The sequence below is a fragment of the Protopterus annectens genome, chromosome 14.part0, assembly GCF_019279795.1.
Source record: "Protopterus annectens isolate FY-2018-M chromosome 14.part0, PAN1.0, whole genome shotgun sequence".
Taxonomy (NCBI): domain Eukaryota; kingdom Metazoa; phylum Chordata; order Ceratodontiformes; family Protopteridae; genus Protopterus; species Protopterus annectens.
In genome coordinates this window covers 1087422850-1087494938 of record NC_056748.1, presented here as the reverse complement: position 1 = coordinate 1087494938, position 72089 = coordinate 1087422850, and positions in this window count along the sequence as shown.

The window sequence follows — 72089 nt, the reverse complement described above, 5'->3', positions numbered from 1 at the left end:
CCTCGGTTATGTCCACAACCTCAAAGGCAACACACAACAGTGTGCTGAACTAATTGTAAATGAAGCCACCTATACTGAGCCAGAGAACATAGCAAATGTACTACTTGACAAATTTAGCTGCAATTTTAACCCCCTCCAAGTCACAACTCAGGAAATATCCTCAGCTATAACTCCCTCAACTATCATTAGGGAGCAGGTTTAATGCAGCCTCTAGGCCAAAAATACAGCATTGGTGGGCCCTGATAATATCCCAGGATGCTAACTAAACACCATAAAACTTGATCCGTCAGACTCACTAGAATGTCTATTCAACCATATCCTCCAGACAGTCTTCATGCAAAATGAAAGGAGAATGAAAGCTATTATACACTGCATGAGGGAGGGACCATCAGTGGCCCCAGGAAAAATACAGTTTTGTACCTACCATAAATGTAGATGTTCAAGTGTATACACTGCTGCATTCATTACATTTGGGTTATCCTGCCATCAGGCGGTTCCCCAGTCGGCCTGAGTTCCAAAGTCTTGGTCCGGCATCGGTTGCTGTCACCTCCTCCCTGACGTCAGTGCAACAGGGGTATATAAGATGCAGCTGACACCATTTTCTTCAGTTTTTCTTGCCCCAGATGTCAGGTGCCTCTAAATAGGTAGGCAATTCCAATTGCTAATAAAACATACATAAGAAAAGCAAAAAACAACTTACAGCTACCAGCAAATACTCCCCATAGGTAGTAAGGGTAGAAGACATAGGTACATACCAGCCAGTAAGAGGGGAAGGAGGGAGGGTAACCTGGACTGCAGCAGTGTATACACTCGAACATCTACATTTATGGTAGGTACAAAACTGTACTATGTTCATCGTGTTACACTGCTGCAGTCATTACACTTGGGTAGAATCCCAAAGCTGAGGAAGGGTGGCTGGTTATATAAGGCATTAGGGGTGGCTATAAGGCCCTGCAGCACTGCAGTGGCGAAGCCAGCTCTGGATTTAGAGTATAGAGGCAGATGGTAATGCTTGGTGAAGGTATGTACAGAACTCCAAGTTGCTGCTTCCAAAATATCCTTGGTAGGTACTCCCCTGAGGTATGTGTAGCAGAAATGTATACAATGTCCTATCCATTTTGAAATAGTCTGTTTTGAAATGGCTTTTCCCTGTGCTCCTGCAGCATATGCTACCAATAATTGTTCAGATTTTCTGAAAGCTTTGGTTTTGTCCAAGTAGAAGCGTAACTGCCTGTGAATGTCCAAAGAGTGCAGTAGTCTCTCTCCTTTATTCTGTGGTTTAGGATAAAAAGTTGGCAGGTGAATAGTTTGGTTTAGAGCCACACTGGATACCACCTTTGGCATAAAAGTAGGGTTAGTTCTTAAAGACACCCTGTCCTGGTGAAAAATGAGGAAAGGTTCCACTGCTATTAGTGCCTGTAATTCTGAAACTCTTCGTGCTGATGTTATTGCCAGGAGCAGAGCAGTTTTCCAAGAGATATATTTTAATTCTGCTGTGTTGGCTGGCTCAAAAGGAGGTAAAGTTAGCTTCTCCAAAACAAAGTTGAGGTCCCAAGTTGGAATAGGTGCTCTACGGGGTGGTCTTATGTTTTTAGCCCCTCTGAGGTACTGTTTTAACAGAGGATTAGAGAAAATTGGTGGATCCGTGTTGTAATGAGCAGAGATGGCAGAGGCATGGATCTTGATGGATGAGAAGGAGAGTCCTTTGTCCAGCATCTCAGTTAAGTATTGTAGTATCTGAGGAATGTTTGGGACAAGGGGGTCAAGGCTGTGAGCTTGGTTCCAGGCACAGAATCTCTTCCATTTATCCGAATAGGCTTTCCTGGTACTAGGCCTTCTGGCCTCCAGAATGACATCCATAACAGCTTTGGAGAGAGGCATTGCTTGCTTGACTAAGCAATCTTCCATGCAGCTAGGTTTAAGGTCTTTAGCTGGCTGTGTAGTATTTGTTTGTTGTGCTGAGTCAGCAGATGTGGGATTTGAGGAAAAATCCAGGGTGATTCTTGTGCTAAGCTCCTTAAGATTGGGTACCAGTGCTGGCATGGCCAATCCGGTGCAATCAGGATCATCTTTGACTCTTCCTGCCTGGCTTTTATGAGTACCTTTGGCAGGAGAGGTAATGGTGGGAAAGCGTATACTTGTAGGTTCTCCCAGCTGAATGAGAGGGCATCCACTTTCCATGCTTGTGGATGGTAACTCCTTGTGCAGAATTTTTGTAGCTGGCAGTTTATTGGGGATGCAAACAGATCTATGTCCGGGCTCCACCATTTCTGTGTTATCATTCTGAATATTTGTGGATTCAACTCCCATTCGTGGGGATCCATGATGTTTCTGCTTAAGTCATCTGCCAGTGTGTTTTTGTCTCCTGGCAGGAATTGTGCCTGGAGATGAATGTGACGGTTTATAGCTGTGTTCCACAAGGTCATAGCTTGTCTGCATAGGGGGTAGGAGTAAGTGCCCCCTTGCTTGTTTATGTACCACATAACTGTGGTGTTGTCTGTCTTTAGTAGTAGTTGTCCTGGATGCAGCAGGTCCTTGAAAGCTATAAGCACATTTTGTACAGCTAGCATCTCTTTTTGATTGATGTGAAGATGTCTTTGTTCTGCGGTCCACCTGCCCTGAATACATTTGCCTGCCATGTGTGGTCCCCAGGCGTAATCCGATGCATCCGTTGTCAGTGTTTGCCTGGCTGTGGGTTGTGTAAAAGGCTGTCCCCTTGTTGAGGTGACAAGCTTGAGCCCACCATCGAAACGTATTGATTAGTGGTATAACTGTTTCCAAACTTTGACAGTGTTGAGACCATGCATTCTTTAGGTACCATTGTAGTTTCCTCATATGCAGTCTGGCATATGGAATTAGTAATATGCAAGATGCCTTGTAACCCAAGGCCTGCAGAATTTCTCTTGCAGGGAGCTGGGTCTTTGTTGCCATCAGTTGAAAGTATTGAGTCAGTTGTCCTTGTTTGTCTAGCGTGAGATAAGCCATCTGGGCTGTTGTGTTCAAGCTGGCACCCAGGAATATAATCTCTTGTGAGGGCACTAGTTTTGATTTATTTTCATTTACTGTGTACCCCAGGCAACTTAATAACTTTTTTACAAATGCCAGATGCTTTAGAAGAATGTCCTTGCTCTCTGCTTGAATCAGGCAGTCGTCCAGGTACAGATAAATTTGAATTCCTTTCTGTCTGCAAAATGCAATTACTGGTGCCAAGCACTTTGTGAAGACCCTGGGCGCAGTAGATAAGCCAAAGGGCAGTGCAGAGGATTGGTAGTGCATTGAACCCACTATAAATCTGAGGTATCTTCTGCAGTTTTGTCTGATAGGGACATGCAGGTATGCCTCTTTGAGGTCCAAAGTCACGAGCCAAGCTTTCTTGCCCAGCATGGGAAGAAGCTGCTGTAATGTCAACATTTTGAATTTCGGAACATCCAGATAAGTGTTTAGAGATGAAAGATCCAGAATGGGCCTCCAGGCATTGTCCTTTCTGGGTACCAGAAAGAGTCTTGATTAAAATCCTTGTCCTTGCTCCTGTGATGGTACCTTTTGAATAGCTTTCATATCCCTGAGTGCTGTAATTTGTTTTTGAGCCTCTGCCCATTGATTTGGTGGCAGATTTGGCATTCCTTTTAACCTTGGCAGAGTGTGAAAGTGGAACCTGTAACCTTGAAATACAATGTTGAGAACCCATTTGTCTTTGGTGGTCATTTGCCAATTGTGGTAGAAGAGTGCCAGTTTTCCTCCCAAGGGGGCTGCCAAGAAGGATTTGTTTGGCAGCTGTAGTGGGAAGTCATTGGAGCTGTTTTTTATATGGTTGGGGCCTGTCTTCCCCTTCTTTCTGGCCTGATGCAACCCATTGTCGAGGCCTGTAAGTACCTTGTGTTTGACCTCTACCTCTTGGACGTCTGTATCTTCCCCTTTGAGGTCTGTCTGTAATTGGAAAGGACCAATTCTTAGTTGACCAGTTTCTGCTAAATCTAGGAGGCGGAACCTGTAAGAAATCCTTCACCGTTTGCATAGATTTTGCCTTATCCTCCATTTTTTTTAGTACCTCTTCTGCCTTAACTCCAAATAACACATCCTGCTGCAAAGGTGCATCCAATAATTTTGCTTTAACATGATCTGGTAACATATGTTCTTTTAACCAAGCATGTCTTCTAATGACAGAGCCTGTAACTGCTGCTCTGCAGGAGGCCTCTAGAGAATCAAAACCACATTGCAAAGTAGGCTTTCCCACTTGTTCAGCTGCATGCAATAAATCCTGCATTTCTTTAAAATTAGGAGGATCTGATTCTGGAAGCATTTTTTGTTTTAACTGAGACAGTAAAAACTGCTGATATTTTAACATGTGAAACTGGCAATTTAAGGCTCTCGTTGCTAAAGTTGCAGACATATATACTTTCTTTTCCCCATCTGTCTAATGCTCTGGAATCTCTGTCAGAGGGAACTGGATTCTTGGCTGATGAGGCCTTAACTCCTTTGTCCTGGAGAATGCTGTATTTGTTTCTTTGACTTTAAAGGAGGCTTAGACTTAGCTGATGGTTTAATGCTTAACTGAGTAGGTCTGAAGACACCCTCTGTAGCTGTGGGTTGCTCAGCTACTCCAGATCCCTCTGAAAGGTTAGTCTTGGTAGGCTGAAGAACTTGTGCATCCGAAGGCCCAGCCATCTCCACGTGGGAGTCAGAGGCGGCTTGGGGTTCTACAGGAGTGGTCGTCAGGGGCTGCAAAGGCACCTCGCTGAAAACTGGAGAACCGGCGACTGGCCTAGAACAGGCTTCGTCGTCAGTTTTGGGCCTCGGATGCCTATCCTTGTCTTTGCGCTTTTTGTGTATTCCGGTCGTCGGAAGTTCCGACGGCATGGTATAATTGAATTTTCTACCCAAATAATGTCGGGCAAAATCAAACCGACATTTAATAGTGCGCTTGTTAAACCTAGCACAAAACCGACAACCAGTGACGTCGTGGTCAGGGCCTAGGCATAGGATACAATAGGAATGGAAATCCTTATGAGGTATTTGCTTCCCACAAGAAATACAGTTATTAACTTTTACTGACATCGGTCTGAGGCAAGAAAAAGTTTCCCCAACGGAGTACTTAGCTTTGTAGAAGACTTCGGTTCTGGATTCGGAATGAAAATCTCAGGAGACGGCTGACCGGCACTTGTGAACTGCTTTTGCTTCAGGCAACGCGCGGCAAGAAAGACTGAAGAAAATGGCGTCGGCTGCATCTTATATACCCCTGTCACCCTGACGTCAGGGAGGAGGTGACAGTAACCGACGCCGGACCAAGACTTTGGAACTCAGGCCGACTGGGGAATTGCCTGACGGCAGGATAACCCAAGTGTAATGACTGCAGCAGTGTAACACGATGAACATCTACAGGTGCATAAGTCTGACTCATCTCACATGCAAAGCCATAATGAGTCATCAAGGAAATAATAAACAATGACATAAGAAACCTGCAGATATTAAATCCAACCCGGTTTGGTTTTGACAAGGGCAGATCATGCCTACCCAACCTGGGGGCCTTCTTTGAGAAAGTCACCAATGAACATGGCCTGTCTTGACTGGTCAAAGCTTTCGATACAATACCTTACTCAAGCACTGTAGATAAACACATTAAATTAGGCATAAACCCATATGTCACCCACTGGATATCTAGCTGTTTCACAGACAGGAGTCAGGAAGTTAGGATAGGGAAGGCTACCTCCAAAAAGAGATCAGTCACTAGTGTAGTTTCTCAGGGCTCAGTGCTGGGGCTTCTCCTTTTTGGCATCTATTTCTCTGAAGTCAAGGCCAACATGAAGGACCTCTAGTTAACTAACTTTCCAAATAACTGTAAACTAGGAGCAAGCATTGAAACACCCAAATACACACACACACACACACACACACACACACACACACACACACACACACACACACACACACACACACACACACACACACACCCTTCAAGAAGGCCTAACACAGACAAATAACTGGTGCCAGAGCTCTAGTCTAAAACTCAATGCAAAGAAATGTGTCAATGTATCCTTTGAAAAGATGACCACGTATGGAAATTACCATAATGATAATACACCTCGTAAGAGTAGACCCAGTGGTCAGGGATTTGGGAACACATGTAGACAGTATCCTGGCCGTTGACCATCACATGTTTACAGGGGTGAGAAAATTATAGTGTATGGCACAACGTATAAGCAAGGGTATGGCATCTAGATCCAAGGATGTCACTGTTCCACTGTACTCGACTCTCATCAGACCAGTTATTGACTACAATGCACCTTTGTTATGTATCTGACCAGGCCTCTGTTCCACTGTACTCGACTCTCATCAGACCAGTCATTGACTACAATGCACCTTTGTTATGTATCTGACCAGGCCACTCTTCCACTGTACTCGACTCTTATCAGACCAGTCACTGACTACAATGCACCTTTGTTATGTATCTGACCAGGTCACTGTTCCACTGTACTCGACTCTCATCAGACCAGTCATTGACTACAATGCACCTTTGTTATGTATCTGACCAGGTCACTATTCCACTGTACTCTACTCTCATCAGACCAGTCACTGACTACAATGCACCTTTCTTATGTATCTGACCAGGCATTTGCAACATCATCACAAAAAGAATACAGAGCATAAACAACATATCCGCAGACCATCTCAAAGCCCTATTAATATATTCTGTTTCCTACAGACTGCCAAAAGGCGATCTGTGACTGGCCTATAAACCATCATCTGACCCCTCTCTGATGGACCTGTTGGAAATACAGAAAACAGATATTATCTGAAAAACCTGATCTAGGGGCTTAAACCTCATCTGCAACATAAATAAGACATGATAGAAGAACAGGTATGTTTCTCAGATAAAATGAGGTCTATATTACGTTATCGAATGTTGAAAACATTGAAAACATAAATATCGACGCCAAAACCTCAAACAACAAAAACAATGAAAGCTAAAAATGTTGAATAGAATAATACCGAACAGTCATGTTCGGCCAACATCTTATCCAGCATAATACACACAAACAGAAAGTAAATAAATAGCCCCACAAACCACCTTAACTTTACCCACTAATTAATACAGAAATACACCATTCCCAATTTAATCTACTAAATAAATCAATATAAAATAACACAATATAACACACTAAATTGCAACACTACATTAATCTAACACTTTATTATAATTAATGGGTACATCAATACAACAAATACCTATAAATACCTAATGACATAACCATCAAACTTGCTATTGTGGGGGGGCTGCGCCCCCCCCCCCCCAAATATATATACCAACTCCGAGATTGCACCATAATGAAGAAAGGGCAAGTCTGGCATTTTCTGTAAACTTTTTTATGGCACACTTTTAATTTAATACATACATGTACACTACTGTTGTCCTTTTTCTATTTACTGAATGTCATTCGTACACGTCATTGTGACATACTACGTCACTAAATTCACTGCGGCCAACTAATTATTTTCGACAATCCGATTTTTGCTATTTACATCTTTTGAAATTGCCAGCTTTCAACATATAGTGGTCGATATTTACATTGTTGATCTTTTTACAGTTCGACAACGTAATATAAACCCGAGAAAATGCCTTCTCTGGAACAGACTTTCCATTGATGTGAGGCAGTCTTTTTCCCTAGCCAAATTCAAGAGCAGCTTAGACCATTGGATAGGGAACTGGAAATTTACACTTGTCCTGGAGCCTATGCCTATTACAGACAGAGGCAGCCTATAAATGCTTGACCACCCATTTTTCTGGCCTATTTCCAGCCCTTAAAATGACTCTGGAGAATCAAATCATATCAGGTATATTTGGGAAAGCATGGCCAGGCTTAAAAATGCCCCTAGGGCCATTAGCCTAATAATCTCATATGAATCTATGAAAAAGAAAATTATAAAGATTCTTTGGGATAACAAAAGGAAGGAGAGTAACTAATTCGACAAAGGAATAGAGCTGTTTGGAGCTACCAGATCTGGAGGTACACTACAAGGCCACAACTTCTAGGTTACTGTATTTGATTCAGGACTCAGAATATATATCCAAATGGAAGGTCACGTTAGGCATAGTGTCCAACAAAACAGCTACAAGATCACACATGGGCCTTATGGCAAATTTTGGAAGGGTATATAAAGATCATTGTGTACAGAATTATATAAATAAAACTATTAATCAGTCTTAATTTTAAAGGGACTCAAACCTTGAGAAAATAGAATAACACAAATAGGCTGTACTAGATATGGCAATAAGAAAGATATAGAATAAAATGTAATAAGCATTTGTAAAAGAAAGAACAACGAATAAGAATTCTGGAAGCAGATAATAAAACAAAATCAGGTAATAAAATGGAATGAAGCCAGACAAACTTTGGGATTACTGGCATAATGTTATAAGTGAAGGAAGATATGCAGAGGCTGGATAGTACATTTGTTAAACGGCAAAGGTTAGATTTTATACTGAGAGCAGAATATCAATGGTATAGCAGAAAAGAGTAATAAGTTAAGCATACAGGGCAGTATTAGATTTGAAAAGAAATACAGCAAAAATTAAAAATAGCAAGGAGTGAACAATTAAACTGAAAATTATTTATTGATTAATTAATCAATTAGCTAGTGCTTATTTACCAGAAAAGTACAATTAGGCATGGAAACTTTTTCAACAGTGGCCCAGGGAGGAAAAACTGCAACACAGAAAATACTGTTAAATGATACTCGAGGACAAAATTTTAAACAATTACCTTCGAAAGACAGCATAAAAATATACAGTCTGTATAACAGTATGAGGTGCAAAGATTATGTTACAAAGGGTGGTGAACAATTCAGAGATGGCAAAAAGTACAACAAGTCTTTGTTTACAAAGTATATAAAGAGTGACTATGGAAATATTTTACAAGACATATGAAATGTAAACATTTTTCCACACTCCAACATAGAGATTATAATGAAATTACATTTCAAAGGAAAAACAACAGCATGAATACCTATAGCATTTGTAACAGTATGAGGTGGTTATATCATTCTACAAATGATTGTGCACAGCTGAGGTGACACATTGTGGATTAAAATATATAATGACTATCCTTTAAAACACATTTTACAGTGCCCTCCCATGTCTTTTACAAATGCCTGTCCATTATAAATTCTGGAAAACCTTTATTTTGTTCAATTTATGCCTGTATGGCCTGAGAAAGGAATTTCATGGACTATGGCCATAAGTGCCTGCTGTACCACTTCTCCATCAAGTCTCACGCAGGAGATCATTCTCTGCACAATAATCCTTTGTCTGAATATACAGACTTCCCCTACCTTAGGAATTAGAAGTTTTGATGTCTACCTCCCTCAAGACCGATAGGACAGGTGCTGAGAGATGTGCCTGTCTCAAATCCTTCTTTGTGATCCTTCCTAGTTCCCCATCAAAATAGTTTTTTTTTGACAACTGTGGTTTGGATTCAGGCTTATGGCTACCACCTAACTCTCCACAGGACATGGAGTTCCTTCACAGGGCATCCATTACCTTTTCAGACTCAGGTTTGTTGTCAACACCTAGCTGTTCTACTCAAGTAGTGACCTTGCCAACCTCTGCTGGAGCTGTGGAACTTGGGTAAGTCTCCCCTTTGTTGACATCCCCGTATGATTGCCTACTTGCTCAGCTGAATGTAACTACATTTAAAAAGTTATTGTATCATAAAAATTTCATATTAAAATATTAAAAAAAAAAAAAAACACAAGAGTTACTCTAGCCAATACATTCCTCCTTCCTTCACTACTATAAATATATATATATATATATATATATATATATATATATATATATATATATATATATATATAGGATTTTTGATCGAAAGCTCAAAAGTCCAAATCCATAATTACTGAACACACTTTAAGTAAAGCGCTTTCACCGAAAAAGCGGTTTTGTTAAAGTACGTTAAAAAAAACCCCATAAAATCTACTGCTATGCAGGGGGGCAAGCCTCCCTGCACTCCCCCCCACACACACACCCTACATTAATATTTTCACTCCGAGGTCGCACAACAGTGCGGAAAAGGGAATTTTCTCTTATCCACACAGTAGTACGACCAGCACAACAAGCATACTTAGCCGAAAGTGCTGCTTCAGTGAACAGCACTTTCGGTTAAGTATGTTCGCCAATTAAGGTTTCAGTGGAAAGTGCAGTTGGGAATCTGTAAGGATCCCATATATATATATATATATATATATATATATATATATATACATATATGTCTCACACATTTTCACCAACATTCAGATTTCCCTAAGATCAAAACTTGAGCTTTGCTATAACAAAGTAGCTAGATTTTCAGCTAGTCAGTCATAAAACTCCCACCACTGCTTTGCGCTCAGATATTTAAACTGTCGTGGGTCACCTCATTACCTCAAATTCACCCAACTCCTCCTCCTTGCTTATAAAATGTTATACAATTCCTCATCCTGTCCAGCAAATTCCTCATCCTGTCCAGCAACCAGCACCATTCTTAACCATTACCTCCCTAATCGCCCTCTTCAATCATCTCAAAAACACCTATTTGAAATCCATAAACTAAAAACAAATCTATCTGTCACTGCCCATATTCCTACTCAGTAGCCCAGGTCTGGAACAGTATTCCTGCAGATATTAGAACAATGCCACATAGTCACATATTCAAACCATCTCTAAAGAGATTTCTCCTTAACCTCTGTCTCCGTACATGTCTTACACCAGGCTGATACTACCTGTCACTCCTTCCTTCTCTTCCTTTCTCTCCCGTCTCTTCCTTCTCTTTCCCAGTTACTTCTCTGATAGCTCCCTACTCCATGTCCTAATATCCCCTCCTTAGCCCCTGTCTCCGTACATGTCTTACACCAGGCTGACACTACCTGTGACTCCTTCCTTCTCTCCCGTCTCTTCCTTCTCTTTCCCAGTTACTTCTCTGATAGCTCCCTACTCCATGTCCTAATCTCCCCCAACTCCTTCTCTTTCCCAGTTACTTCTCTGATAGCTCCCTACTCCATGTCCTAATCTCCCCCAACTACAACATCTCTTTCCTTTCTCTTAGTCTTTTGCCCATATTTAAAATGCTTAAAATCTTTACCATTGGTTATCTCTACTGATTGTACTTTACTAGGTATTCAGTATCCTACTATTGTTGGTTTACTATTCACTGTATGATTTTCTGATATGATTTTATTTATCTTGTATGTCGATTCTTCTGTTTGTTGCTGTACTTCATGTGATAATATTATCAAGTTTATTAACCGAACTATGTATGTTAGAGCTTTTCTCCCCAGGCCTCCCCTGAAAACGCAATTGCTGCCCAGTCGGACTTTCCCAGTAAACAAATGCCAAATAAATAAATAAATAAGTTTGTTAGAATACTATCAAACACTGCCACTTGCTGAAAGAATGGTTGCCAGTAGTGTAAATTCCCCACCTTAGTATGGTTACCTTTAAATGCATTCATAAACAGCCAGATATGTGCTTTTGAAAAAAAATAATGCAGTTCTTTAAATAAAGAATTTAGGTAATATACTTTAAAATGTAAATAGACATATTATTTCACATGGAAATGCAAAGCAAATAGTTTTGAGAAGAGATGGCGTAGAAAAAACGAACAGCTAATTTTACTACTTCCACTAAAAGAAGACAACAGTAGTTTCACTACAATGCAGTAGTTACAAAGGAGGAACAAGCAGAAGCTACAGACATGAGTTCACTGATCCTGGAAAACAGGCTCCTTGGGCAACAGGTGTAAGTGTAGGCCTGTAATGCAGATGGTCCTGGGTTCCAGTATATGAAGTTCAACATAGTTTTGCTGGAGGGACACATTTGTCTCCCAGAGGTTATCACACCTTTGGAACAGACTCCTGCTTCATGTCAAGCAGAGCACTTCATTGGCCCTCTTCAAACACAATCTGGGCGATTGGATGGGTACACCCTGGAGGTTCCACCTGTGTCCCTCTTGGACAGGGGCTATAGGTGCTGATCATGGAAATAAGGGTAAAACTTTGCTAGGCTTGAAAGGGCCCTAGGGTCATTAGCCTAGTAACCTCCTATGATCCTATGATATCACTTCTTCTAATGCTGTCCAAGTACAAACTCTCCCAGACTTCATAAAAGTCCATCTGACATTCCAAAATAAAGGTACAGACTTACTTTTACTATTGAATTTTGAACTCAGAAGGAAGTGTCGCATTGTTATATTTATTTGAAGAAGTTTCAGCGAGGTTGGCAGTGGTGTGACCAGTGCTTCTGTATGATACAGAAAGCTGGGCAGTGAAAGCAGAGCTGTTGAAGAAGCTTGAAGTAATGGAGATGAATTGCCTGCAATGGGTGGTAGGGTGAACACAGCAAGATAGGCAAATAAGGACAGCAGAGCAGAAGCCAAGGTCACCCCACTTGTAGAGTAGGACATGGAGAATAGATTATGATGAGGAGGTCAGATGATTTCTTGAAGAAGATTTGGGAAAGAGAGGAAGAAGGCAAGATGAAAGAATGATATCCAGCCAAGAAGATAGATGGATTGCATGAAAGATGACCTGTGACAGTCAGACATAACTGTCAAAGAAGGTAGGACTGTGACACTTAGAGATAAGTGACAACGGTTGACATGACACCATGACCCCATGTAGAAAATTAAAAATGAAGTTGATGATGATGATGATGTCGGCAGATCATATGAAATTAACAGTAAACAGTTAAACAGCTGGCAAAAATGATGAATGTAAGGCAAAACAGGAGTCAAACAATAAGTCAAAATTAAGATGCATTTTAAAAAGCAGTGGATATGAAAAGATCCCCATACAAAAAGTAATGGAGATAAAAACAGCAATTATGAAGTCACTCATGCAAGTAAAATTCAAGTCTCCTGAAGCAGATATTGCCATATGCATGAAAGGCAGCACTCTCTTGCATTTAATTATTTGCAGTCTGTGCTAGAGAAGGGCATTTTAATAAAATGTGTAAAAACAGAATGTGTATTCAAGAAAATGTTCATATTACTGGCTATAGGAAAATTGGCTACTTGCTTATAATATGTGAGTGAACAACTTGATATGGTGAAATCTGAAATGCCGTAGAAGCACTGAGACAGAATCTGATTCAGGTCAGATTGTCAGAAAAAATACTGAAAATTGGTAAGAAAAATGCTGAATTTAAACTAGGCATGAGTAGAGATTACACTTCATCTTAAAAAAGTTATAAAGTACTGGGATACAAATATTGAAAAGAATGCTGTGTGTATGTTAGCATATTTTGGCCACTGCATGGAGCCATGGGTTCAAAATCTGCTGACCTGAATTTGAAATGAAAACTTAAGACCTTTTTTCATACTTTTTCATACTGAGGCATCTAAAAATGACTTTTCTTAAAATAATGGGTGTTTGGCTTGTGAAAAATTAGAAACTATAAAAATGCATAGTTTAAAAGCAAATACTGCATGTGCACAGAATATGTCACAGATTCATAGAATCATCTGAGATACTGTTCAGAGTCATACAGCAATATCAATGACATTTTATATGAGTATACTGCTTCATTTACATTCATAGGTCATTTTTCAGGAGCAGAAACATAGCTAGGGTGGGATGAAGGGAGCAACCGTGTAGGTGCAATATGTCAGGGGGCACAAACCTCAATACCAGCATTAACCGATACTGCTTCAAAGCTCAGTGCATGGTCTAGTGTTAGTCCAGTATTGGCATTGCATTCATAATAAATGAATGCCAGTAGTTTTGTACATTTGCAGCAAGTGGTTTGCTACTGCTGTAGTTTAAACATTTTAAGGAAGGTTAAGGAAAGGAACTTTTTTTTGGCTCTTGGCTCTTGAAGAGCACACACGGTCCTGGCTTACTCCCCAGGTCAGGAGTACAAATCAGTGAAATGGTCAGAGAATATCATATGCAAATAAAACCTGAAAAAATTCTAGCTTCCAGAAAAGTACCAGTAAGTTTCAAGAGTAAAACAGGACAGGAATAAAAGTGAATGGAAAGTCTGTGCATTATTAAGAAGCAATTAGCCAATATAATGGTTGCGTGATATGCTGATTGTTTTATAGAAACACAATGGCTGCATTTAAACTGAACTGTAAGATATGACTCTAGTGATTAAAATGGAGCACTCACTAATTCCTCACAGCTGAGGAAGTGGTCTCAGGAATGTTAAATGCTAACTTATTTTCAGTACAAGATTCAAACTAGCACAAACTAAACTTACACAAAGCAAGCACCAAATTATATGCATTTAATATGCTACAAGGAATCTGACTACTGTTTGGTTTTTCTTCACCTCCAAAATTATTCCAAAGATCTGCTACACAAGTGACTGAAGGCTTGGAATGTATGGAAACTTAACAAATGACCTATAAGTCTGAGATCAGACAAAAGAAGAATAAATAGAGCATAAAATAAAGCCAACTTGAGCAAATATAAATTATCAATAAGTCTGAGATATATGAGCTATAGTCTGGTGGGAAAAGTACAGTTATGTAAGTGTCAGTGTCAGAAGGTAGGCAAGTATTACAGAGATTGCTAGGAATGCTGCTATGAACAGGAAAAGAGTTTTGAGATTCTGAAGACCATACACAGTTGCAAAAAAATAAATAAATAAATACTTCCTTAAGGAAATCTGACAATATACCTGGTTGCTTAAATAAAAGTGTTAAACACACTCTTGCAAATACATTGCTGAAAATATTTAGCCTACGTTTAGCTACTGATTTTGTCCCTGATGAGTGACACACTGCAATGGTGTCTCCTCTCCATGAAGGTGCTGTTACAATCAACCGGGTAATTACAGACCTGTCAGTCTTACAGACCTCATCTGCAAAGCCATGGGATGTATCATAACTGACCTAATAAAGTATGATGGAAAAAGAGCAGGAATCATAGAAAAACTCACTAAACTAGGCATCAACCCATATATCACTGGGTGGGTTGCAAACTGGCTCACAGGTAGAACCCACAGTGTGAAAGTAGCTGACTCCAAATCAGACTGCCGACCAGTCATGAGTGGAGTCCCACAGGGTTTGGTCCTAGGTCCTCTCCTGTTTGGTATTTACTTCTCTGAAGTCTAGGCCAACATGAAGCGGCTCTGGCTGACAACGTTTGCAGACAATTGCAAGTTGGGAGCTGTTATTAACTCCCTGAGTGATGTTGACATCCTACAGAAAGGCCTCATTGAGACCAACGACTAGTGTCAGAACCATGGCCTTACGTTCAGTGCCAAAAAATGTGTCATTATCCCCCTTTGGGAAAAACCTGGTTCCCATGAATTACCACATAGATGGTAGTCCACTGAACACAGAAAGCGTTATAAGAGATCTGGGAACACAGATTGACCACAACCTCTCTTTTGACCACCACATTGCCACTGTGGTCACAAAGTCCATCTATGTGGCACATTTAATTACTAAAGGTTTTGCATCCAGGAAGAAATAGGTCATTGTCTCCCTCTACTCTTCTCTCATTAGGCCAATCATTGAGTACAATGCCTTGTTTGGCATGTACCTTACTAAACACCTGCAACAACTGGAGAGGCCGCAAAAGTACCTCACAAAGAGGATCCTAGGCCTTACACATTTGTCCTATATGGACAGACTTAAAAAACTCCATCTATTCTCTGTCTCATATTGCCTACTTAGAAGTGATCTCTGCTTGACTTACAAAGCCATGTCTGACCCAGCTCTGTCAGAAATGCTGCATCTAAGGAAATCCCAATCCCTCCACACCACATGCTCCAAAGACCTCAACCTCATTACCACAACTAACAGAACATGCTGGAGGGACAGGTTTATAACCCAGAGACTGCCCATGCTATGGAATAAACTTCCCATACATGTCAAGCAGAGCACCTCACTGGCCCTCTTCAAGACAAATCTTGATGAGTGGATGGGAAATAGAAAATTCACACCAGGGATCACGCCAGTGCCTCTACTTGACAAAGGCACTGGGAACTAAGGTTGGGTGGCACGATGCCAGGGTATTCCTATGGGATAGGCTTGTAAAGGCTCCAGGGTCATTAGCTTAGTACACACCTATGAACCTATAAACCTATGATACCAAGACTCTAATTAGGTGTGATTTTCAACACTTTGGCTTTGTGAAGAGCAGATCCTGTCTAGTTAATCTGTTAAACTTCTTCAAAAGAGTTATGGAGGCTGCAGATGGTGGTCATGCAGTGCACATAGCATATCTTGACCTGGAAAAGACCTTTGATAATATTCCTCCTGCTGGCATCATACAAAAGATAAATGCTCTAAATATTGCCCATATGTGGTTAAGATTAATAGCAAACTGTCTGAAAGGCAGACAGAACTGTTGTGGGTTGCAATATGAAAAGAACCAGTGGTGTTCCTCAAGGTGAAGTGCTGGGATCTCCAAGCAGAGAGCCTAGACCTCTGGCTACCAAAGTTTGCAGATGACTGCAAACTTCAAGTTGTTGGTAAGTCACCCTATGACACCCAAACCAATCAGAATGAAATATTAATTGCTAAAAAGTATAATAACATTATTTTGGAAGACAAACCCTCTCTTCACCATACTGTACAGACAACACACCACTGCAAAACAAAAAAAATGTTGTCAGGGTCTTGGGTTGATAGCTCTTTCTCTGTTGAGCATCATGTGACAATAGTTAACAGGAGTTCAAGGTCTAAAAAGGTAATTATTCCCTTACATTCAGCACTGATAAGGTCAATTATAAAGTACAATGTCCTTCTTTTATTTATTGACATTTGAATACTGGGAAAAATCTGACTAGGTAGGAGTCCATTTTCAGTGGATGCCCAGGAAGAAAAGCTCCAAAGTATAATAAAACATTTAAAAATAATAATTTTACAATCTTCAAAACTAATATAAAACATCTACAGTTTAAATAATTATACCAAATTAGACATAATATGAAAACATTAGTTAAGAATAGATACAAGTTGACAGTTATTTAATATTTAAAGAAATGTTAGCTAGTTTATAGAGAAATTAAATGTAACTTAGTATAACACAAAACGGAAGTGCAATATAAAATGAGATAAAAGAAGAGTTATGGTATATTTCGAGAAAAAGCCAGGTGAGACACTTTGATAGAAGTAAGGAAGTTGAATGAAGAAGGGAGAGAAAGGAGGTATAAGGACTGAATAGGTACTTGATCACATTTAGAGATATATCCTGGTGTTGAGCAAGAACAGAGCTAGCTTTTCAATGGAAAGTCTTTCAGAATGGTTCTGAATGGTGGGAAGGAGGGTACTGACTTGATGCATACAAGTAAGGAGTTGCAGGCCTTATCAACATGGTATGAGCACAGACAATGCCCAGCAGACTTGATAGGTTTGTGGACAGACAGAAGCTTTTGGTCATTGGATCATAATGAGCAACAAGGAACAGAGTTGTGTAGAACATTATTTAGTGCTGGACAAGCAGATGGATGCTGGATAATTTTATAGATGATAAGAATGTTAGTTGATGGGTTAGTCCTAACCAGTTTAGGCTTTTTAGTGCTATACAGTAGTGTGTTCTGAAAGGGATATTTGCTACAAATTTAGCAGCTTTGTTATAGCAATAAGTTTTGATTTTTTTGATACCTGAAGGTTAGTAAGGATGGGAGCACCATAAAAAAGTGTGGGAAGGAGATAAGTAGTGGCAAGTGTAGTGCTGGTTGCATTGTTGAGGAGTTTTTGGCTCTGTAAAGCATCTCTAGTTTTTGATGAGTTTGTGTTATGCAATTTTTTTATATGGAGGTCAAATTTAAGATTATCAACCACTATCAACACCAAGAATTTGCTCTAACAAGTAACTTTAGTGGTTGTATTATCAAGAGAGGGCTTTCAATTTTATTTTTGCATGAGAGCGGGATCTGGGGGAAAAAAGCCATATCTTATTTATTTATTTATTTTTACTGCTGAGCATGAGTAGTGAGTTTCAAAGCCATGTTTAAGTGGCTGTTAAAGCTTCCTGGGTTACTTTCTGGAGGTGTGCCATGTTGTCAGATATGCAAATGAGTGTTGAGTCATCTGCACACTGTATTTGGGAGGCCTGTTGTGTGAATGTGTGGAGGGTGTTGGTGAGAATATTAAAGAGAAGGGGACAAAGAATAGAGCCTTGCGGTACATCAGTGGTGACTAGGAGGTATGGAGAGAGGGTGGAGTGTCATTTTACTGACTGATACCTATTGGATAGATAGCTTTGAACCATAGAATGGTGAGCTGAGAGACCTAAACAGGACATCTGAAGAAGAAGTTTGCTGTGACAAACTGTGTCAAAGACTTTAGAGAAGTCTAGAAACAAGGAGTAGACAAATTTATCATTATCTCTAGCTTTATTGACAGTATCTGCATATGTTAGAAGTGCAGTATTAGTACTATGGGAAGGATGGAAGTCATGTTGTGTGGAGAATAGGAGACCTTCCTGCAGGAGATAATTTAGCAATTGTTTTTGAATGCATTTTTCAAGTATTTTGGAGAGTGGGATACATACCTCTCAACCTTGAAACATCAAAAATCTGGACAAGGCCCATGAAAAATAGGTACAAATCGGTACACCGTTTAACATAAAATTTGCATACATAATTATGTAACCCCGCCCACTCCAGTGGAATTGTGGGATACCAACTTTCGTGCAAACTGAAGAACAGACAACCAAAATATGGCACCAGAGTCCCCCTGCAGCCATTCCAATGCCCCATTACCTGGCTATTTTGCCCCATTTACCATAAACATTAATGTGGGCATACTGCTTTACTTCTACAATGATTATTTGGATTTTATTTTTACACTTTACAGCACAATGCACAAACACCAATAGACATCTGTTAAACAAAGCAATACTGTCTCACAATGAAAATAGACTTGGCATTAAAACTTCTCTGCCCTTGAAACTCACATTCATTAGAATAGTATTGAAACCTACACCACAACCAAAGAAAATACATCTGGCCATTGGTGGATAAAGATTACCTTTGGGTTGTTTTCAAATCACTGGCCCTTTGTACACAAAACAAGAAACATACATGTGTTCTTTGATACACCTTCCTGACTTTATTAAATTATATTCCTTGTATAATACAGCACATTTTAAATTTATTGTTTGAACATTTTCAGTAGGCAATGAAACAAAATGCATGAAACAGTAATGACAAAACTGCCCAGTTCAGAACATTTCCATCATAAAAGTCTATTTCCACACACACACACACACGCACACACACACACACACACACACACACACACACACACACACACACACACACACACACACACACACACACACACAATATACATATAAAAATAGAATGACAGTAGTGTAAGGCATAGGCATCTTGCACAGCTTCTTACACTTATTTTCAATTTAAGTTTTTTTTTTTTTGGGGGGGGGGGGCAAAAGGCCAAAAAACAGGGACACATTTTAAACATTGCTTGTATAATTTTGTAAAGTTGCTAGAATAAAATGTTATTTTACCACCATGCATTTCACTGGCAAATCTTGAACACAGGACTCTGTGCACTACATTCAGAGCAACATACCACTATGCCAAATCAACAGCTTATTTCCCAAAAGACAAGAAGACTGAAACTTGCCCCAAATTAGGTACAGTTTTCAAATACTGATCTTATAGACTTAGAAAATTGCTAGAATAAAAGGTTTTTGTTACCATTTATTTTTTGAAGAATATGAAGTCTGAAATTCAAATGCCTGTCATTAATCAATAAATTCAACCTTCAGTGATTTGTCACAAACATCCTGAAACCACAGAGTTTATGAGGAACAGAACAAAAATTTCACAAGTGGTGGTGGCTAGGGACATTAGGCTCTTTTTACCCCCTACCCATGGTACAGGGATTGAGCCTGAGTACCTCTAGCCTCCAGGTGTATTATAAAGGACATCCAGTGCATGCAATGGTTTGTTTTTAAGAAGTATTAGGGCTCAGATTAAGTAAAGGTATACAAACTATTATGATGTCTTAATTTGGGAAGAAATATTAGTGGCCATTTGAAAGTATTCTTACATAGTGTGACTATAAGTAAAGCTGTGAATTAATGTTCGAGGGTGGTCACTGCAAAAATAATTTATTCTTCTATACATTAACTCCAAGATCTGATTACAGTATTTCAGTGGGGTGCAGAGACCACAGGTTGTCACATGTAAGTGATCTCCCACTCCCCCAATCAGGTACCCTTTTTCTATCTTTTTCTTTGCAATGGGCATTGAGCAGGGTGAGGGAGGGCAGTGCAGCTGTACCCAAAATAGCAGTGCAGAGGAACAGAGAATAGCTTAGCATGTTTGCAGAGGCCTGCACAGTCAGGAAGAGGGATTAACCTAAAGATCTATTAACTGGCAACTCTACATTTGGTACAAATTTGCATTTGTCCTAAGCATGCTTCCAAGGTAGGGGAAGCAACTACTGCAGCATCTAATACCTACCGAGGAGACCATTATTTTTCTGTATATATGGGAAATGGAGGGCTAGCTTAATTTTCCAATCAGAAAGCTGATTATTACCTGCACAAGTTAAGCTGCTGGTGATAAGCTGGTTTTGGTGAAGTGGGAAAAAGTTTTTGATTTAAACTGCATCAGTGGTCATCACTTCTACTTTAAAGATATAGGTTCATAGGTTGGTACTAGGCTATCAGCCCTAGGGCCTATACAAGCCTAGCTATAACAATTCCCTGGCTATTTCTTCCCACACTATTTACTTCCCTGGACCCCTGTCTAGCAGGGCGACTGACGTGATCCGCGGGGTGAATTTCCTTTCTCCCATCCAATCGTCAAGGTTCCTTTGAAAGAGGACCAAAGAGGCACTCTGCTTGATATGTATGGGCAATCTATTCCAGAGTCAGGGGAGTCTCTAGGTCAGGAACCTATCCCTCCAGCATGTTTTGTTTATTGTGATGACAAGGTTTAAATTCCTGGAGCGTGTGGCTCTGAGGGATTGGGATTTCTTTAAGTGTAGCATGTCCAACAGCTCTGGGTTTGACATGGCCTTGTATGTTAAGCAAAGATCGCCTCTGAGTAGACGATATGTGACAGAGTATAGCTGGAGTTTTTTAAGGCAGTCAGCGTAGGGCATTAGGCCTGTGATTCTTTTAGTGAGGTATTTCTGTGGCCTTTCCAGTTGTTGCAGATGTCTTGAGAGGTACATACCAAATGGGGCATTGTATTCTATAATGGGTCTAATGAGGGATGAGTACAGTGGGACAATGACCTCCTTTATTCTGGATGAAAAGCCCTTAGTGATGAGGTGTGCCACATAGAAGGATTTCCTGACTGTTGTGGCGATGTGGTTATCGAAGGTGAGACCACTGTCCACCTGTGTCCCTAAGTCTCTTATCAAACTTTCGGTGTTTAGTGTACTGCCACCTATATGGTAATTCACGGATACATGTTTTTTCCCAAAGGGGATAACTATACATTTCTTGGCATTGAGCTTGAGCCCATGATGGCTAGATTAGCACACTGCAGACATGCTGCATCAAGGTTACTCAGACTTAATTTATTCATTTATCCTCTCACTGACTCACTCACTCTGTGATTATCCACTTTGAACAAGCTGGATCATATCTGGGATACAACACACACACGCACACACACACGCACACACGCACACACACACACACACACACACACACACACACACACACACACACACACACACACACACACACACGCACACACACACACCCTTACCTGAGACCCCGAGCTGATGTAAGGATTTCCCTGTTAACGAAACGAGTTAAGTCTCAAATGCACAAACAAGTACTGTAAAGCTTTCACGGCTAGTCCCAAATGCCAAACAGTGCTGTTATTCAACCAAAATGAGTTAAGTCCCAAATGCATGCTGCTGAACAAACCAGTGCTGTAAAGCTTTCATGGAATCACGGCTGTTATTAAGTCCCAAATGCCAACAGTGCTATTGATAAATGAGTGCCGATTTCCATGCTGTAAAGTTTTCCCCAGCTGTTATTCAATGAGTGCTGCTGTTGCTGTAAAAGCCAATTTCCCACTCGCTCACATTTGCAACCGGAAGCTCAATTCCGACTGGCTGATAGCCCTGACGGAGTTGACGTGATGACGTCAACTCCGAAAGTGCTGAAATTCGAAAATGGGAAAAACATTAAGAAAAAAATCGGAATTGAAGGGGTGCCACTCGGGAATTGTGGCACCCCTTTATTTGGACCCCAAAACTCGGTAAAAACCGAGTAAATCGGTATGGTTGGGAGGTCTGGTGGGATAAGATTGCTATAGGTCTAAAGTTAGTAATATCTGTTGAATTTACTCCTTTGTGCAGACAGATAATTTGTGATTTGTTCCAGAGAGAGAGGGAACATGGAAGACAGTTAGGTTGTCCTGGTATCTTCTCTGGAATGTAAGGAATAGAGGAGTTTAAAAGGCTGGAGTATGAGAATGTAGTTAAAATAGGAATAAGTGAGGGTTTATATGGGAAAAAGTAGAAGATACAATGTAGAATAGATAGATACTATTAGGGAGGATTGTGACTATGAATGAATATAGTGCAAAGCAGTATTGGAGGGAGAAAGGTAGTTGGGAATGTTGCTAAAAGATTAAATGGAGGTTGGGAATTAGGTAAAAAGAAACAGGAGTGTTTGTATAATAGTAATAAATTTGCTTGGGAAGGGTTAGGGAAAAAGTCAGACGTAAAATGGGTATGTAGGAAGTATAATAATAGAGGTGGTGGATGGACTTAAGGGTAGGGTTTCACCCTCAAGACAAATTATAAGAGATTAATCAGTTTATAGGTAGTACAAAGCAATTAACAAATAGGCACAAAGTAGAACAGGTTTTCTTTCATTTCCTGAATGCAGAAACCTGGCAGCTAAGGAGATTAAGTGACTGGCATATGCAGTGTAATCTATTGGTTTAGAGAAGGGAAAGTGGCCAGCTTAGTAAGTGGCCCTTAGAGTGCAAGGACTACTCCTTACGGGGAAATGCTAATGCCACTTTCCAGCACAGGACAGACACGTATTTGACTAGATGAATTTAGTACACAACTAGGTTCTTCAAGTTAAATTTGTTTACACTGTACGGCTTTGTTTTACTGTATTAACCTCCACAGTAGCACAGTAGCAAGGCCTGCCCAACCCCACCCACCGCGCACCAGTAGGTGTTGTGTATGAAAATCTATGAATACTCATATGCTGATGTCTTCTTCATCCTCATGAATATTCAGAAACAAGATCAGGTACAGGGTAAGGTATCACCTCAAAGAGCAAGAAACAATCCAAAATGAAGGAGGTGAATACGCCACAACTATCGAAGCAAACCAGGTAGACAAACGTAGAAGATAAAACCCTTTATTCGAAAAAAGTAAGCGCTTTCACGTCACATAGAATGCTTCATCAGACTTTAACAGAACAAAGAAAACTCATTCCATTTAAATACATAAGATGCACCAATAACATACCTTCCCCTTGTCACATGTGTTCCACATAAAATTACATCATTTACTTTAAAAGGCACAGGAAGAGAAAAATATATATATTAAATATGAAACAAATAATATATATATGTACAAGGAATATACATAAAAATATATACATAAAAACATAAAAACACATATAAAAGCATACTAAGCATACAAATATAGCTTAATGTTTAAATGGCCTATCTAATAAAAAAGGTTTCAATGATAACTTATCATTGAGACCATGACCTTTATCAGCAGCTAGCTTAATTATCCACCTAGCCTCCGTTCTCTCTGTTTTATTTCCAACATTGCCTAACCTCTCTGTCTCTAACAACTGTCCTATAACCATGAATCTAAATACATGCGTAGTGTCATTCTGCAGAGTGTGTTTAGCCAGGGCATTTCCCTCATTCTCCCTGTGGATAGCATAAAGATGCTCCCTAACTCTTTCCCTCAATGTCCTATTAGTCTTACCTACATAAAAACATTGACACTTTTTACAAGTAGCCAAATAAATCACATTCCTCGATCTACAGTCTGCATATTTATTGAATTCATATTTGACCCCAGTGTCAGGATGTATAAATACATTGGAATTCATTATATATCCACATTGATTGCATGTACGACAGGCATAAGTGCCCTTCCTCTGTGAAGTAACCTTATTCATAGGTACCTTATCGTAACAAAGCATCCGTTTAAGGGACTTAGTATTTTTATAACTAAAGGCCGGTCTCTCACCAACTAAATCCTTAATACCATCATCCAATTGTAGGATGTTCCAATGTCTCATAATAATATCGACAATGGATGTGTTATTATTAGTAAAAGGAATAACTACCCTTCTTCTATCTCCTTTCTTTTCAATAGGTCGCTTATAGGTATTTCTATTCTGCTTAATATACGGTAGTCCTGTCTTCTCATGTTCCATATCATCCATTAGATGAAAATCATTACTGCGATAGCCTCTATCCATAAAATCACGTTCTATAGCTACAACTGCTTCTGAAAAAACTTGATCATCACTAGTTATATGTGAATAACATTTTATTTGCTTCCTGACAATATTCTTGTGTACATGTGGCGGGTGCATGCTACTTCTATGTAGGATAGCATTTCTCCTACATGGTTTCTTAAACACTTTTGTCTCAAAAGCACCATCACATTTACTTAGTGTGACATCTAGGAAGTCTATTTTATCCTGTGAAACTGTGCTAGTTAGTGTAAGAAAAGTGGTAGTTCCATTTATATAGGTAACAAAATCTTCTAAACTTTCTAGATCACCTCCCCAAAAACAAAAAAACATCATCAACAAAACGTTTATAACATTTGATATACCTAGAGAAAATCAGATGTTCCAAAACATAGGCACTCTCCCAATAGGCTAACACTAGATTAGCATAAGAGCTGGCACACGAGGTGCCCATGGCTACACCTTTAATCTGAAGATAGTAGTCACTATCAAAGGTAAACACATTATAGTTAAGAACCATTTCTAATAACATTGTAATCCTTATAACCTGACTATTATTTAACCCTTTACTAATTAAATGTAACCTTAAAAAATCTAAACCTATTTAATTGGGGATACAAGTAAAGAGAGACACTACATCCAGTGTTGCCATATAATCTAACTCTCCTATAGTTTTATCTTCATTGAAGGGTGCTAAGGTTTCTAAGAACTGTTTTGTGTCACGTAACACAGATTCCGTAGAGTCTACTATAGGTCTCAATTTCTTCTCTAAATAAATTGACATAGTCTCTGTCAACCAGCCTCTACCCGACACTATTGGTCTGAGGGGAGGATCAACCATGGTCTTATGTATCTTGGGAAGACCTCTAATGGTTGGTATCACGGGTTTCTCAATCAAAAAATACTTATATAGATCATTATCAATAATGCCACACATCAGCATGTCATATAGATCTGCATGCACTGTTTTAATTAATCTATCTAAATCTAATCTAGTCAGTTTCCTATAGGTAGTTTCATCTGAGAGCATCTCTAGCATAGTATTATTATAATAGCTGGTATCAAGTAGTACAGTAGCTCCCCCTTTATCAGCTGGTCTTACTACTATGTCTGTATTATTCTGTAAATCCTGTAACGCTAACTTTTCACTTCTAGTAACATTATAAAAATCTGGTTTAACTTTATTCCCCTCAAAAACTTTCAAAAAATCATTACTACAAGCTTTTTCAAAACTATCAAGTAACGGATGTAGAGTAGGAGTGTATACTGATGGTTTTTTAAAGAACATAGTGTCAGCATTCATCATATCATTTTTACCAAACTGTAAACCAAGTGCAACATTTCTAGTAAAACATTTAATGTCCACTACTAGGTTACTTACATCAACTCCTTGTGAGGGAATAAAAGACAGACCTCTATTGAGTATTTTCCTCTCACTGTCCGACAATATGTGTGTAGATAAATTAACAATCAAGTCCTCACTACAGGTTTCAGGGCTTTCTTCTGAAACTCGAACTGCCCTCCAGATATTTTCCTCTTCCTGGTTCCTTGTTGAGGAGTCCAATTCTGCCTTTGATCCGGATGAAAAGGGAGTGGAAAATGAAGCGATGTGGTGTCATTATCTCCAAGGAACGAACCTCCACCTGCTACTGCTGTCGTCTTTCTACGTACTACTTGTTCTGAATGAACGACTGGATGTACATCGCCAGTGGAAGAGAAGTGCACATTCGAGCGTAGTTCCATGCTCAGCACATCAGCAGGAAGAGAAGACGTCAACGCGGAAATGGTAGGGGCAGAAAGATCAGTACACGCAGCTGAAGGTGTCGAAGCACTAGCGCGTGTTGCATCATAAGGTGCCCTGGTGTATTCCCTTGGCCAGGAGAAAACATTCCCCCTCGAGAAATCCAGACAGTCTCTCTCTAGCTTATTTTTCTTCGCTAATAGGAACTTGTTATCTAGCGCTTGCATAGTGGTCATAGTGTCTGAATAAAAGTCTTCTCTTTGTATATCAGTGAGAATGGCAGTTAACCTCTTCTCTAACGCAAGGGCTTCAATCTGAAGCTCACTTTCTATAGTAGTGTACTGTTCAATAAGTAAGTTCATATACGCATAGCTAGTATCAAGATTCAACTGTTGCCACTTGGATAACAGTTCAGGATAGGCTGAACCAAAGGTAGGCATTTTTCAATAAACGAAGACCTCTGGGAATCACTTTAAACTTAATGCATGCCTCCATATGTCTTTTCTGCCATTGAGCATTTTTAATCTTGTTCAAAACATCCTCCAATTTCCTCATTAACTGCAAAGTATCCACATGCCAATCAGTACCCTTATGTGTAAGAGCTGCTTTAGCTAGCTCGGCATAGGACAATTTCAATAAAGGATTAATAGCCACTGAAAATATATTAGTTAGACCCAATGGTCTGGGCTCCAATTAGATGCATTGCTGGTTCCTTCTGTAAAACATACAGGACGGTACAGTTGAACAATATGTAAACTGTTCATTAATCTGCATTTTAAGTTTGTTAATTTTCATATTTTTGAGAACCTGAGTTGCTTTACTTGTATGTTTCCATGCTGTTTTTTGACTGGTACTTCTGTAGTACTTTAACATTTTTAATGTAAAGTTTTTAAATCCATTTTTTAAGTGTTTGCACTTTTATAGAGTAAGAATGTTAAGTAACCATGTAGCAATTTTTACATTTGGCTGTGCTTGCATTGCTTTGTATCCTGCCCCATTATTATAACTGTGGAAAGTTTTTTTACCCACTCAGTAGAGTGTCTACCCAAGCTGCTTCTGCACAACTGCCATCTGGAGTGTCATATATGGTAAACTGCCCAGTGACAACAAATACTTTCTTTTCTAATATAGTTTTCATTGCATTAATCATTTGTGGTTGTCCGCAAGTCTGTATGAGGAAAACAACGAGCTGTCTTGGAGTTTGAATTCCTAGGAAATGTATTCGCTCCTGTATCTTTGTTTGCTTCTAGTTAATTGTGTGTCTTTTCAGCAGTGTCCATCAATGATTTATGCACAGATGTTCAACAGAGGTGCGTGATCTTGGTTGTGAATTATGAGGGCAACTCTTTTCTGTATGCGTGTGTGCACACGTATATGTATTTTGTATACAGCAAACCACAGAATTGCACAAAGCACTGCACATGCATGGCTGAAAATAGTAAACAGAAACAATTAAAGATGCATTGATAAAGCTGTCTATGAGAAAGTGGTCTGTCTTGCTGTTCATCTTTTTTTCCTTAACAAGATCATACCTCTAAAGATCTAAGATCAAGATCTAAAAAGGGATACTACTGCTTTAAGAAGGTCGGAGATGAATATCGGTGATTTACACACATCTCAGGGTTTGCCTAGTGAGCAGCGGCTGCTTCACAATGTGAATAACGTTGTTGACGTGGAGGTACCCTCTACGTCTTCTCCAGAGATTCCAAATGGACAAGGACCAGCTACGGCTAAAGACGGCATCGATATGCCTGGTATGGAAGGACTTACTGATAATTTCAGAAATAACTCTGACTTTACTTTTGATTTTTCTTTCAGTAATTTTACCGATGAAATTAGGCGCACTGGTACAAGACCCAAAAACACCCAACCAGTGCGTACATATGCACAAACAACGAGGGAGACGCAGGTTAAAGGTACTGTTCATTCTGCAATTAATAATTCTCCCATAGTTGTTGACAAACGTATAACAAACAAACAGAATGTTCTGCAAGATTTTATTAAACATGACTGTTGCTTCGACAACGCTTCAGTCGACAAGCCCTTGAATAAGGGTCAAGTTATTAATGGGTCATTACGAGACATTATCTACCTTCTGGGTAAAAAACTTAACAACATTAATGCCTTAAAGTTGGATAATGCATATTTGAACTATTGTATTTCTCTTAACATTGTGCCAATGGGTTTGAGATTTTTCAAACTTCCATTGGGTATTGACATCAATGACAATGTGGAAATGGAATTTAATTGTTTATTTGACTCATTTGGGTTAGAATACATGAAACTTCTTATTAAATACAATGATGTTAAGCTTTGCAAATGTATTAGTGAAGTGGAACAATTGAACAATACCATCACACAGGATTTATTGTTCACCCAGTGGGAGAAACTTTATTTTAAACAATTTGCTTTAGCAGATGAACGGGCCAAGAAGGCTTTTGAACGTAAGCTTAAGAAATTAAGCAGGGACAAAGATCAATATAAGAGACAGACAAGTTATAGTTGGAAAACTAGTAAAGAATTCAAAGATAGACATTTTCAAGATCAGTTAACTGAATACCCTGAAAAGACTGATTATAGTGAGCAGGATTTTTGTCATACACAAGAGAAAAATTATCAGGGGAAATGGAGAAAGGGGGCAAAATGGAGGAAGAAATATTAAATACCAATTTGCCCTTATTAAAGGCAGGAGATACACAACCATTCTCCATACAGCAGGATATAGTTAGAATTGATGAAGTTATTAGTGAATACAAAAACTTCAAAATCTTTAATTACAGTAATGTTAAACTGGATAAAGCACATTTTAGCCTCCTGTCAAAAGGGTTAAAATTTATACCTACACCTAGTTTCCGGATAGTGGATACTATTTTTGAATTTAAGAGATTCATTAGGAAACTGAATTTAGCAGTCATGTTTAATAATAAGGAAAGGCCAAGTGTTGACACTGGTAAAAGCTTGAGGAAAAAAAGTACATTCATACCATTTAGTAACCCGGTAGTGACTATATTTGATAATAGAGTCACTAAGGAGTTATATAATGTTAGTAAGAACAAGAATAATAAGAAATATCAAGGATACAACAATCTAACTGATGAGGAAACACGAACTTTAAACACTCTAAAGCAGGACAAGACTATCAGAGTTATGAAACCCGATAAAGGTGGGGGCATTGTGATTTTTGATGCCACCACCTATAGTACTAATATACATAATATTTTACATAATTCGGGTAATTACTCTGTTATTTCTCTAAATGAAGTTAACATTGCTTATAGAAGAATAGATATATATTTAGAGGAATATTTACTAGATGACAGAATTAATAAAGAACTTTTTGATTTTTTAAAAGTGGATTTTCCCATTCTTCCAACAATAGTGGGTATCCCTAAAGTTCATAAGGATCATATTAATCCACCTTTTCGTCCGATTATTTCGGGCAGTAATTCTAAGACTTTCCCCATGGGGGTTTACATTGATACTACGTTAAAGTTTATTTATAATAAATTAGGACATTTAGTTAAGGATTCTTGGGAATTCTTACGGAATTTTCCAGTTAACAGCTATAGTTCAGAAATTTTATTTAGTTATATTGATGTAATTGACTTATTTAGTTGTATCCCTATGGATGAAGGCCTAGAGGCTTTCAGTAGAAGTCTTAGTAAACATATCAACTTCAGCTGGGATAGAATTTCTTTACTAGTGGAATTAATGAGCCTAGTATTAGAAAATAATTTTATTTTCTATGAAGGTGAAATCTTCAAGCAAACCAGAGGAGTAGCCATGGGGGCGGCCTGTGCCCCCCATGTTTGCGAATCTGGTTATGCTTGATTGGGAAGAGAACTTTGTTTTCACTAGTAATTATTTTGATAACATCAGTTATTATTCCCGCTTCTTGGACGACATATATATCCTGTGGAAGGGTGATAGTATTATGTTTGAGGCTTTTTTGAATCACATAAATTCTAGCAGTAATTTTTTAAAGTTCACTTCTATTTTAAGTAAAGAGGGAGTACCTTATCTAGACACATTCATTACTTATGACATGAAAGGTTTCAAGTCTACTATCTTTAGGAAGACAACATTTAGTAATTCGTATTTGGACTATAGTAGTTGTCACCCTACAAGAATGAAGAGGAACATTTTTAAAGGACAGTGTATCAGGGCCATTAGAATGACTTCTAGGTACCCTGATATGCTGAATGAGATCAAGTTTATTTCCACTTTATTTGGAGATCGAGGATATGACTCTAATCTTATGGATGACATAAGTTGTTATGTCATAAGCCAATGGGGCCAGAAATATAGTTTATTATTGGGTTCTAATGTGAATACTATATTAGAGAATCAACCCACTGCATTAAATTCTATTGGTACAGTGGATCAACCACAATTAGTTGAGAAGAAAACATATAATAGAGCTTTCATTATTGAATATGGAATGTTCAGTAAGATTATCAAAGATATCTTACTCAGAAATTGGCACATTCTTACTGATTCCCAGGATATGGCAGACTTAGTTGGTCCGCGTCCTTGTTTTGTGTATAAGATGGGTTGCAATCTTAAACTTATTTTGGAGAGAGACAATATTAATGGTTACAATAAGAGACATAGAAAGGACTCTCATACTACTAAATGTGGGACTTGTAACCAGTGTTACGTGATTAATGAAAAATATAGTCTTACTTTAAAGAATTACAATCATCTGAAAATATACCCTTCTAAGGGTAATTGTAGGACCACTATGTTGGTATATATTGCAGTCTGCTCAGTCTGTTATGGTTATTATATAGGAAAGACTGAGAGGCAGTTGAGATAGCGGATCTATTCACACTTTTATTGTATAAAAAAGAATGACACAAAAAATGCACTGTCAAGGCACACTATACAGTATGGAAGTGATCACACTTTTAGTTTTTTTATCTTAGAATCTGTTCTTTGTAATCCTAGAGGGGGTGACTACAAAAATTATTTAGCTTACAGAGAGCTATGGTGGCAAGTTTATACTGATGCCACTACACCCCCAGGAATTAATGATTATCTGACCATTAAGCCTTTATTACATCTGGACTAATAGCCTTTATTACATATGGGCTGATAACAATTTTATTTTCATTACATCTGTTCATTACAGCTTGATGTGATGTAAAGTTTTATATATTAACATTGGTATTTTTTCAGTATTTTTTCAGTACTTTTCGTACTGTTACTTTTAATGTTGACTGATATGCTGCTCTGATTTGGCGCCAAAACATCTATTTAATGTGTTTGTAATTATTTTCATGTGGTTCTGATGAAGCTCGGTTTTCGAGTGAAAGCGCTAAACTTTATGTATTCTGTGTTTATTAAACACTATTGGTTTTAATCTTAGTGTCTACTGTCAGTGCTGAATTTACTGTGGGAGGTAGCAGTTTGCGTGTTGGATAAACTGCTGTGAACTGTTATTTACATTTTGTCATCCCAACTTGCAAGCACTTGGTTCTGAAGATCATACCTCTGAAAGGAATATGGGAGCCCATGTGGGGGGGGGGGGCTGTAGGGGGCCACAGCCTCCATGCAAAAACAAAAAACAGTACATACGATAGGTAATTGTACTGCCCCCTCAATGAATATTCATGTGGATGGTGAAGCAAATCTTCATGGCATGTCAATCATGTTCCATTTGCATGTGACATCATGGCCATTTTGCATGGCAATCACTCAGGCCACACCCACTTCTGTGCAAAACTGCATAAAACAAAGCCATTGTGCAATGCCAAAATTGTCAGTGCAAACATTTTGGAGATGTGCTTTGTTGTGGTTGAACTTCTGCATTATCACGGTTGGATGCAGTGACCAGATGCTCCGAAAGGAAGAAAAGAGAAAAACACTTCTAAACTGTCATGTTATATTGAGGCAATAAAGTTAATACTTATAAGAAAAAATGGAAGAAGAACCACAGGGAGTCATAGCAAGAGAGCATGAGGAAAGTATAAGAGCATAGTGATGTTAAGAAGGTGTATGAATGTAAGCTGAAAATACAACAAAATATACTAAAACATCAGCAGTAGACTTTATATACTTGTTAAGGGCGTAGCTCAACATAAATAAAGCTTATCCAGTTTAAATGAAATTGGTGCAAATACAGCACATTACCAAGCTATTTCTATTGTTCTACATAGTCTTAGAACAAATAAAAATGTAATAACATATGACGCATGACTGTTCTGTGAAGGAGAGTAGTGACTGAGCATAACAGGAGACAACACTGAGGGGTTATTTAGCAGTACATTATACTACAGTGAACCTTCAGATCAAACTATAACAAAGAGTAATCAGGTTATAGTCAGTACAAAGCAGTTAACAAATAGACACAAAGTAGAACAGGTTTTCTTTCATTTCCTGAATGCAGAAACCTGTCAGCTAGTATGACTGAGTAACTGGCGTATACAGTCTAATCTATTGGTAAGAGAAAAGACAGTGACCAGTTTAGTAAGTGGTCCTTAGGGTGCAAGGACTGGTCCTTTGGAGAGGTGATGTTAAAGCCACTTTCCAGCACAGGACAGGCACATGTTTGACTAGTTGAAGTTAATACACAGCAAGGTTCCTCAGGTTAAATTTACTTACATTGTACAAAGACAAAATTCTCAGTGAAAATGTTTGGGAGTTGGCTCTTGTGGAAGAGTTTCGGCAGCATCTGCGTCAGATCTAGATGTAATGACCAAACACTATTGTACAATGTTAAAATTCTGAGTGAAAATGTTTGAGACTTGAGCCTTGTGACAGAGCTCCTGCAGTATTGGGATTGGATTTACAATGACAAAATTCTCAGAATGTATTCTCTTAGTGAGATACATTCTTTTAGAATGTATATCACTAAACATTTCAAGCAATTAGAAAGACCTCAAAGACTCCTAGCCAAAAAGATCATAGGCCTAAAGAACCTGAGCTACCAAGACAGGGTTAAAGCTGTATACCTTTATTCAATGTCTTAGAAACTTCTGAAGGGAGATATCACTCTTGCTTACTGTGCCCTTAAAGACCCAATTGTCCTAGATCTCCAGTTTCTCTGCAAGTCTAATATCTCTACCAACAGTAGAACCAAGGATCTTAATCTTCACCAACAAATAATAAAAAAAACATGGTGGAGAGATTTATAACCCAGCACATCCCAAACCTCTAGAATAAACTTCCACTGAATGCTAAGCAGTATGATTCACTATCTTCTATAAAATGTAAACTAGATGACTGTATGGATAATTACACATTTTGGAGTAGTAAGGTCCTTCTGAAGAGAGGAAGAGCAGCCTGAGTGAGGGTAATGGCAAGGCATGAATGGTGATAAGATCCAATAGCCTTGGAAAATCTATGAGTTTATGAACATTAAAACATTATGCTGTGAATAAGCCAATTGTTTCACAAGTAGATGCCAGTAAGAATGGTATAGAAGCTGTAATCCTACAACAGAACAGTCCAGAAGCATGTTGCTCAACAACATTTACAGATGCACAAAAGAAATACTCAGAATGAAAAATTAACTATTGAGAAATAACATGTGGGTGTGAAACATTCAGTAAATACCTTTATTGTAAAGAAGGTCAGCTGGAATCAGACTACAAACTTTTGTAAATATTACTTGGAAAGTCCTTGTAAAAAGCACTTCTGAGATTGCAGAGATGTTACTTACTTTATAGAAGCATTATATTAATGTAAGTACAAACCAGGCAAGAATCTGCTTACAGCTAATATATGTTAACTAGCCCATGGTTATCACTGAAGCATGAAGAGTTGTGCTAGAACAGAAATAATAGTTCCCAAATCAAACAGTAATACAAATGCTGAAGAGAATATATGAATCACATCTGGGAATAGTAACGTGCAAACAGAGTAATAATCATAATCATAATGTTCTAGGAATACAAACTCAAATGAACACTTGCGCAGAGATGTTGTATGCAGTGCACACCGTAACACAAAAAAATAATAGCGTACTAAGTTCCATGTTATCCATGAAGCAGAGTGGGCACAGTTTGTCCCATTTTTAAATAAGCCATGCATCTTATTGGTTCATATTTACTTACTTAGCTATTGATCTGTTAGCACTTAGCCATCATGAAAACCTTGCCTGAAGTACAGATGGTACTGGCTTCTAGGACAGAGTGTACAAACTTTGTTTTACTGCTGTGACATTGCAGTTTACAGCACTGAAGTGCAACATAGACAACTGTTTCCTCAACAGTCTTGTGGCAACAGGTATAAGTGTAGGAATGCCATACACATGGTCCTGGGATTGAATACACTATATGCCATATAGTGCTATTTTTATTGACATTAGCAATGCTGCTTGTGTTTGAGCACCTCATACCAATGCACAAACAGGCATAACTCACATGCATGTATACTTAATTAACCATCACACAAATATACTGCTTACTGTGCTATGGAACTGTATATATGATGCTTTCTTATTACTGTTTATTATCCATTACATTTGTATGGCATAAAACTACATGTGAAAACATTAGAAATTCAGGGCATATTCTAAGTATATGTCATATATTCTAAATACATGGATGTGTTGTCTACCACCACCACCCCACACACACACACACACACAACCAGTACAACCCTGGGGGCTCAATATTTTAAACACACATATATCAACCACACTACAAATGTAATATATAACATTATGTGCTCCCTCATGGACAGGGCTAGTCAGTGGCGCTGACAACCTTGCTCTGCTAAACTCAAACGTACAGCTATGCTCAATAAGGGTACTTTTGTTTTTACACAGCTTGGCTTCTACACACCTAGGACACACTCTACAGTTAGGCTACTGGCCTCATGTGAACCTATGACTCTATGTAACCTATGCAGGCTTCCCAACCTGCTGTCCCTCACATGGCCTGCTGATGTCATCTACCATAAGTTCTCATGCAGCCATCTAAAAGTCAGACTTGTGTTGTGGCACTTGCATAAAGTACTGAGTTTTGCAGTCTGTATACTTGATAGGTAGGGGTTCTTTTCTCACTGCAGTCAACTATGCATGTGTCCAGCCAGAAGAGTTACTGTGTATCCTACAGTTACTGCCCCTATCCCAGAAACTGACTGTATTTTGATATTTGCACCTGCCTACACATCCATTTCAGAGAGGCATCCCAGCATCTGCTCTCCAACATGCACTGCTGATGTCATCCACTATAAGTGGGCCTGCAGGCATGTAAAAGTAGGACTTGTGCCATGGAGCTTGTGTAGACTGCTGTCTTCTATAGTCTGTGTACCTTAGATAGGTAGGTGTTCTGTTCTCATGGCAGTCAACTGCGTGTGTGTGTGTGTGTGTGTGTGTGTGTGTGTGTGTGTGTGTGTGTGTGTGTGTGTGTGTGTGTGTGTGTGTGTGTGTGTGTGTGTGTGTGTGTGTGTGTCCAGCCAGAAGAGCAACTGTGTATCCTTCAGTTACTGCCTTAATCCCATATATTGACAGTATTTGATACTTGCACCTGCCTACACATCCATGTAAGGCAGATCTCCAACCTTCTTCTCTACAGTATGCACTGCTGATGTCATCCACTATAAGTTGACCTGCAGCCATGTAAAAGTCTAACTTGTACCATGATGCTTGTATAGAGTACTGTGTTCTGTAATCTGTGTACTTAGGCAGGGGTTCTGTTCTCACTGTAGTCAACAGTGTGTGTGTGTGTGTGTGTGTGTGTGTGTGTGTGTGTGTGTGTGTGTGTGTGTGTGTGTGTGTGTCTACTCAGCAGAGTAGATGTACTATCCTACAGTTTCTTCTCCACTGGCATGGCTTCCTAGTCTTTTCATACTTGCAGAAGCCTGCACATCCATTTTGTGCAGCCCTCCCTACCTCTTCTCCCCCACATGTCCTGCAGATTTCTTTCATGATAGGTTGACCTGCAGACATGTAAAAGTCAGACTTGTGCCATGACACTTGTGTATAGTCCTGTGTTCTATAGTCTGTGTACTTAGCTATGAGTTCTGTTCTTACTGCAGCCAACTGTGTGTGTGGGTGTGTGTGTGTGTGTGTGTGTGTGTGTGTGTGTGTGTGTGTGTGTGTGTGTGTGTGTGTGTGTGTGTGTGTGTGCGTGTGTGCGTGTGTGCGTGTGTGTGTGTGTGTCTGAGTGAGAGATGTTACTTGACATTACAGAGATTCTTTTACACCAGTATGGGGGACACTGTTATCACCATATGCTCAACAGACAATGCTGATGTACCACCACATGCTCAACAGACAATGCTAATGTACCACCACAAGCAGCTCAACAGACAATGCTGATGTAATCAGCTATATGAGATTATTGCATATACAACCATTCCACCAGGGCAGGATCAGACACTGGTCTGGAGCCCAGGCAGACATCACCTTAGGTTTATAGGAGGTTACTAGGTAGATGGCTGGTGACAAGTATGCTTTGCGGTATGTCTGGTGGGGACAGGGGGATGACGTTTTCCCCAAACTGTCTGGTAGCAGGTTGGCGATGTCTTCAGGGTCAGTATGAGTGGTACTGTCCACTATTAGTTCAGTACAAACCTGGCCCTTCACTTTTAGATTTCTGATATAGCTAAAGAATGCCTCCTGATTATCTTTAGCTAGGAATGGTAGTTTAGGTTTGTATGTGGCTTTACAGGATTTTACAAAATAGCTAATTTCCTTGTTCAAGCTGTGGAGGGTGCTCTTCCTCTGCTAAGTCAATTCCCTCTTGTTCTTAGACATTACTTCTGTCCACTTGTTGTATAACCTATGTTTGCTTGATGCCCACCAGGTGGCTTGTTTTCTGTGAGGACCTTATTTTAATCCATTCATGCTCAGCCAATTATAAACATTTGTATAGGCGTTTATACAGGCCATTTGTGCACTTCTCTGTATAGCAGTCATTGTTGACTGTGGTAGCAGGGGGGTTGCAGATAATTATGGCATCAGTTAGGAGGTTATAGCTTGCTTTGGATAAATGCTTCATCTTTTTTGCTCCTGGGGGGTGTCTGGTATGATTGTGAATGTGAATGAGCATGAATTGTGATCCAACCTGACCAGGGGTACCAACACACAGGGGTTAGTGCAGAGAACCACTATGTTGGTAAGTACTAAGTTTAGGATATGCAATCTCCTTTTGGGGGTGCAGACTACCTGTTCCACAGCATGTGTATTAACAAACTCCAGGAACCTTAGGGTGAGCATGTTTGTGCTCATATATGACTCTAAATTGATGGAAGGATAGTTGAAATCACACATGACTATGGTGTTTAACTGTATAGTGAGTGATTCAAGTAGGTCCAAGTAGACAGTGTGGTGCTTGTGGTTCATGGTGGGTGACCTGTAGCTAACAATGATATGGAAAGGGGGTTTACATACAATTAGTTGGCCTGGAGTAGCACTACAGAATCATACACTTTGACCAATCTTGCAATGTATTTGCCTTTAATAAAAATGTATAAACCTCTGCCTTTGGTTCTTTCAAACTCTTTTTGATGTCTGAATGTGTGGAAGTCATTGTAGCCTTGCATGGCCAGGGGACTCTCAGCAGCCTTGAGCCATGTCTGTGTGACAGCACAGACATGGGCTTCTTTCAAGGTAAGGGGTTCTTCCAGTGAGTGCAGTTTCTGATTTACCCTCCTTGTATTAAGCAGCATGACCTTCAGTTTGTCTCTAGTGGATTCTTTTATGTTGTGAATTTAGTTGTTTTGACACTGCCTAAAAAGGCCACTATGGGGGAGGGAAGTACCTTTGCCAGAAACTGAAAGCCAAGAGGTGACAGGTGAAGATCATCTCTGGCAAAGCAGAGTGGTCTGTTGACCATATCTTCCAAGGCTGACAGATACTGGATCCCCCTGGACTGACAACATAAGCTAAGCCAATTGTTGAAGTCAATCATGTTTTGTTTATACTGGGGCATTATCCTGGGTGTGGAATGCTGCTTAGGACTAAGGACATACTTGCCTGGGACAGATAATCTGAAGGTCAGTCATGTCGCTCTTCATATAGTACAGTGAGGTACGTCTCCAGTCATTCACTGCAACATGGACTATGACAGAGTCATAACGGTACTTGTTGTTGAGAGACTTGAGTGCATACATGATCTGATGCACTCTGGCACTTGTCAGCAAGTTAAATGATTTTTAAAAAGTAAACAAAGGGAAAGACCAAGAGTGAACCTTATTCCAGCAATCCCCAACTCAGATGGATCCTTGGCTGCACACCTCTACCACAAGGGTGCAGGGGGGGGGGGCTTCTTAATTTAATAGGTCTGGTTTTAGTGATCAAATTATACTGAACAGTCTAGATTTAGTAAGCCTGAATCAAGCTTATGCTATAAAATGCAGAAGTACTAGAAATTTGAAGTGTAGAAAATTGCAATCACAACTGCAGAAAAAACAGTTTGAATAAAGCAGCAGTTCAGTATACTACTCCAACAGGAGTGTAGACAACAAACCTTCCTAGTGTGAAATAAGTTGTCTGGAACCCAAGTGATTAAACCAGAACTAAGACACTTTCAGAATAACAGACACAATAAGCCTTCAACCACAAATTTCCATTTAGAAGGGTGTAGGCTATTCTCTCTCTCCTGCCAGAGGAGTCTAAACCATAAACCTTCCTAATGTCAAATAGCTGGTTTGGAGGTGAAGTTCTTAAACCATAATACAGCCAGTTAGAACAATATGCACAATAAATATTCAACCAGAAATTCCCATCTCAGAAGGGTAGAGGCTACCGTCTCCTCCCACAGGAGTATAGAATACAAACCTTCTTAATGAAAGACAACTGGCCTGAAGCCCAAGTGCTTAAACCAAAAGTAAGAGGCTTAGAATAACCGTCATAATTTAATGCAATACCAGACAGATGATAGTGTCATGCCTTTTAATCTACCCACATACAGCATGTCATGGTTAGTAGACCCTGTGTTATCTTGATAAGAAAGCCCTGTGGTCTGTCCAGCTGCTGCATATATCTGGTGAGGTTTATGCAAAAGGGAGCATTGTACTGTATTACTATTCTAATGAGTCTGACTACAGTGCTGTCATACAATCCTGAGATCTGAATGTGATGAAGTGTGTTATGATGTGCACTATACTTACATAGTGGAAAATGATTAAAGAAAAAAGTCAGAAAGTAATGAGACACACTGCAGTTCCTGACTTCACAACCCTTACAAGAAACTACACTAGAAAGGACTGACATGATGATGCTATCCACTATATAATTTGGCAAGGCAAATATAAGTGACAGGTACAAGTATCAGTTCAACAACACAAACATAGATATGCTAGGCACTAATGTAGCTATGTATCCTGTGCATCAGACATAAAGATTTTGTATCCCTGAATCCACCTTGCACAGGATGCTGCGTTGGGGGGGGGGGGGTGCAAGAGGTCTAGGCTGACACAAAAAGTTTGTGAGTGTGTGTGCGTGTGTGTGTGTGTGTGTGTGTGTGTGTGTGAGGGAGAAAGGAAAGCAGGAAGGATGTGTGTGTGTGTGTGTGTGTGTGTGTGTGTGTGTGTGTGTGTGTGTGTGTGTGTGTGTGTAGGGGTCCTCCATGTGAAAGTGGTGTGTGAGAGTCTGGATGAACACAGCCAAGCTAGCTCTTTCTTGGTATATCAGACAGGTGTGAGCCAAGCATGGTAAAGATGGCAGTTCATCGTTGTTGCCCCTGACCACAAGAACTGGCTCTGCCAGGAGTTGCAGTGGCACCTCCGTGCCTAAGGTCAGATGCTGTGCTGTTACCTGAGCATGACCAATGTCTGCTGGACATGTTCCCTTCATGGGGATGCCCACAGCCATGACAACATAGCCTGCTACATCTGGGTGTGGACAGCACACTCATCGATGGACCAGTGGAAGTACTGCCACTATGGGGCGCATGGGGTACATATCACGTTGTCAAAGTGTTAAAAGTTTGAATGTCATATGGTCGAACCCATATGATCGAACTTTTAACAGTTTGAACGTTTCAATGGAGATCTCTGCACAGTATGGAATGGGAAGGTTTTCCTTTCCTGCACTGTAGTGCGATCTCGGAGTTGGTATATTTAAAGAGCAGGGGGGGGTTTGGGGAGCAGCCCCCTACATAGGTGGTGCAGGAGGGCTTGCCATCCTGCTTCAAACAGTCAGGTAGGTTTTTTTGTGTTGTTTATTTATTTATTTTTTTTATTTTTGAATTGTTAAAAGTTCGATCATATGGGTTTGACCATATGATGTTTGAACCTTTAACAATTTGATAACGTAATATGAACCCAGGAGCATGATCAGGAACAGCCACATTGACTATCAGCAGATGTTGTGGCTGACCTATGCAGAAGAGGACACTGTTTTCCTCCCAGCAGATGTTCCATCACAGACAATGCTCATTCCATAACAGACACCCTTCAGTCCATCACCGACACTCCTCATTCCAAAGTGCCATTCATCCAATCCAGGGAATCAGTGACACAGTGGAGGAAGTCATGCATGTCGTACTGTGCTACATCCACAACCCTAAGCATTTGTCTGGAGCACCTTTCTGAACAAGCCTGTGCCTCCATGACAGCGCTAAACTTACCTTGTATGACATGGGAAGAGACACCTGAACCAGGTGGAGGAGGGACAGAAGGTCCTTTCCAAGCATCCCTAGCAGCCATCCTGTGTGGCACCTCACCAGCACTTTGGCTACAGCTAGACTCAACAGGCACTGTAGCTGCAGTAGCCACACTTCCTCCACTTGCCCTATATCTGTGGCCTCAGTAGATTTGGTACGCATAGACCTACTGGCTGTATCTGGGGAAAAAGGAGGTGGCTAGATGTCAACCTCTTTGTCAAATTTAACCTTTGTACCCCCTGACTGTGCCTCAGTTTCACCACCATTATAATCAGTGTCTACTGAGACATTGACATCAGGTGGCACAGGGCTCACACTCTCACTGTGATAAAAAGGGAGAAACACTGGCATACATTAATACCTGCACTACTATGGTACAATATATGCTAAACAACTAACAGTGCTGCCACTATTACAGACAGTATAGTAATACACTCAACAGGAATAAAATGACACATTATATTTCTGGAAATTGATTTGCACTACTGAAATAACTTTATCTCACTTACTATCTGCAAGAGGCATATGTTGTTGGATTCCTGATGGTCCTGAAATAAGTTAAGCAAGAGATGAAGGCAACATCATCACACCTAACAATAAGACAGGGGTACTACATGTACTCCTCTCAATCTGCATGAAGTGTTAGTTAAACGAAAACATGGCTGACAACTCCAAACTGAACCTATCACTGTACTAATCTTCAACCCCCCCCCCAAAAAAAAACACGTGACACAGAAGTAACTTTTATTTCAGTTGTTTTACTATACAACAGTATTCAACTGGTCATATAACAAACCTACCTGGAAGCTGCTCCTGGGACTATGAAGGAGGAGCATCCATGTCAAATCACATATAGTGGACTACTTTGCTGTGAATTGTCCTGTTGTAGAAGATTCACCAGGAATTCCTAATTGGTGGTGAGAGGCGGTTCTGCAGCAGGCCCACCACCGGTTATCCTCTGGTCTTAGGGAACAGCAGCTGTACGCCTCTTTGCAGATGTTAACTTGTCAGTGGCCCTGTGGTGCACCTGCTCATAATTACAGCCATGACCACCAACAGCATTTATGTTTGCAATGATCTGCTGCCATAGTCTCAGCCTCTCTGGCATATTAGGATGACGCCTTCAGAGAAGAAAAGCACCATTATGACAGACCATATCCACAATAATAGTATTCTCACCTCACTGAAGGAGGGTCTGCGCCTCAATGACATTTTTGGTCCTAAAAGACAACAGAATGATAATGCACATAACTACAAAGTAACTGTTACCAGATAAAACAGTTAAGGTAGGCAGTCAGTAGTACCACTGGAAAAATATAACACATACAACACATGTAAAATACTAACAACAAACAGGATGCAAAACAAGGAAAGTAGCAATGGAAACATATCCTTGTATGTATAAACAAAAAAAGTGTGCTAAACCACAAAGACTCTGACAATGTTCCAAACCCTAATGTTAAATAATCACTACAAAAAGACTAAAAATGTAATGAGTGTTTTAGTTTTAATAATTAAAACTTCCTCAGATAAAAACGTGTTACAAACATGTTGTTTAAAACTGCTTAAAACCATGAGGTCTTGCATCACATGATAGCCAAGCTTCCAACATAATTACAAATTTAAAGTGGTAAAAATATTTACAAATACATTGGAAGTTATGCAGGTTTTTAAGACATTTAGTAAAATAAACCAGATACAAAGTAAAATAAGAATAATCATCACTGCATTGCATTCAGTTTTAGTAAACAGCTTATTGAGATGTGATCATTTAACCCTGGTCAACTATTAGCATTAAGTTTTAGTTGTTAGAATAACTCACGTCTCTCTAAAAACGGTTGCCATGGCCCATGGTGTTCCCCCATTAATACCTTTTCAACTATAGCAAATTTAAAAGAATGAGAAGGTGCCCCTTGACATGCTTAGCTAAAGCATTGGTCGCTTTCTTATTTTTGATGTCATTAATGTGCTCGGATACCCAGTATTTTAGTCTGCCTTCTGTTTTGCTTATATAATAGGGTGGACAATTTTGACAGAGAGCTACATATGCCACAAACATTCACATATTAGTATGCATTTACAGATGGAACAGCACCCACGTTTTGACATTCATTTTACTAAATGAAGAACCAAAACGTTCAACAGTGTTTTCTAAGTTGCTGCCACACTTATAAACTATTCGAGGTATCTCACCCACTCTTTCAAGAATATCCTTGCCTGCTCTCAAAATGCCCCAATTCTTAATGAGTATTTTCTGAATCAGAGAACTATCAGGATTGTATTGTGTAATAAAAGAACTAGTGAATGAACATAGGTCCAGGGTGTTGCAGAGGGACTAGCATGGCTCAGATTACAAGGCAGAGGCATGGAATAGTCTTGCCTAGGCTCTGACCAATGCTACCGATATCCCCTGTACTGGTGAACAATGTGGAAATCACTACAGATACCTCAGGATAAGGAAGAGGGGTTCCCTTGACCATTGGATTGAGGAATGTAGGACTGGGGGCACACCACAGATGTGTAAGTATCACTTACAGAGACTATTTGCTAGAGTTAAAAGCTGGGTATAGTCAGGATTAGTATGCTTACTAGTATTCTGTTCTGTTATTTCTGCAGCCATCGCAGACCAAGAACTGAATATGTGAACCCATGCCACTAGATTGGCATGGATGCGAGATGCCATGTGATATGTATGCATCCCAACAGTAGGATTATTTTACCATTAAAAGTTACAACTCATTTTTCTTTTGTTTATTATACAGGTATATCAAACTGAGCATTCATTTCTCAACTGGAATGAGAAAGTATGCATGCATTACTCTGGAGGGTAAAATCACAGCTCAGTATTACAGAGTAGTCATAGATTGTACCTTCAAGGTCCACACTTCTCAAATATACAATACTGTCAGGTTTTCATCAATATTGCAATGTAACATCAGAGCTGTAAAACAGTGTCACTACTGGCTTGCTGTAAACTGTAATCAGTATAACTGGAACACGGATATGTGCAATGTATGCACACATCACGGATTGTTTACTACAATCGGTAGTATATTGTGCATCTGCTAGAAGCGGGGTAGGCTTAACAGTAAACAAAGGTTTTTGTTAGAAGTTGGTACAATTAAAAGCAAAGGTAATAGAATAGAGTCAAAGACTTGTATCAATGCGTTGTATGTTGCATATGAAGTTACTAATGTTCTTCCTTTTTTCCTCTCACCCCAACCCTTTTCTCTCTCATTTTTTTCTTCCCCACAGTACAGTGAGGTAGGCCTGTCCCATGGAATCTACTTGCTCCCACAGTTACAGCACCTGGCTCCTCAGGTAGTTCTGCCATCGTGAAGAATAGTCCTTTGGCTCCCTCTGGGAGCAGTGGCAGTGGTGGTGAGTTTATCACCAGACAGGAACTGCCAGGGATGGTGCATAGGATTGTGCACCATACTGTGGGCACACGCCTATGCTAGATGGAGACACTGTTGTCCATCTTTATATTAAATAACATAAGCAGACATATGTCAGACACTGCAGTTATTGGCGCAGTGAGGTGACAGTCCTGTGGGTGATGACTCGATTCTCACTGTCACCCAACTTGACAACCATGTGTTTGTGATGTCCTCACCCTCACCCCAACCATGATGTTCACCCACCTCGTGTGTCTTTCACTGTCCCTGTCTCTTGTCTTGTTTGTCTGCAATTGTTTCCACACCTGCCCAACTTACCTCACCAAGATATTCCTACATCCCTTCCCCAATATTGCTCTCTCTCTCTCAAAAAAAAAAAAAATCATCCCATCCATAGCTCTCCATTTTACATACATCTTCATGACACAGATGATTTAGTCCAATTCTCTATAAAACAAATTGTGTTGTGGTCACCCCTCTCTCTGAAGGTGAAAGTCCAAATTCAGCAAAATTTGTGCATATACGTTAATGTTTTATTCTGGAACAAATGGATAGCTCTGGTTCTTTCCTACATCCTTCCTGCATACTCCTGCCTTCTTTTCACCTTGTTCTTCCACCTGCTTGCTCCCCATTTCATCACTTTCCTGTCTTTCTAGTTTATTTTCTTTAAAGAATTATTGCTAGATGGTGATGTAACCAGTGGAGTGGGGGAAGGTGGATCCCATGGGATAGGTCTACCCTGCTGTGCTATGGTAAAAACAAAAAAATAAAAAATAAAAAAAGAGAGGGAGAGAGAGAGAAATGGGTTGGAGTGAGAGAGAAAAAAGGGAGAACATTAGTAACTTCATATGTGACATAAAAAGCATTGATACAATTATTTGGCTCTATTCTGTTACTTTTACTTTTAACACTACAAACTCCTAACACGTTTCTTCCTTACTTTTAAGACTATCCAGCCAGTTTATAACATTGGCACACTATAGTACAGATTGTAGCCAACAATCCTTGATGTGTGCATATATTGCACATATGCATATTCCAGTTACACTGGTTACAGTTTCCAGAAGGTAATCTGTGCCACTGGTATTGAGGTGTTTTTTATTTATTTATTTATTTATTTGCAGTTTGTTTGCCAGGATGGTCCATTGGGCCAAGAAGAACCCATTTTCAATGGAGTCATGAGGAGAAAAGCTCCATAATAACAAAAAAGGGATAATCATGTAATTGTATCACAGTAAATACAGAAGTACAAATAAAATCACAATATTTAAAGATACAAACAAAGTTAAGAAAAATGAGAATTGTTGTAAATTTTTGCTACTACTTTACAAGGGGAAAAAAACAGGAGTTTGAAGTACATGAGATGACTGAGGTATAGAGAGGAGAAGAGATTATGTGGGATGGGAGCAGGAGCATTCCCAGAGAGATGTTAGATGTAAGTGGAGTGAGGTCTTGAAGGAAGAGTGACTAGAGATGGTACGGATGGGTGGTGGTAGGGAGTTCCACTGCCAAGCAAGGGCAAATGATAGTAGATTTTTGCCAGTGGGTGGGTGGGTTTATGCAATTCTATCAAGTTTTGATTGTTGAATCTTAAGGATCTTTCTGGAAGGTGCATTTTAAAGGAGGAGGATAGGGAGGGACAGAGGGAGGGGCTAAAAATGAGTTTGTGAACATGAGTGAGTTGAATGTAGGTGAGATAATTGGGTAGCTCTAACCAGTTTATAGGTTCACAGATTCATAGGTTCATAGGTTCATAGGTTGGTACTAGGCTATCAGCCCTAGGGCCTATACAAGCCTAGCCATAACAATTCCCTGGCTATTTCTTCCACACTATTTACTTCCCTGGACCCCTGTCTAGCAGGGCAACTGACATGATCCCCCAGGGTGAATTTCCTTTCTCCCATCCAATCGTCAAGGTTCCTTTTGAAGAGGGCCAAAGAGGCACTCTGCTTGACATGTATGGGCAATCTATTCCAGAGTATGGGGAGGCTCTGGGTCAGGAACCTATCCCTCCAGCATGTTTTGTTTATTGTGATGACAAGGTTTAGATCCCTGGAGCGTGTGGCTCTGAGGAATTAAAATTTCTTTAAGTGTAGCATGTCCAACAGCTCTGGGCTTGACATGACCTTGTATGTTAAGCAGAGATCGCCTCTGAGTAGACGATATGAGACAGAGTATAGCTGGAGTTTTTTAAGGTGGTCAGCGTAGGGCATCTGCTTTAGGCCTGTGATTCTTTTAATGAGGTATTTCTGTGGCCTTTCCAGTTGTTGCAGATGTCTTGAGAGGTTCATACCAAATGGGGCGTTGTATTCTATAATGGGTCTAATGAGGGATGAGTACAGTGGGACAATGACCTCCTTCTTTCTGGATGAAAAGCCCTTAGTGATGAGGTGTGCCACATAGAAGGATTTCCTGACTGTTGTGGCGATGTGGTTATCAAAGGTGAGACCACTGTCCAACTGTGTCCCTAAGTATCTTATCACACTTTCCGTGTTTAGTGTACTGCCACCTATATGGTAATTCATGGGTACATGTTTTTTCCCAAAGGGGATAACTATACATTTCTTGGCACTGAGCTTGAGCCCATGGCTCTGGCACCGAGCATCTGTTTCTGTAAGGCTCTTTTGTAGAGTATCCACATCATTTGGGGATTCAATAATGGCTCCCAGTTTGCAGTCATCTGTGAACTTTGTTAGCCAGAGTCCCTTAGTGTTGGCCTGTACTTCAGAGAAGTAGATGCCAAACAAGAGCGGTCCCAGGACAAAACTCTGAGGTACTCCACTTGCCACTTGTCTGGAGCTGGATTTGGAGTTGGCTACTTTTACAATGTGGGTTCTATCAGTAAGCCAGTTAGCAACCCATTGGGTGACGTAGGGATTAATACCCAGCTTAGTAAGTTTATCTATGATTCCAGAGTGGGGGATGGTGTCAAAGGCCTTGGCAAGGTCTAGATAGGCTGTGTGGACCACCTTACCCTTGTCCATGGCTCTGGAGACTGATTCGAAGAAGTCAATCAGGTTCAGGAGACAAGATCGGCCCTTCACGAACCCAAACTGGGTGGGGTCCAGTGTTTGAAGGTTGCCAATGTCTTTGTTTATAAGTTCCATGATAATACGCACCATGGCCTTGCAGATAAAGCTCGTCAGACTGATGCGACGGTAGTTTCTGGGATCCAAGGTGGATCCCCCCTTGTGGAGTGGGATAACTGTAGCTCTGCGCCACTCAGTGGGCACGAAACCTGAGGTGAGGCTATGATTAAACATGACACTTAGGTGAGGTGCCAGTTCATATTGTAGTTCATGTAGTACACAGCCAGGGATGTCATCTGGTCCCATGGATGTTGCACTCTTAGCTTAGGAGAGTGTGTTTTTTACCTGTGTGGCCATTATTACCGGAATTTGGCAATCTTCCGGTATTGATATGGGCCATTTAGGGGGTGAGAGGGGGGTGAAGTTGGCACTGATTCAATCTGCCAGGATATTGGCAATATCCTTGGGATCAGTATATTTAATGCCATTCTGTTTTAGCTCAGAGCAGATGTGAGCATTGCCATTTAGATTCTTGACATAATTATAGAATGCCTTGTGGTTGTCTTTGGAATCTTTGGCAATTTTATTTTCGTAACTAGCTTTGGAGGATTTTATGAGGGATCTCAGTTTCTTACTGAGGCTGGTAAGGGAGTTTTTTGCATCCTGGGATTTTCCTCTTTTCTGCAACAGTTTCTTCCTTTTGTTGTAAAGTTTGTTTATGGCAGGGGACCACCAGATTGGCTTCCTTTTTTTGGATGAGAGCATCTTGGTTCTATTTGGGATGGCACGATTCATGCATGAGTGGATGTGCTCGTACAGTGCCTTAGTGTAGGATTCAGCAGTTGAACTTTCAGTTCCCATCTGCATGGGTGTCATGAAGTTTGTCACTTTTGACTTGAGTAGCATGAAGTTGGCTTTGGAGAAGTTTTTTATGGAGGTTTCCTTACTGGGGGGTGGGGGTAGGATGTGGATGTTAAGGGTGATTAGCTTATGGTCAGACCTGACTAACAAGGGGGGTGACCATAGGTATGGAGCATCGATTTTCCCATGTTGGTAATGACCAGGTCTAGGATATTGGAGCCCCTGGTGGGACTATGGATTAGTTGATCCAGGGCGTTGGAATTTATGAATTCCAAGAACCGCTGGGCAAAGGTGTTAGTTTGTGAAGGGCAGTACAGTGATGGGTAGAGGATTTGTGGCTAGTGGCAAACTTGGTGATCTTATTATAGCAGGTGGAGATGTTTGACTTGCGTGAAGATTGTAGGTTGGTTAGGAGTTGGGCGTATTCCAATAATGATGAAAACCTAACAGTATTGTATATTTGGGAAGTGTGGTTTTTGAACCCATAATTGATGACTACTCTCAAATACTGTGCTGTTCTTTTGTCCTACAGACTACTGCATACATATTTTCCTTTTACTGTTCAGAGATGCATACTCACTGTTATTTGAGAATATGGCACCATTGCTTTGTGATACAGACTAAAGCATGCATAGTTTCTTTTACAGTTGTGATATGTAAACTCAGTTTGATAACAACTGTATTAAGTACCAGCTTAACTTTGAATGATCCATAATTACTATACAAATTATTATTATTATTATTATTATTAAAATACAATTTAGACAGTACTGTTCTGATCAATACATACCACATGCTTCTCACATCCTGACTAAATGCACACATACATACATACATACATACAAACAAGCACGGGCATAAATGCCTTTCTAGCTTGCCAATATACCATAACACTTGTTCCCATAATAAGTGTCCAGGCTGTTCTTAAAAATATCTAAACTAGTGCTTACTTTAATGTTATTCGGTAGTCTGTTCCATGCAACAGCTACTCTGTCAGAGAACCAATTAGTACACTTCTCATTCCTATAGACTCTTCTACTCAGGTTGTCTGATGATTCTCTAGTACCTTTTGATAGCCCCAAACAGTCAAAGAGGTAGTTGTCCCTAAATGTCCTATATACCTGAATAAAATCTCCTCTTAGATATCTGTAAAAGAGACACTGTAAGTTCATATATCTTAGTCGTTCATAACTTCAGTGACACAAACAGTGTTCACAAACAGTGACGTCATTATTTTTGATTTCTTAGACATTATAAATATTGTTATACAATGTATAGTTCTATAACTATCATTAACCAATTGGTTGACATGATTAGAAAAACTCATAGCTGAATCTACCCATACACCCAGGTCCTTAAATGAGTCTACAATTTCAATCACTGTGTGCTGTATTAAATATTCACCTTTCAGTTTATGTCTCCCAAATCTCATATGCTTAGATTTTGATGTATTTATCAGCATATTATTCTCCTGTGCCCAAATTGTCAGTTTAGTCAAGTTAATTTGCACACATGCCTTATCTGTAACACCCGCATGGCATGGGACCAAATATTCGAGGCTCGATCTGCAGCAACTGTGGAAAAAAACAGAACACCATTATGAATATCTGTCTTGAATATATTCAGCTTTTAACTCTAACAATTACTCATTGAAAATAATATTTACACATCTGTGGGGTGTCCCCTGTATGAAATTCCCCAGTCCAAAGGTTGATGGTATCCCGCTTCCTTCTCCAGAGGTCATCAAAGTGATGTCTGTATTGCTCACCAGTGCAGAGGATACCTGTAGCACTGGTTAAAGCCCTGGCAACACTATTCCAGGCTCCAGATTTATATTCCAGCTGCAGCAACTAGGGCACATGCTTCTTAACTAGGAGTCCAACAAAAATGTTGGACTCCTGGGCACCCCATCTCTGTGCCCAAAGGTGCACACCCTCTCCAGCAACTCCTAATATGCCTGCCATAATTTAAACTTAATATATAATGAGCATTTCCTGCCAATTGCATTTTATATGCTGATGTTTTCCCACCTATTGCCCATCTCATGCTTACTGAGAGTGCGCACATTTTGGTTTTACATTTGGAAACTTTGCGCATCGCTTAACATCACGCAAACACGGTAGGCTTGGGTATGTACTGCCAGACACTGTATTTGTGTGATGGCAAGTGATGTGCAACAGTGGCGAACAATACATTTTATAGATTATTAAGTTTACAGGCACTTGTGTAAATGTCCTAGTCAAATATACCATGTACCATGTATACGGATCGCCTACATTTACAGCTATTACCACAAGAAGGTTGAGAAAACAGTTGTGCATGTTACACTTCATTGCTATATTCTGCAATCTCACAACAGTAAAACAAAATCTGTACACCCTGTACTAGAACCCCGGACCATCTGCACTCCACACCTACTGTTAACACCTGCTGCCACAGGATTAGTAAGATGATATCTGCTATTTTAGTAGTAATTGTAAGGTTCTTGCTGTTAATCATAGCACAACACCACTTACCGTGTTTACATGGTACACAATATTATTAATTGAATGCAGATGGTTTATATGTGTGGCTGTCTGGGTCCTGTCTACAACCTGGGTGGTCCATTCTCCCAGTTTGTGTGCTGCCCTTTGCACAAACTCGATAAGTACAGCTAACCATGTTTATGCCAAGCGGCACATCGTGCAAACACTGACCAAAAAAATTAAAAAAAAAGGGGAGACTATCCAGAGTTTTGCAGACTGTCCAGATATTTGCATCATATTTTTAGCCTGTTCCTTGTAAAATTTGTGGTTTACTGGGAAATCACTGAAGATTGAAGTGACTATATAATGACATACGTTTCTGTTTCATACATCATATCCTTTAGAAAATGCATGCTGGACCTTTGCCCCTCCATTAGTTTAATGCTTGACCACATTTTTTGCACCAAAAGGTTGTGTGAAATGATCCACATTCAATGTACAGGTTTAGCAGCCAGCAACACCGGTGCGAGCCACAAAACCTTGCTTTCACAAGCCACGCCTCATTAATATTCATGGCACGATGTCGCATGATGAGCAACATTGCATACGCGATTATACTACGTGTTGGCTCTTTGCAGAACCTACACAGAGTTTATTGAATCCCGACCCATATGCTTACAGAAAGAGATCATAAACCAGAATTTTTTAAGTAAGAAAGTTATGAACAAAGCCAATGCATTTTTCCCATCAATTTTAAGAAAAAGTTTTTTCTTAAAAGGGAGTAAGACACCAATAAGCAATAAGCATTTTTTTTGTTTTGAAATAGCAGTTAAAAGTTTTAATATACAGAAAATTATTATTGCCAAATGGAATATTTGGAGAAGAAATTCAGAGTTAATTTCAATAAATGGACCACAACCTTCTTTTGTATACAAAAGATGGATTATATTGAAATGTTTCTTACAAAAAGAAAATGCTAATTATTATTTACTACAGACCAATAAGGAAAAAGGCACATATACATTTGTATAAAGTGTGGTATTTGCATGCCGTTAAATGTATAATTCTATCAGGGTAGTGTATATTGCTTCTTGCTCAGGGTGTTCCTGCTTTTATTTAGGAATGACTACATGCAGAGTTAATACATAATTAAAGAATGTTATTATGCTATTACAAGGGAAGGTGTGAATAATGCTTTGTTTAGATATACCATGGGCTGTGTAGAATCTAAAATATATTATTTTACACTTTTAGATCATGAACCCATAGATTATAGTGTAGTGGGATTTTAAGAAGACAGAGGCCAGGGAAAACAGATGCAAAATTTGTCTGTTAGCCAATTGGCTCCCTGACTTGAATGAGACTTCTAATATTAAGTGTTATTTGAATGAAAAAAAAAGCTGAAAAAATGAAGGTAACCTTTAGAAATATTAGACTTTAGAACATGTTTCTATATCTATATGAATTGTGAGTAATTTTGAATATTTATTTGCTAATAAAACATAGTGCTCGTATTACTCCGGTTTTTATTATTTTGAAGAAGTGATTTCCATTTAGTGGACAAAAACTCTAAATAAATTTATAGTGTTGCTCTTCTTGCTGTCACTGTATATTTTCTTTATTTTTATTGCTTTTGCTTACACCTTGCTTGGAATCTGCTTAGTTTTTTCATAGATACATGGTGATCAAAGGACAGTTCGTTTTGGACATAGACTCCCAGATCCCTGACTACAGGATCAGTTTTCAGTGGGGTGTCATCAATGACATAATTACAAGTGGGTCATGCTTACTGAAGGATACAGTTATACATTTAGTTTTAGTCCATAGTTTTGACACCATTTGTTTGGGACAGGCCGGCTTATAGGAAAATGGTTTCCTCTGGGGAGTTTATGATGGTGCCAACTTAGTAACTAAAGAGAAGGGACAGGCATGCCCATCCCAGATGGGAGGAAACTCACTGATATGCTCCCTTAGGGAAGGCATGCTCCAAAAGAGGGGGGGCTGTCCTTGAGCATCAATGAGAGTGAGAGCAGGGGAATGGAGTGGGTAAGTCATGAGAGCAGGGGAATGGAGTGGGTAAGTCATGAGAGCAGGGGAATGGAGTGGGTAAGTCATGAGAGCAGGGGAATGGAGTGGGTAAGTCATGAGAGCAGGGGAATGGAGTGGGTAAGTCATGAACCAAAAAGTAAAATCCACCAGGCATAAGCACAGATGTGCCAAACCTCCAGGACACCCTCATAGGTCCACAACTAGTCCCGGCAAATAAGTAGTAAGTTGGGGGGGTTGGAGAGTAGGTAGTATACATAGCATGGACACTGGGTACTGGGGGCTGGGGCTGTAACAGTGAGGTCCAAGATGACCAAAAAAATAAATCTCATGAACAGCAGCCAGTGTATTAAGGACAGTCATCTTGCAGTTTTGAACTAAGCAGATACTCCAATGAAAGGTCTCACTTTCTAACCAACACATACATAACTCATAACCTCTGGACAAAGCCATATATAAAAGTGGGACAAAGGCCCAAAACTAGGGACGATTTTTAAATATTGCTCTTACAAACTTAGAAAGTTGGTAGAATAACATGTTTTGCATTAGCATGGATTTTTGAAGGGTATGAAGTATGAAACTCAGTTGTCTGTCATTATTTTCTAACTTCGGTCTTTAATGATTTGCCACTAATATGCCAGAAAACCACAATTTTATGAAAAATGGACCAAAAATATAAGGCAAAAATATGCACATTCTGTGAAAATTTGTACAGCTGAAAGGTATGAACACATATATTAACAGGCAAAAGACTGAAAACAAAATTACTTACCTTCAGTGATATTACTAATGCCTGAAAATCAGTACAAAGTAAAGGTAATGCTGAAAATAAGTCAGCCAAGGGGTTTCCATCCACAATATTCATTGAGTAGTGTAGCCACGGTGGTGCAGCGGTAGCGTTGTCGCCTCACAGCAAGAGGTTCTCCCGTTTGATTCTCGGCTGGAGCACCTTCTGTGTGGAGTCTGCATGTCCTCCCCATGGTCGAGTGGCGTTCAAAAGACATGCGTGAATGGGCGCGCCTTTGTTGAAGGCTGGGCATCGGGCTGGCACCTTGGCACCATAAAAACTACTGCCAATCATTAGCAGACCGGAGTTCTGCTGTGGTGACCCCTAACTGGAAAAAGCCAAAAGAAGAAGAAGCAGCAGCACTTGATGGCAGAAGTCCACCAAGGAGAAATTGACTTTGGAAACAAAATCGTTCCCTCATTCCAAGGAATTATTTTTATATCCATTTTCTTAGAATAAAAGATGATTTATCATATATTATTTTGAAAAGGTACAAACTGACAATATTTTATATTTCCTGTTTTTTTTTTGTTTTTTTTTGGTGACTTATCTAAATACCCAAAATAAATAATTATTCAAGAAACTCAGTCACTAAAGAAAGACATTCAGGTAATTTCATCTCTCTAAGAACTTAAATCAAACCTGGAGAAATTTCAAATTAAAATGGATAACATGCATGAGTCTTACTCACAAACAAAATCCATAAAATATTCTCCAACAAGCACAATAGAAAAGAGCAACGTGAAGCCTATTTAAATTTATCTGTCTATGTAACATTGAGCAAGTTATTTAAGCCATATTGTACACACATCTCAGTAGACTATCTAAGATGTTAGACAGCCCCTAAATGCCCATAATAACCTTCCAGTTTTTCTCTATGCAATACAATGTCAGTACATAAAAATATTTAAACATTTTCTTAGAAGGTTTCCAAATTACTAATCCATACTTTGTTTTGGGTCTGATGTAACTTAACAAATAATGGTTTCATCATTTCTGATTTCCTAGACTTTATAATCATTAGTTTTATAACTGTCATTAACCAGTTAGTTGATATGATCAGAAAAACTGAAAGCTTGATCTACCCATAGATCCAAGTCTTTAAATGAATCTACAGTTTCAATCCTGTGTGCTATATTAAATACTTAATTTTATTCATCAGCATATTATTCTTCTGTACCCAAATGGATAATTTAGGCAAGTTCTTTTGCAGGCATGCCCTGTCTGTAACACAATTTTTACCAATTTTCACATGATCTACATAGAGACTATAGAACACCTCATATGAAAAAGACAGATCTGAATGATTCAGACTAAATAAGTCCAGACAGAGACCTGTGGAATATCCTGACTGTAACCTAGAATTTCACCTGTCCAATTGCTGTATGTTGCCACGTCCTATCTGTAAGTCATGCAGCTATCTTATCAGGATTACAATACCTAGTTGTTGTAATTTATTGTGTTTTGCATATGACCCTATCAAAGAGTAAGAATAAGTCTATACAAATTACATCACAGGACACCTTTTCATTTATAGCTATTATATTAGCATAGAACATCATGTTTCAGTCAGTTATAGATCTATTTTCAACATATGGATGCTGGTATATGGTTTCAAGTCCCATCCTTTCCAGTTCTGACAATAATATATCCATAATACCCTTCTCCATTATGTTTCCACAACAAGAAAGTAAACCTATGAATGTATATGACTCAAACACAAACCCAAGTTCAGATAAATGTCCAAAACAATCAAAAAACAAGAACCATAAATGAAAAGAACGGTGACCAAATGTCTTCCAGTGAAACTGAATGCTTTTGTTTCACTTTTAACAGAGACTTCTTCAGAATACAAACACAGAGTTCTGCACAGACATTTAAATAGCCATAAAAACCATGTGATCTAAGCCATATGACCAAGAAATCATGTGACTAAACACTTAAAGGTACATATCAAATAGAATATACAAAAACACATAAAAAATAGGTACCAAACAAAAAGTGTGTTTATAGGTTAGCAGCCCTCATTTTTAAAACACAATTAATAGCTATGTTTTCATTTAAACCTGGAGATACCCCAGAATTTAATCTCAATTACCATAACAGCTCCTTGTATTCAATCATATTTTCCCAGTTTTCACCTCATACTGGATAAGGAACCTGTTCCAATATGAAAACTAAGAACTTTTTGAAACTGGTGCACTATTGTGCATGGTTACTAAGGACATTAAGTGAATCTTTGTTTTTTATATTATAATTATACCCCTAAATTCTTTGTGAGAGTGGGTGTTCTGTCTTTCCCACATAAAAACTATCACAGGTATACAAGTGGTGATGTAAGCCACCCCTTTTGTTCCACAATTATAACATCCCACACAACCAGTGGTCCTTTTGTATCCTCACACAGATATATTAGTTGTATCATTGATAAATCTGCATTGGTTGAAACAGCCGCACTTAGTCATTTGTCTAACACTACCGAGGTAGGAGGCAGATATGTTGTAATTTCATTCAAGCTTATTCTTAAGGTTACCGTCCCTTTTGTACACAAATAAGGGCTCATCACCAACAATCTTGTTAAGCCCCATTTATAACATATAATATTTTTCAAATGTCTGTCATTCTTGTCAAAATGTAGTATCTTAGCAGTTTTTAAACTGATACCGTCATGCTGAGCATTTGTTTTTCTAACTGAATCAGATTGCTTCAAAATGGGTAGAAAGTCACTGCCTTTACTGGAAATTTCAGTTGACAAATTTTAGAGTAGTTATTTGAGGTATCCTCTCTCCTCAAAAATTGAAGACAGAATATCACTTCTTTCGTGAACTTATCATCTGAAATTAGTCTAGAAAGCCTAATAGGTTGACCTTTGACCAATGTTTTCTTTTGCCAAAATTGGGTGTTGGCTGCTAAAATGTAAAAAACTGTGAGAATAGGTAGGCTTCCTATAAACATTAGATTCAAATTTCCCCTTAGTTAGATTTTTGGAAACATTGACATCTAAAAAATTCATAGTTAATTTGTTATATTGAAAAGTCAGTTGTAGCTTTCATTTAAGTAAAAAAAATAGTTCATCCTCATCTCCATCCTACAATAAAAATCATCCAAATATCATAACTATAATAATAGTTTGGGTTTGAATGAACATTAAAAGATAAAATGTTTCTCCCAGTACCACATAGGTAGCTATGTTAGCATAAACTGGTGCACATTTTGCACCCATGGCCACACCTCTTTCTGATGGAAATATTCTCCCTTAAAACACATAAAATTGTTATTTGAAATAATTTCCATTGTATAAGATGTGTTTATCACAATGGCTTAATGAAACCAAGTAAGACCAGTGTCATAGGGGACACTGGAAAAGAGAACTTTCACATCAGCTGTTACCATTAGGGATGGTCATTGTTTATATGGCCATATTAAGATTTGTACAGCACTGTGTGTTTGTATTCTCTAATAAAAGTGAGACCAAAGAGTGCACTTTCACTGGAAGACATTTGGTCAGCATTCTTTTCATTTATTGGTTTGCTCATTCCCCTTTCTTAAAGATAGGTGACAATATGCTATTTTGGTTTACTTTATATCTAATAGAACTTTTATCATTACACATGGAGCCAACGTATCCAGTAATGGAATCTTTTCAGGAGGAGTATCTCAAGGCTCAGTCTTGGGCATAATACTTTTTACCATATTCACTAACAACATGCCTTTTTATGTATCAAACTTAAACTGCATCATTTATGGAGACAACATCATTGTCATCATCATATTACACTCAGTTAAATCACACCACACATTATGCAAAAAAATAACAGCACTAAAGCTTACTAGGGAATTCTCCTTTGTGCAGCTTTATGATTAAAATAAACGAGTAGGGGATTTGAAGGACAGCCCCCCCTCCCCCATTGGGTTTGCCACAGATTTGTATTCTTGCAAAAAATGTGCAGGTGTCTGTTATTTATTTTGTAATTCATGCTGTATAGTGGCAACTAAATCTCTGGATTTACTGACAGCTGATTCAGTTACAGAAACATGCTAATTATGTAACCTCTCCATTAGCCTCTTCACAGATATATGTGTTTGTGATCTTGTGAATTTAATGTTTTATAATTAGGATTTATTTTGTAGTTCATTCTTTTAAAGCAGAACTTCTTAAATAAGAAAATGCATAGATTTGTTTACTTAGTGGAGTATGCACCACCAAATGTCCTTAAAAATAAGTATCTTTGCTTACAAAGTTAGGGTTAAATTTTGATCCAAATAAACAAATTGCAAGAAATGGTAATGTCTTAAAACAGGTTGTCTATAAGACTGCATTAGAAATATAAGAAGAGATTTATTTGTTTCCTAAGCCACATGTTTTCCAGCTGGCAAAAAGACTACATTTAGGGATTGGAAAAGGCTTGTTAACGCTGTTATGTGTCAGTGTGGTAGAAGAGCAGTTGGTATGGGGGGACTATTAGTAAAATGAGGGGTAGGTTAGTGATAATATAACATATTTTAAAGGATGAATAAGGCAGCCGTGTGGTTTACTTGTTAGTGCCCTCAAGCCATGCAGAAGCAGGGGGATACTCTATGGATGAGTGGGAATTCAAATTGGAAGATGGTATGGCTTTTTACATGGAATGTAAATAGAGTTTCCAAGCCTGTTAAGAGAAAGAGAGAGAAAATCTTAAAAGAGGTAAAATAATGTTGATGTTTAGGTGGTGCTCCTACAAGAGACACATTTATCATAGGAAGAGTACACTAACCTGGCTAGAAAGTGGTTCAAGGTCATAGCTAGTTCCACTTACAACAAAGCTAGTAGGAGAGGTGTAGCAATTTTAGTAGATAAAACATTACCCCTGCAAGCAGAAGATTCCATGGAAGATGGGAGATGCTGTTTAAAAGGCTGCAAATGATACTATAGAGGCTGCAAACTCATCAAATTAACATTTATGTCCCTCCCAAAGCAAATTTAATGGAAATATGAAATATGATCCTGGAGGCAGTGAAGTCTCCTAAAGGTATACTGATTTTAGCCAACAACTGAAACATGTTTTTTTAAGAAAGAAACAGAAAGGAAGAGGTAGTTTTAGCAATTTAACAAGCAAGGAAAGGGGATGTAGGAAACCTCTGTTGGGACTTGACTTATGGGATTTGTGGAATAATAACAAGAGGGAAGTACAAAAGGGTTACACTTACTACAGATGGAAGTGGGAAAGGGTGGACAAGGTCTTCATTACCAAAGAGCAATGCAGCAAAGTGGGAAATCTGTGTGCAGGACCACTTCTTTTTTTCTGACCATGTATATATGTATCTAGAGCTCAATTTGGAGGGACAAATGGGAAATAGAAGGCATTGGAAATAGAAGGCATTGGAAATATCCCTTATCAATGCTCAGAAGTCAAAATATAACATGCCAGGTAAAGCAAGTAATAAGTAACTCTCTCTGTCTGTTGATAGTTGGGATCAGGTTAAGAAGTGTCTCAGTATAACACTGAAACAATATGTAGGAGCTGTAATACAGAGAGTAAAGGAAAGGAAACCGACATAAATAGGTATATTTGGTCATATTTAAATGAGAAAAACTACAGAAGAGGAGAAACAGGAAAAGTATAAGTTGAAAAGTTACAGAAGGAAGATAATGAGTGGATATTAATGCATGGGATTTTAGCATGCAAAATCTTTTCTACAAGCTTTTCCTGAGCCATCAAAGTTCTCATGGCTAGACTAAGGAAACAGAGAGCTGATTACACTATTACTAAACTGTGAGATGACTTCATTAGTAAAGTTGAAGAGGAGCCAGAGGAAGTACTGAAGGAGTTATGTAACTATGATAAGGAGTTATAGGAGGCAGAACATTGCAGAAGTATGAAAGAAGCGAGCATGAAGGTATTTTTATCGGGTGGAATATTACCAAGGTTGTTTGTTTCTTATGCAAACAATCTGATGAAAGAAATAAAGGTAGAGACTTGACTGAGGCTTTATCAAAGCAAAAGCCTAAGAAAACTCCTGTGCAGAATGGTATTTCAAGAGAATTGTGGTGACCATATGGAGCTAAAGTGATAGAATTATATAAAGTAAAACTGGTTTCCCTCATAGTAATAATGTATTTGATAGAAAAAAAAATACATATATATTTTGGTAGAACTGTTTTCTTTCATAGTAGTAGAGGTTTGTTAAAACTGCTTTCTATCATAGTAACAGTGTGATATTTTTGGAAATATCATGTACCACATCATCTGTAAGTACAGAAAAGAAATATGTAGTAAATAAATATGATTAGCTTAACAGAATGTGCTTGTGTGGGGGAAAAAAAGCATTATACTTCTGAATGTTTTGTAACAAATGACACTGAAAATAGAGGCATGTTGCAATATCATTTTTATCAATGACCTTTATGTAGCAATTCCTCAAGCCACCTGCATACAATATGCAGACGATTCTACAATCATACATTCAGATAACTCCCCCATCAGAACTACAATCTCTGACTCAAAAGGTATTCAACACAGTTGCGGCATGGTTCTTGAAATGTTGCCTCCTTTTGAATGCCAAAAAAACTAAGCTCCTTCTCTTTACTCCTACCAGTAAGTCCACCCCTATAAATTTCTCTGTCAAATCCAATAATGGCACCCTTATATCTCCTGACTCTACTACCAAACTGTTAGGAATTACAATTGACAACAACCTTAATTTTGATAACCATATAAACAACATTATTAAAACAGTAAACAGAAAAATGGGCTTGTTATATAAAATTAAACCCTTCTTAACTCCAACTGCTAGAACTACAATTGCCCACTCTCATTTAATCTCAACTCTTCTTTATGCGTCACCCGTATACACTAACCTAAAAAAAAATAACCTTCTCAAACTAGCTAACTCCTACAATAGCATCGCCAGATTTGCAACAGGTAATCCCTTTAGAACTCACCACTGTCAAAATCTACAGCATCTAGGCTGGCTGGAACTACAAAACAATCTGATATTTTCCCAACTGCCTATTGCCCACAAGATATTTTACCAACCTAACAACACTCCCATACTGTGATTCTCTATTCTGCAACACTGCTGGAAAAAAATTGAACTTATTACCTAGTGAACTAACTCTACTTCCTTCTCTTACACTATTTAAACAAAAGCTTAAAAGACACCTCAAAACACACTGGTTATGCCCCTGCAGCAACCCTGACTAACTTCTGATGCCACTTCTTTTTTTTTTCCATTTTTTCCCACGTTGCACTAAAACTACATTGCTTATCTCCCCAAAGCAGTAACTGTAACTACTAAAATTATATTATCCCTCTGTACAAATACTTTCCTTTCTGTATTATAAACTACTTCATGTGTGATACTGTAAAAAGACTTGTTTTAACCAGTATGTACATTTTTTTATTTAGTTATTTAGTTTTTTTAGTTTAGTTTAATTTAATCTCTGCTCTTTAATACTATATCTTGGTATTTTTGTTAAATCTTTCTATTACTTTGTGAGAGTATTGTTGTTTAAATTCTTTATGCTATTTTTGGAGCTTTTCTCCCCTGGCCTCTACTGAAAATGGAAATATATCCAGTTAGACTAGCCTGGTAAACAAATGTAAAATAAATAAATAAATCATAAACAGTTGAATGTATACAGATATTCAAGTGAATAAACCTACTAAAGGCAAATGGCTAACATGGCAGAAAAAGTTACAACTATCCTATCAATGAAAGAACATTTTGGCCTGCTAAGGAACCAGTTTTCTCTAGATGAGATAAGGATGCAACAAAGAATGCTTCAATACAGGCAAAGAATGGCTCAAGGGCAAAGACTGAAACTAGATAAACTGACTGGTGGACATTTTGTAGTTTGAGTCATCTGTGGAAGTGCAGTGTATCTGACAGTAATCTGTGTTATAAAGAAAATGTAAAAATCTTGATGGTAGAGCTTGGTTGACTTATTTCAATAAACCTTTCAGTAAATGCAAACATGCATTTGCACAGTGTCTTAGTCTGTGCAACCTGTTGTTAATTCAGTTTAACAGTGGTATGCCAGACTTAATTCAGACCCTTTTAAATATTTGTAAAAGTACTAAAACAAACACTAGTTAATATTTTGTTGGTGCCAACCTCCATACATTCAGTATTGAACAGCTCAGCAGTATCAGATACTTCCAAGTGGGTAAAACTGATTTCAACTTTGCATCTGCTCTGAGATGTTTACCAGCATTTTTGACAGTGAGGGATTTTCCAGTTTGCAGTTTTGGTCTACAGCCTGATCACCTGTGAGCCATTTCTGAAAAATATTACTTTCCTGACCATCTTGTATAAATATGATTCAAAATAGTTATGGATCAATACATGCTAGGTATTTTTAGATGCATACCTTCTTTGAGTATCACCACTATAATGCCTTTCTTCCATGATTGTGGTACTCACCCTGTCAATAATACCTCATTTATTAATTTCAACCAAATCTCCACCACTTTATGTTAAACTGAATTATGTATCTTGGCAAAAAGGCCATCCCCCAATCGACAATTTAGTAGAGTTAAATCACATGGGTTTTATTAAGGGTAAGACTACATAAGACAATATTATTATAACCCTCATTTTTATACAAAATGGTCAGGAAAGAGGATAGGAGGTAGATTTTATTTCACTAGATATGAGAAAGACCTTGATACAGTTAGCTGACATTATTTTTTCCTGGAACTGATAAGCTTTCCTGGTTCATTGCTTCATTTTTTCAGAACTCTGTCCTTTTCATCCCATTGTATCTGCACAGGGGCTGAAAACCTATTCAGTAGCCACTTTGATTAACAGGTGGCTAAAAACAATTTATGAGAGAACCCCATATTTGCTTAAGGATTTGTGGAATTTCCTGGGTTGTCTTAAGGAGAATTTGTGGAAGAGTAATTTGTATTCTTCGACTATTGACATAGTCCATTTGTTTTCATTTATTCTTCAAGATGAAGGCATTGAATTAGGTTCATAGATTAGATTAGTATTAGGCTAACTGCCCTTTTGGGTCGTTTTAAGCCTAGTCAATTATCCCGTATAAGAATCAAACCCTGCACCTTGTGACTGAAAAGTAAACACCTTAACCATCATGCCAACCTCCCACCCCTAAAAATATCACTGTCAAGTCTTGAATAAAATAAATCATCTTGAAAAGCTAAAAGTATAAAAATCAAAGTCTCCCACTAACAGTTTTAAAGTAACTTACTGAATACATTATTTCTGCTGCTGATGCAAAAAAAGTATTGCCATTGCTAAATGCAGAGCAGCAGTAATACGCTCTAGCAGCTTGTTTCAGCACTTATACAAGTATCAGTCTTACTACATGAATCATATCAAATTAAAGGTCTATTATATCTTGCATTTTTGTAACTCTGAGATTGGTATCAAAAGATGTGAAGATAAGAGTCCTCTAAAACTTCCCTTATTTGTTGAACTACAGATGTTATGCAAGGTGATAAATAAGACAGATATACACAAGGCCAAAGTAACCATAATTCTGACTTCATTTTAATCATCACAGTTTTGCTTGTTTATTTATTAATGGAATTATTCCATGACAGCCTTCTAGATTATGATTTTTTTATCTACTGACAAAATTTCCTTAATTATGGACTTGATTTTTTTGGTGTTCGATAACAGTTATATCTTTTGGAGGTAAATTATACAAACAAATCAAAGGGAAGGCCATGTTTGCCAATACATGCTAAATTGGTACTGGTTTTATGGGAGAAGTGATTTGTTTTCAAGTGTGAATTTTTTAAGTATATTAAATTGTATTTACATTTCTTAGATGGTATCTTTATTCTTTGGGATGGCCCCAAAATATGATAAAGCAATTTTTACTCTATTTGGATACAGCCACAAATTTCTTACAGTTCACTTTACATTTCAGTAACTCTAGCATTAACTATTTGGATACTATAATTTCTTATGTGAGTGTAAGCTTAAAGTCACAAATTTTTAGGAAGCCAACTTTAGCAATTCATATTTACACTATACGAGTGCACACCCCATGTTTCAAAAAAAGGAATTTGGTTAAGGAGCAATGTGTTAAAGCCGTCAGGATAACATCATTTTATGATGACATGGTAAAGCTGTCAGGATAACATCATTTTATGATGACATGGTTAGAGAATTGGACAGGACTAAAAATATGTTTGTCACCAGAGGTTACCCAACTGATTTAGTGGGTGGCATTTGTCAAGAAGTTCCAATCAGATAGGGCTATAAATGCAAATCCCTATTAGGTGTCGGTCTAATGAAAAAAGCATTGTTGGTACGAGCAATAGAGAGGGAATATTTGAACAGGTTATGGTAGTACAATTCAATTCAGGCATGAAGGATGTAAAAAACTTTATTACCAAAAATTGGAATATATTTAAAGCCAACCCTATGTTATTTAAAATTTTGGGTGACTCACCAATTTTTGTGTATAAGACATCCCATAACCTCAAAGGGATATTTGAATCAGCTCAAAATAGAGTGAAGAACTCATATTTGAAGGTTAAGAAACTGGATATGTCTAAATGTGGCTGTTGCAAACAATGTCCATATATATTGGAAAGAGATAGTTTGTACTTGGACACTGAAGACAATTTTAAGATATTTTATGTAAGGAAAATTGTGCATCCAAAATTGTGGTGTACATTGTAAAATGTATGGAGTGTTCAAGTTTTTATGTAGTCAAAACTGAAAGATGCCTGCATAAATGCATACATAAACATTTGTATGACATTAATAAAAAATCTTAACAATGCCCTATAGCACTTTGTAAGTAGTAGTCAATGTCAATTTTTAGATTTGCCATCCTCGAACACATTAGGACAAACTTACAAGGAGGCAATCGGTAAACTAAATTGCAATATAGCAAGATTTTATGGCAGTTTAAGTTAAAAGCCTCAGTAGCCCCTGGTTTAAATGAAGCTATATAGTATAGTTATAAAGTAAGAGCAGGCAAACTTTAATATGCTATCTACTAACCTATTAAAATATTTGTTTGTGTTTTTACTAATATTGTTAGTTTTGTATTGTATTCTAGTGCGATTCACATGGTTATATGGCTATTTTTTTTGACTGTTGCTTTACACATTTTTAAAAGGTTGTGACATTTTTAATTGTGTTAATTAGTACTAATTGGGTAATCTTTCTGATTGGTTTGTTTTAATTGTTTTCAATATAAAGGTACATTTGTTAAAAGGTGTTATGAAATCCCTTTGACAGGAACAAAAGCACTCAACTTTCTTTATTAAAGTAATTTACAATTTAAACTTTTACCAGGTTTTGACTCTGGAGACATTTTTATCCATTTTGGCTCCTGCACCGAACATTCATTTTTGGTTATAGGTTTTTAATTTGAATGCTGGTTTCCATTTATTTTGAGCTTGTTCATTCAGAAACTGCTGGACGTACTCATTCTGTCTGTCTTTGATGTCTTGTGGGCTGGTGAGCAGGTTGTTTCTAGCATCCCTTTGAAGGGTTCCTTACTATCTCCTTTATCTTTGTGTCTTTGCCTTGCAATCTGATAAGAGTTTATTTGTGCCATCCTCTGGGTCACATTCCAGTAGCTGGTAGATTGCCTCTGATGCCTTGTTCATTGCTACTGCAACTCCTCTATTAGCTTCTTTGTAAGCCAACCAGTATTCCTTTCTAGCCTGGTCCATCTTTTCGATCTCCCACTTTTTCCTGCACATCTTCTTTCTTTTATCTTCCTGAACTTCTGTATTCCACCGCCTACTTTCCTTATGTACCTTTTTCCATACCTGACTGAGTTGCATATCTGTTCTATAGTCCTCACACATGCTGTTTTGAACAGCTGTCATTCTTCTTCAACTCCACCTATTTCCTCTTCTTCCTGAGGAGCTAGAGCCCTTAGTGATTCCTGAAACTCTTGTGCTTTCTCTCAACTCAACATCCAAGTCTTCAGCCTAGTTTCTGTTGACATTAGAGCCTTCTCTGTCCACTGCTTGCAGCTGATTGTGGCAACTAGTGGTTTATGCTCTAGGCCAACTGTTTTGCTGGGAATGACTTTGCAATCACTACCCTAGTGCCCCTTCCTTACTAGGAAAAAGTCTATCTGAGTTGCATGTTGGCCATCTTTATATTTGATCTAATGACTGTCTCTCTTGCTGAACCATGCATTGGCCACCATCAAATGATTTGCCAGACAGAAGTCTAGAGTGGCCTGTCCTTTTTTATTCCTGCTGCCCCACCCATGAAGACTCAGGCAAAACTCATATCCAGTTCTGCCTGAGATTATGAATACTGCCCTATCCTTACACTGAAGTCTGAATGCCTGTACCCCTCTGGCCTTCAGTATACCTTGATATTTCCACGGCCCCTGTGAATGGGTTGCTCAGCCGTTCCCCTCCTACTGGTCCACAGCAGTTTTTACCTGCTTTACCAGCCTCATGAACCTGGCCACTAAACAATCATCCTGAAAGAAGACGGACTAAACAAGCATTATTTCCACAGCCCCTGCGAATGGGTTGCTAGGCCATTCCCTTCCTACTGGTCCACAGCAGATTTTACCTGCTCTACCAACCTCATGAACCTGGTCACTAAACAATCATCGTGAAAGAAGATGGACTAAAAAAGCATTATTTCCACAGCCCCTGCGAACGGGTTGCTTGGCTGTTCCCGTCCTACTGGTCCACAGCAGTTTTTACCTGCTCTACCAACCTCATGAACCTGGCCACTAAACAATAATCCTGAAAGAAAACGGACTAAAAAAGCATTGTAGGTGCACCAGAATTCCACAATAGTTTGGGCTTATCCCCGTATTAAGTGCCTAGTGTAGTTGAACTATAGGCCAGGGACGGCAGCTGCCCCCCACCCCCATTCACAAGCTAGCATTTCTTGTAAGCTTTAACTACAAACATCTTTAATATACTGTCACATACCCTTTTTAGTAGTTGTTCCTGACTCCCAGCTAAGCCAAGCACACTAAAGTGAAAATAAGTACAAATACACAGCACAAGGTTTCTGCATTGGCTAAACAGCACATTGTAGGCAGTGAGGACATCACTTTTGTTTTGTAAGGTCATGCATATATTCAAAAGAAAACAAAAACTAACAGGCAAGGTACTTTTTCCCCAGACATACCTAAACCAGTCTGTGGATTGAGTGATTGTTTTTTGTCGGACTCACTCCTATCCAAGGCCAGCCCCTGCTCTCATTAGTCATTACACTTTGCAACTCCCCCTACCACTCTCATCCAATATGGTCTCAGCAAAGGTGATGTAAACCTCCCCCACCTCCTCCTCCAATATGGTCTCAGCAAAGGTGATTTAAACCTGTGGTGCCATCTTGGATTCCCAAAGCAGCTGCCTGTACCCCTCTGGCCTTCAGCATACCTTGATGTAAGTGCTTAATCTTTCTGAAACAACAGTTGCAAAGTTATTATAATATATAAATTCCCTTAATGCCTTCTGAATAATACAATAAGTGTTACGGTTGAACTTAAGTGCTCAAGGTTTCTGCAGCACTGACAGTTCCCAGTAGGCCTCTCCCATCTACACTTTAAACTGTAAGTTGAATCTGCTATTTTTAGATAATTCGTACAGATTACTTACTGTTTTCCCTCAAAGAAAAGGGGAACCTGATTGTTTCTGTAACCTCGAGTTGAGCCCCAACCCAGTGTAATGACTAATGACTTTGATCAGCTTACTCCACTCCCTTACCTGCCCTCATTTCCCACCCGCCCCCTCTATACCTACATTTATTCTAAGCCCTCATCACCTGACCATACCACCTGACCTCCACCTACACCAATCACTCACTCAACATCAACTTCAATTAATACACCACTCCCACTTCCAAACAACATATATTTGATAGATATACCTCCACACTTCACCCATCCTCCAAAAGAACCACATAAACTCATTCACCTCAATCACCTAGCTACCATCACCATAACATCTCTACCATACAATCATGCTAACAACACTATCATCCCTATCATTAGCACTCATATCACTAGCTTTTATCACATCCATACAAACAAACTTATCTCTACACAATAACACATATTATATAACACACATTTCCATACCCTCACAAACTCACGCAAACTTCTTCATCAGCCCTACAATCCTAAATCGTAATACTACACCTTACTCGCACATTACAATACCAAGATATAACTCTAGAAAAAAACTCACATAAATCCAACTCACAAATAACAAACATTATAAAGCACATACTATCATCCATAAAGAAAATACTAACCTCTGGTGATATACACCCTAATCCAGGCCCTCTCAAAACCAAGCAGATATCTGACCTGCTGATTCTTAATATCAACATAAGAAGTATCACCAACAAGATATCTGAATTGCACGCATTTATAGCCCACTACACTCCTCACATACTGACAATTACAGAAACATGGCTAAACCCTAGCATCCAAAATGAAGACTTCCTCCCCCCAGGTTATACTACCTTAAGATTGGATAGAGTAGGCAGAAAAGGAGGTGGGTTAGCCAAACTCTTTAAGACCACACTGAACCTCCAACTCCTCCAGACCACACCACCCAAATTTCTAAATGCTGAAACCCTGTTTACTGTCCTTTCCATAAATAAAATTAAGAAAATCAATATTCTTTGCTGCTATATACCCCCAGGTAACAACTCTCTCATTATAGAAGAAATCCTACACTGTACAAAATATAACCTACCACAAGAAACTATCCTATTAGGTGACCTAAATACTGACTGTACAGCGTGTGATTCCAACAACCCCACTAACCATATTAATCCATATGGGTTCTCTCAACTGATTGAAGAGCCCACTAGAATAGATAAAAACTTTAAAAAAACTATTCTTGATTGGACTCTGATCAGCTACCCCAAACAAAACTACCAGGTAAATTGTCTTCCAGATGGTCTCAGTGATCACCTCCCCACATTCCTACTACGCAAACACTCCAACCTACCCAAACCCATTGTTTGCAAACTAATACAGGATGACCGCAACCTTATCCCACATTATCTCAATACTGTTCTCAGCCACTGTAACTGGGAACCACTAGAAACCCTTGGATTAGACTAGGCAGTTGACTACTTTAATACTACTTTTATTAATGTTCTTAACTAACTGGCCCCCAGTAGGAAAATTAGAGTGAAAGCTAACTATGCACCTTGGCTAAGTAGGGACACTAGAGCCCTACTAAAAACCAGAGATAAAGCCTGGAAAATCTGGAAAAGAGAAAACACCACCAGTTCCAAGCAAAACTATCAACAGCTTAGAAATCAGGCCAAGGCTCAAACTAAACAAAATAAACAAAACTACTTCCTCAGTGCCCAAAACAAATACTCAAAAAATCCACAAAAATTCTGGCATTCTATTAACTCCTTACTAAAACCAGACAAAACCACTACTCCAGCTCCACACTCTACAGATAGTAATTTAGACATAGCCACTCAATTTAACCACCACTTCACAAAATCCATCCTGGATCTATCCAGCCAGCTAACCAACCATAGTCCATCACATACCCAAACCAATCAACCAGAAAAGACTCCCTCCTTTACTCTATCACCTGTCCTCACCTCTGCAATTAAGAAACTCCTTCTAAAACTTAAACCCACCACCCTTGCAGACGATAACTTACCTGCTACCTTCATAAAAATGGACTTTGACTCTCTATCTTACCCCATCTCCATCCTAATCAACCGCTCCATACAGGAATCCTATATTCCCAAACTCTGGAAAGTATCTTATATTAGTCCTCTTCATAAAGGGGGTAACTCCTATGACTTCTCAAACTACCGACCCATTGCCATCTTATGCTTCCTATCTAAAGTTCTAGAGAAATGCATCCATTTGCAAGTCATGAAATTCCTGAATACACATCAGCTCCTCTCTACCACACAACATGGCTTCCGCCCTCATCACAGCACAACCACTGCTCTTCTTTCATTCTCTAATCTAGTTAACCCTCACAGGAATGACAACAAATATGCATCAGCCATTTTCTTGGACCTCTCAAAGGTATTTGACATGGTCTCTCACTCCATTCTGCTAGATTCTCTAGCTTCACTATCTTTCACCCCATCTACCATAGCCTGGTTCAGAAGCTACCTATCTGACAGGCAACAATCTGTCAAATGGCAAGGAGCACTATCCCCCCAACTTCCAACTACCATAGGAGTCCCACAAGGCTCTATACTGGGCCCACTTCTCTTTTCTGTTTTCACAAACAACCTGAATAGCTCTACCCAGCATGGCACACTTATTCAATACGCAGATGATTCAACCCTGATCTGCACTGTCTCATCTCCCACCAGTCTACTGTAACTTACCCAGGAAACCTTTAACTCTGTAGAAGAATGGATCTCAGGTATCCAACTAATCCTAAACCCCAATAAGACAAAACTACTACTATTTTCCCCAAACAAATCAAAAGCTATCCTCTCCTTCTCCATCACATCTAAAAATGGCACCATCTCCCCTTCTGACCACACCAAACTTCTTCGTATTGAAACTGACAACAATCTTCACTTTGATATACACATCTCACAAACCATCAAATAGGTTCACAAAAAATGGGCACACTATATAGGCACAAAAACTTTCTCTCACACCAAGCAAGAGTCACTCTTGCCCAGAGTCACCTTCTGTCTACACTACTGTACGCAGCACCTATTTTCACCCATATTAGAAAAACTGACCTAAACAAACTAGAATCCTGTTACAATAAGATAGCCAAGTTTGCTACAAACTCCAGTTACAGAACACATCACTGTGTTGCACTAAAATGGCTAGAGTTACCACAACTACTTAACTACCACCAGCTAGTTACTGCATATAGCATCCTTAAGTACCCTGAAAAAAACCCATCTATATCCAATCTTCTTACCCATTGCACTGTAAATCAGCATCTCTGATCTAGTGACAAATCTCTCCTCTGCATCTCCAGGGCAAACAATACTGCAGGCAAGGCGCTCTTTTCCCACACCGTTGCTAAAAACTGGAATTCCCTCCCCCATTCTCTGACCACTGCCTCTACTACCCACAATTCAAAAACTCCCTCAAATCACATCTACTAAACACCTGGTTATGTCCTTGTATCACTTAACCTTTACTCTCCCATCTCCCCCCTTCTTTTTCAAACTTCCAAGCTACTCACTTTAACCCTCTACAGTATTAAACCCAGCCAATAACTCTGGCTATTAGTTGCTTCTTCTCATAGCGGGTGGTTACTCCTCTTTTTGCCAATCATTATACACCTGCACATTAAATGGAATTCCTGACTGTTTCTCCTGGAAAATGTCTTTTTCCAATTTATTTTATATATTTTCAGTGTTTGTCTGGCAAAATGTGTAACTCCATGTTGTATTATTTAAATGACCTTTGTATAACACTTTATAAATTTGTTTCTCTTGTTTTTTTTTTTTTTGTTTTTTTTGTAACAATGTTTCAGAGCTTTTCTCCCCGGGCCTCCACTGTAAATGGACCTGGTCCAGTTGGAATTTCCCAGTTAACAAATGTAAAATAATTAAATAAAATAAATGAGTCTATCCTTAATTCTGATGACATCCCTCACTGTCTTCTAAAGACTCTCCCTGCCACAATTCCCACACCATTTCTAGTTTGTGGTCCTCCTTCTAAGTAGTAGGACTCTGGATCCCAAGTCTACTTTTGCAAGGATCTTTTCTGCAGTGCCCTTTCTCCTTCTGGATATAGAGGATGTCCAGCCTCCTCCTAATCTTCATGACATCCACTTTCAAGCTGCATCCTGTCAGTGAACCTACACTGACTGTAGCAATCTTTAATTCATATCTGGCAGAATGATTGGTTTACTGGGCAACCCAGGGCTGCTGGCCTTTATGGTGGGTATGCACTGGCCAAATACCCCTCCCACCATTAGCATGAATCACCAGCATAGGTCAGAGCAGTGCAGGTCCTCAACCCACTTATTACTGGCAAATGTCAATGTCCATTAATGAACATGAGCTACATTTTACAGCATTGAGTGGGTAGCCCTGACACATTATGCAGTCTGTGATCCATATTCTCCTATATCCTGAGAATACTGTACATCAAAGCTGATATTTAGAGCAGTTGGTTTATTCAACTCTTCCCTCATCTAGTGCCTGTACTGCTACCCTCAACTCCATTCTTAGATGAGTTTGAGGTGGAAACACTCAGAATGTTTTGAAAAGTGGGAGTATTCCTAAAGAAAGACAGAGAGACCATGCAAACACCACAGATGCACTGGCCAGAGTTCAGGCTCGAATCCTGTACCCTGTGCATGGGAGGCAAAGATTTTAACTATACCAACCTGGTCTTACCTCTAGATTAGAGTACCATGAATAAAAATAAATGTGGGATGCAAGATTCCATGTGGCTGGGAAGTCACTCTAGAGTGTAGTGGAATAAATTATTATTGTTTATGGAGAAGGTGGGCCTTGTTTTGCTGGATATTCAGCTTCATTGTAAAGTTATTTAATGCTCCTTCCTTCCTTCCTTGCTAAATGCTGGAGCAGGAGATATGTGGCTTGGTGGAAAGAGATGCTTAAGGAGAGGTTTCTTGGTTAGGGCAGTGGTATACATTAGATGCTGTATGAGGATTTAGTGCCCAAAGTTTGGGCAAGCCTGTGCTCAATTTTTAAGTTTGGAGATTAGTAGGTTATTTTAAATGGGGAGACTGAAGCTGTGGAGACAGGCTATCATGATTGAAATGATCTAATCAGGTTAGAGAGGCAAGAAGGTGCAAAGTACTGCTGAACTGGAATCAAATTTTGGTGGACAAGGAGGTACTGAGATGACAGGAAGGTTATGTAAATTTAACCTGCC